The sequence below is a fragment of the Ursus americanus genome, chromosome 17 (genome assembly GCF_024610735.1).
Source record: "Ursus americanus isolate L20-20 chromosome 17, mUrsAme1.1.p, whole genome shotgun sequence".
Classification (NCBI taxonomy): domain Eukaryota; kingdom Metazoa; phylum Chordata; class Mammalia; order Carnivora; family Ursidae; genus Ursus; species Ursus americanus.
This window is the reverse complement of record NC_142143.1, coordinates 47,238,416-47,310,504: the sequence shown is the minus strand read 5'-3', so window position 1 is coordinate 47,310,504 and position 72,089 is coordinate 47,238,416. Positions and strand designations below refer to the sequence as shown.

General features: G+C 43.4%; 1 long non-coding RNA gene across 1 annotated transcript; it reads right to left on the bottom strand.

Moving 5' to 3' along the window:
- Positions 1–36,809: 36,809 nt before the first annotated feature.
- Positions 36,810–66,969, bottom strand: LOC148108680 (uncharacterized). Its single transcript, XR_015727235.1, has 3 exons — positions 66,844–66,969; positions 63,135–63,275; positions 36,810–36,913 (listed from the first exon to the last, which is right to left on the bottom strand). It is a non-coding gene; the product is annotated as an uncharacterized LOC148108680 (long non-coding RNA).
- Positions 66,970–72,089: the final 5,120 nt, after the last annotated feature.

Below are 72,089 nucleotides of genomic sequence, written 5' to 3'. Positions count from 1 at the left end.
GCCCAACATTATGTTAATTCATCTGGAATGTGAGGTAGGCATGTATCTTGAGTGACTGCAGAGTCTTTACCTTTCTTGAGAGTGGAAGAAAATCATCTTCACCGAACCCGGAAATCCTAGCATTCTTTTTTGTGTTCTTGGTCTTTCCTTCCAGGAGATGGCGATAGAACATCATAAATATCAAATTACACTATGCAAGGGTTTTGCCCCTCAAGGACTCCCATTCTACAGCCTACCTTAGTGTGGATAATCATTCAGGACTTGAGCCATGGGTGAGCTATCTCATTGCAAAATAGGATCTCACATCTCTTTACTAATGAGAACTCACACCCTCCCGGGGGACTGGCAGCTCTAAACGCTCTTCAAGCTGGTATTTGGCAGTCCTCCCTTCTCTGCTTAGGATAAGGGCAAGGAAAAGAAACAAGGATATTTGCCAAGAAACGATTTCACATGACCTTGGCTGCGGAATGGAAATTTTGTATCCTTCTCTTCCATCTACCAGTTGACTTCTGATGTCCTTATTAGGAGAGAGAAATTATCCCCAGGTCTATCATCGGTAGCTGCCTGTCTAAAATTAGCTACCTTTCAGAATGATCTAATTTGAAAATATCAATTACTTGATTACCTTGGAGATTTTATTAAAACAAAAAGTTCCTGATTTAGCAAAAACAACTCCAAGAAAAATTGGCATAGGTGAGCAAAAGGGAACCCGATGGAGAGTTAGGCACAAGAATCCAGAAGGAGAGAGAGGCTGGGTATGTAGAGGCCAGCTGTCAAAGGCAGTTTGGCCACTAAGGATGGGGACTTTCTCTAGGGTGGCCCTGAATGCTTTTTTAGTCACAAAAAATATAACCATACTGCAGTACTTCAATTGAAAAAGTGGAAATGAGAAATGCTTCTTTCCGGGGCAATACTTTTGTAAGTGCTCTTTGACTGACAAGCACATCATAAGAGTGATTGATTTCTTTTGAAGTACGTGTAAGTGATCAGCAAGTGCTTATCTAACTTATTCATACTACAAACATGTTTGAGTTCCTACTGTATGCTGGGTTCTATGTTAGGAAGTGGCAATGCAAATCTGATTAAATTTGGGTATGCACACAGTTCCGCTATCTCAAGATGTTTGCTGTCTAGTAGAGGAGATGGGTGAACAAATATTGGTAAATAATACTTTCTAAAGTACCTGGGTTTTTCAGCTTTTAGTGACCACAATATGAAAGAAAATCATCTAGGGCAGCTGTATGCTAGACTGGGAAACCGGGAGAGTATCGTAACAGCAAATCCCTGGTTTTAAATCCTGTCTTATCACTCACTAACGATATGACCTTGGGCAGATTATTTGAACACCCTAAATGTCAGTTTTCTCATGTCAAGTGAGAACAATAATACTTGCTGGTGAGTCTGCCGTGGGAATTGGATGAAATGATGTCAGTCAAGCATTTGGCACGGTCCTGGGTTCACATTCAGTACGTGGTAGCTGCGGTGATCATTTCTGCTTCGGTTGGCTCCCCTCCCACTGCCGAGGGCTTGGTGCCCTCTGCTTACTTGTTGCTACGAGCCTACGGGAACAACCTTCCCTACCTCTTGAAAATTGCATGCGTACTGGGATTCTTCCTACAGGCCTGCTGTCTCCAGGGGCATAGGGTTCTATTTCTAGAACTTCATCTCAGACTCTCAGTCCCTGTCTGATACCATCCAGTTAATCTGATGGATCAGCCTGTGCCAAAGAGGTCATGGATGAATGTCACCTTTTACCTGGTATTAAGGAGGGCTGCGGAGACAACCTGTTCGTGCATGTTCTCAGGCATTGTGACTTTTTTTCCTGATGAGACATTTGTGTGGTCCTGTGACTGTTATGTTTCTGGTCCCAGTGGTAGCCCATGTATTCATTGTGACATGCTTATGGAGTGACTTTTCGTTTCTAGATGCTGGGTGTATAGTGGTGGACAAAACAGACACTGGTGTCTCACTGAACTTGGAAAAAAATGGGACACAGACATTACACACATAGACACAGCTGAAACAAATACCTACAAATTTAATAACTACCATGAAGGGAGCAAGATGAGAAAGAAGAACTGGGAATCTCATTTAGACTGAGGGAGTGTATTATATTTCTAGGGCTTCTGTAACAAAGCACCGTGAACTGGGTGGCTGAAACAACAGAAATTTATTATTTCACACTTCTGGAAGCTACAAGTCTGAGATCAAGGTTTCAGTAGGATTGGTTCCCTTCGAGGGCCACAAGGGAGACACTGTTCAGCGCTTCTGTCCCAGCTCCTGGTGGTTTGCGGGCAATCCTTGGTGTTGCTTGGCTTGGAGAAGCATCACCCGGACCCCTGCCTCACCTTCCCATGGTGTGTGTCTATGTCCAAATTTCTCCCTTTTTATAAGGACACCAGTCATATTGGATTTGGAACCCACCCTCCTCCACTAGGACCTCATCTTAACTCATTCTATCTACCATGACCCTTTTTTTCCAAATACAGTCACATTCTGAGCTATGAGGGGGGAGGACGACAAGATATACATTTTGGGGGAAGGATGGACAATTCTACCCATAACAGGGAGTCAGCAGGAGAGAGCTGTCTGAGAAAGGAAAGAAGGGGAGCCATTTTAGAGCTTCTCCTGGAACTTGTGTGAAAGCTGCTTCTCAGACCCTGTCCCTGTCCCTGTCGCCTAGCTTTATCTCCACTCGTGGGAGTGAAGTCAGGTAAACTCACGTGCATTGTGCCTGTGTGTCCCGCCGCTCATCTGATACCACATTTGAAAGCGGAAATTAAACCTCCCACCCAAAGATAGGGCAGGAGGCGTTTTTGCCATTTGTGTTTTGACATTAACATAACACTCTAGCTTAGTCTTCCCAGTCACGGGGCAGAGGATGGAAATCTGGTTAGTGTGGCAGATTTATGTATTTTTCTGTCATGTCAGAGTGGCATGGTAAATTTAGAAACTGAAGGAAGTGCCATCTGAGTGTTCATTTATTCATTCATTCAACCGGTACACTGTGCCAGCACTGTGCTAGCCAATGGCCATCTGATCAAGGGATAGGAAAGATATTTAATCACATTTGATGGCAAGTTGCTGACCCAAATGGACAACATCAGCAAACAGCTGGTATGGTTACTCTGGAGCAAATGCACTGGATACCAGCCATGAGCACAAGAGTCAAGAAGTAGCAACTATCCTAAGTTTCACGAAGCTGGCTAATAGACATACGACATGTGCACCTGCGTAATTTAAAATTTTCAAAGAGCTACATCAAAAAAGTAAAAAGAAACCAGTGAAGTTAATCTTAATAATGTATCTTATGAATCCCAGCATATCCCCACTGTCATTACAAGATGTAATCAATATAAAAATTAATGCAATATATTACATTCTTTTTTAACACTCTGTCTTCAATATCTGGTATGCAATTTAATACACTCAGAGCACATCTTAATTTGGACAAGCCATATTTCAAGTGCTCAATAGTCACATGGGGCTTGTGGCTGCCATACTGAACAGCACAGGGTGAATGAAGGGGTCTTGGTCTCACGGACTCATGAAGAGAAGAGACCTAAGTAAGAGTAAATGTCCTTTGAGGGGCACAAAGATATGCTAGAGGGAGCGTGTAGTAGGAGTAAAATATTAAGCTATTAAATGAATGTATTTTTCATTTCTCTTTCCTTTAACTTTTCTTCAACTTCCTTCTGGTTTTCCTGCAGCTTCCTTTCCTGTCAGTATGATTCCCTGAAAAATGGTGACTATAAATAACACTTTGGGGACAAAGAAGTAATTTGGGGCAAGTCTCTGTCAAATAAGACAAAGAAGTAAAAGAGAATGTTTCTGATCTAAGGAGGAAACAGACAGGAGGATGAGAGGAAGGGGGGAGAATGAGATACCGGTGTCCTTCCTTTCTCCTACTCTCTTAGGTTTGAAGGGTGTATATAAATGCCCATGTAAGCATGGGGGAACATAATGAAATTGAAGGTAGTGGCTCACTTCCATGGGAATAGCCTAGGGAAGGCTGCAAGCTTCTAGACACTCTGTATTCCAATTGACACCATATCCAAAAAAGGAGAAAAGGCAGCAAAGTGGAATGGGGGAGAGAGAGAGAGCATGCGTGCGCGAGCCTGAGGCCATGAGGGACCACAGCCTGCAGGAGACCTCAGAGCCCCTTTGTGCCCCGATGAAGGGACGTGGAGGTGCTCAGAAGCCAGAGAAGCACAGAGGTTTGGGGTCAGAGAAACAAGTGCAGAATTTGAGGACCTGTCAACTGGAGGCAAACAGTTGGGATCACAGATGGTAGTAGCAGACATCAGCTCAATGCCCCCTAAGGCCAGAAGGGACACAAGGGACCTCAGAGGACATTGTGGAAGCCCACAAAAGACCATCCATTCTTCAAATGCCAGCAAAGCCCTGGAGCACATGCAAATAGCCATTGCCAAGGTGTTCTTGCGTTGATCAGGGTCTACTCGGGAAAACAGAACCCACAACAGGTGATGGGGGGGATTTATTAGGGACACTGGTTGGAGAGGTGTTGGGAGAATTTACAAGGGGGGGAAGTGAGGCAACCCTGCAATTCACAAAGGCAGGAAGCCACCCCTCTTTCTGGGCCTCACTGGCTCCCTTTAGGGAAGACTGTACGAAGCAACTACTCAGTATTTCTCTGGCTGGTTGGCATGTAGCCAGGGGAGGAGAATGGGGGCGTTTGAAGACTAGAAGAGGTTGATAAAGAGAAGGGAGACTGAATGCCAGGTTTGACCTAATTGTGAAATCAGGGGTGGTCGTAGCAGCCAGTGGAAATGCTTCAGACGGGCAGCCAAGGGGGCGTGGCCTTGGAGCAGCCTCTGGGCTTGCTGAGCGTGGGGTGGCCCTGCCCCTGGGGCACAGCTCCACCCCAGGGAGCTGAGGACTCGGGCTCAGTGCTTATCTCAAGTGTGATTATCTCACGTGTGAAGGAAAACCAGCTGTGTTTATTCATGTTTCTAGGGGACCGAGCTATCTGGGAGGCCATTCCTGCCATTCAAACTACCGAGGGGGTCTGGCACCCGCATTTCTGAAGATGCAGTTGATGTTGGCAACTCTCATTCCTCTGCAACACTTGTTCCCGGAGGGTATCGGCGCGGCCCTAATTGAGGTAGGGTGTGAAGAAGCTTGGAGGGAAAGTTCTCAGTGTGCTCCAGAGGAGTTCATGCGTATCCCGGGAAATACCGCTGGGAGCGGTTTTCAAGAAGAAATGCTAGAGTCTAAGAAAAGGGTCGGGTTTCCCCTGGTACCCTCACCCGGCTTCAACTAAAGGGAAAACAAGTCTGAGCAAAGGTCATCGGGTACTTTTGGAGGAAACTTTTAATCATTTTATTTCTTCCCTGAGCTATAAGAATTAGAAGAAAAAAACCATTAGAGACAAGACAAATGAGAGGAAGCAGTAGTTTTATGAGTGGTGATAGATATTTCCTACCACACTGATATGAAAATACTGTCTCTTGCACCGCCAAAGCCAAGGTCAAGGGTTTTATTTCAAGGAAAAATTGTAAATGATTAATCATTCAGAAATCATGCAGTTAATAGATTCTCTAGGTCTTTCCATTTCCTCCTCTATCTGTGCTTTCCTTTCTCATTAAGATCTCCACCAGCGTCAGAGTCATAATAATTATGCTCTAGTACCTGTAAAATTGGTTGGCTTTCTTGTTTATCAATATCTTTTTTTTTTTTAAGATTTTATCTGTTTATTTGACAGAGAGAGAGGCAGAGAGAGAGGGAACACAAGCAGGGGGAGTGGGAGAGGAAGAAGCAGGCTCCTAGCGGAGAAGCCTGATGTGGGCCTCGATCCCAGAAGACGGGGATCACGCCCTGAGCCGAAGGCAGACGCTTAACAACTGCGCCACCCGGGCGCCCATTTATGTGTCTTTTTTCAAAAACATAAGTTGAAGAAGCATGCTTTCTGGTAACTCTCTATTAGATGTCAAATTCAATTTTTTAAAAAAGGAAAGACAAAAAGATTAATGTTGAAGAAATTCATTCCCTGCTGATTTAACTTCTCTAATTAAAAAAATCAGTCATCTTTTCAAAATATTCTTTATTGGGGTATACCTCCAGTTTGCAAAACTGTACCTATTTAATATTTGTATTTCAATGAGCTCTGACAAATGTATGCACCTGGGTAACCATCCTCACAGTCAAAATATAGAACAATTCTCAGATGTTCCCACCTTTTGCTGTTACTCTTCCAGACCTTCCACTGTAGCTATCCTTAATTTCCTTCCCTTCTCACACAAGTTCTCGTTTCTGACTCAAGCATTTATATACACCACCATCACTGTATCTGAAACGCTCCCTTTGTTTTACTCGCCCTTCAAAGACTTTCCTGGTAGAGTCCTCTGATCTCTCTTCCCATCTTTTGACTGGAGCCCTCTAAATTCTTATGAGAGGAGGTGGAACTGTTTTTACATAGGCATGTGGATACGTTGCTTTGTAAAGCTGCTCTCCATGTGGTTCATACTCCTCTGCCCTCGCTGCCCCTCTCAGAGCCAGAGGCTCTCTGTTTCTTTTGAAATCCCAGGAGTGCCTTTTACTATATTTTGTTCTTTAGATGCTATCAATAGAAACAATTTGCAGAATGTAAATGAACTTCATTTTCCAAAGTCCTAGACTTACCCCAGGGAACCTCTGTGGGCTTTATTCTGTGCTGTCTGTGCTAAGAGTCCCGAGCACACACCCACAGCACACGGGGCCGTTAGCTCATTCAACCCTTCACTGTAATTTCATACCTGACTAGTATGGGATTGTTTTTTACAAAAGCGTTGACCCATGGCAGTGGCAGCATCTGTCTGTTGGTGTGTTGAACACTAAATTGGAATTTTAATGCTAATAATTAACTAGAATAATATCTCACTTGGACAGAAGCCACTTAATTCTCTCTCGTGAGCTCAAATATTATTTGGGTAACTATCAAGGCCATGGCAGTCAAAGGAAAATTGTATTACGATGTTTTAGGAAAGGTAAAATAAAAAATTAAGGTTTTCTGAAAATATTTCTTAAAAATAATGACCATTCTGAAATAGTGGTAATTCATGCAAAATGATTTTGCTATTGAAATACTATCCCAACTTTCTGCTTTTTTGAAGCCAAGTGAGTCCTGAAGGAATAATATTGGTTCTTATATCTATATTGCTAAAACAGATTTAGGTGAGTTTTTAATAGGTTTCAAGGACAATCTAGAAAATGAAATTTATAGGTTTTATTTAAGGTACGTACCAATAACTTCCTTTTATAATATTTTGTAAGAACGCTTACTAAGTCTTCTCTTTGATTTCCCTTTCTGGGAGGGGTAACCTTAAATGAAGAGCCTAGAAACTATGGAAATGCAAAAAGAAAGAGAAAAAGAGTGAGAAAAGATCTGTGTAAAGCCTGATCAATGTAATCAACTGATGAGTCATCAAGAACTGGGAGAGGTCACGGTAGGACTTAAAGCAGGACATGAAAATTTGCTAAGAACATGTTAAAGTCAGGGACTTTACATATGTGATGTCTCATTGAATTCTTTACCCCTTCGTATATATAGGATCTCTCTGTAGAATGGGATCTATAATGGGATCTATCGGTATCTATATCTGTATCTACGTCTATCCATCTTGATGATTTTGGAGATAAGGAAACCAAGACTCAGAGCAGTTTAATTGACTAGATAAAGCCACAGAGACCAGAGTCCAAACCCCTATTTTCTGACTCAGAGGTTCATGTAACTACTGCCTGTATCTGTGTCTAGCTTCTCATAGTTCTAGAATGGTGGCAAAGAAGCAAATGTGGCTCCTTATTTAGCGCATGGCTCGGCCAACATACATGTTGGCAGCAAACCCAGATGCATTCGGGAAGCTCCCTTTTTTGGATATTTCCATTTGTTTGACCAGTTTACTTACCTGAAACATTTCTTGACTGATTCAACGAGAGAGCGTCGGTCCTCAGAGAGTAGGCGCCGTTCCTCCCTTCCCTGGGTGCTCGCAGGGGTTGTCCCCTTGCTGTGACACCTCACCGGCCTGCCCAGCTGTGGCTTTGAGGAAGCGTCGGGACGCCAGGGCTCAACCTTGCCTTGAGACTGACAGCGCTGGACTGTGTAGGAGACAGAAACCCAATTAATACACTGAGAAGTACAAAAACGGGCTCTGAGCTCTGGAAACAGGGCCAGGTGGCAATGACAGAGACAAATGTGCTTTGCTTGCCCTCTGCATGTCCGCTTTGCCCTGTCCTAACAGCTTCCTTCTCACACTGTGCCCCCCCCCCTTTGCTTTTCTTTTCCAAGCAGGTTATTTGAATTCACAGTGCAAGACAGTTCCACAGGTTAGGCCTGTCAGGAACACAAAGTTGTGGAGGGGAAACATGGGAGCCCCGTCAGACTTACTTTTTTGAGAGAGATTATATAAAACAATTGATTTGGCCATCATGTGGTCCTGATGATGGACAGCCGCAGACAAGAGTGAAGTTAGGAATGCCCGAGGAAGGTGGGTTGCCTGCTTTACCTGACGGGATCCAGAAGTCTTATTTAATAGCTGTAATAACACGAACCGTTCAAACCTGTGAGGGCTCACGATGGGCAAGAACTTGTGCTACCCTTACGATGTTATTTTGCTCTTACACCATCTTTATGAGGTCGATATTGTGATACTCACTTAAAGGTAAAGAAACTGAAATTTGGAGAGCTTCCGGAATGGATGCGCACAGCCCCTAAGTGGCAGAGCTGGGACAGGAAGCCGGGCTGTCTGACCTGGACGTCTGTGCCCTGGGGCACCATGTTATTTGTCTGCCATTTTATGGGAGAGACAGAGCGTATGACCAAAGGCCCCAAAGCCTGCAAGTTGTTAATTTTCTCATTTCGGGTCATTGGCAGAACCAGAAATGGAATCCAGATTTTAGAGTCTTGGTCCATTGAAAGCTAATTGGCTGCTTTTCTTCTTTGGAGCCCATTTGCTTTTTCACTGTTTCAGAAAATAAGATTTGAAGTAAAACATATGCCGATAGGCATTGGTCTTTTTTTTTAAACTTCACACAAAATGCACACTGTGCATTGGGCGATGTCAGAGCCCACTCTGGTGAGCAGAAACGCAGATCGCCCAAACCCACTTCAGAACGGTCTTCGCCTTGCTATCAACACCTTGTCCACACACAGAGCGCAGCTCAGAGCCAAGAAGTCTCCCAATCCGTGGTTAGTGATTTGATCACAAAGAGGGGTCTCGGTGGGAAAGCAGGCATATTAGGTTCAGAACACACCCGTTTTCCTAATCCTTCTGCCGTGGGCCAAGGTTACCTGCTCATTGCTGCGGGAGGCTTCCACGCTGGCCGTTGTTGGCCAAGGCAGAGACATTAGCATGAATTCCAATAAGCCAAATCTTGTTAACTTGTGCTACTGTCAGGCCAGCCCTTTCATACTGCACTTAGGAACTATGGTTGACAGACATTAAACAATATATATTATTTGTCACCACACTTGTTATAAATGGTTTCCAGGCACTTCGACCATAAACCATGGCCTCCTTAAGGTCCACCCTAGCTGTGGGTTGGGATTTCTGACTGAATCCGCTCAATGTCTACTGCAAGGCTTTATAAAAAATGATATTGTATTTATTCTTGGGACTTTTAGAGGGCATTTGAGACTTTCCAACATTCAATTCAGGTAACTAAAGATTACTTTCAGCAGTGGGTCTCTTTCCTATAAAAGCAGGATGTAAGCTGAGGTCAAATGCATTTAACAGAATTTTTTGAACTTTCTTTTGCCTACTCAAACTGACTGGTATGTTAAGTAAGCATGCATTTCTAGAATACAATGCCTTTCCCGTGCTCTAACTGTATGGAAATGGCAGAAAAAGTCACAAAATTAGATGTTCAGTATGACCCTTGTCTTATAATGAATATGGATTTCAATTTGAGAGTGCCTGTGGACTTTAGGGATCCATCTCTACATCCTAGTAAATGGGAGTGAAGAGGTGAGAAATTGAATCAAAGATGATTTCGGTAAGAAAACCAAATGGGGAACAGGATTTGGGAAACATGGATTCCTCACTGGAGATTAGTTCATTAGTCTCCTATTGCTGCTGAAGCAAATTACTACTATCATAGTAGCTTCAAGCATCACCCATTTATTTTCTTTTAGTTTTGTAGTTTAGAAGTCTGGTAGGCTCATCTTAGGGTCACTCAGGCTGACATCAAGGTGTTAATAGGGCTGCATTCCTTCCTGGAGGTTCTCTGGTGAGAATCTCTCCCTCCAGTCTCATTCAAGTTGTTCACTCAACTTGGTTCTTTGCTGTTGAAGAACTGAGGTCTTCACTTTTTTGCTGGCTGCCCAAAGGAGGTTTTTCTCAGTTCCTGGAAGCCACCCACATTGCCTGGCTCGTGGTTGCCTTTCTCTGTCTTCAAAGCCAACAAAGGTGGGTCAGATCTTCTCTTCATATCGCTCAGACCTCCCTTCCTTCCTGCCTCATCTTCCCTCTGCTGCTACATTCCACTGACTGTAGCCGGAGAAACATCTCTCTCTTAAGGGCTCTACTGATTAGATTGGGCTCATCCAGATAATCCAGGATCATCTCCCTATTTTAAGGTCTGTAACTGTAATTACATCTGCATTTTTTTTTTTAACAACACAGCCCAGATTTGTGTTTGGTTGAATAATCTTGGGGGGGGGGCGTCTTTAGAATTCTGTCTACCACAGAAGTGAATACCACAGAGGTTACCCATCAGGGGCTCCTTGGCCAGATGAGGGTAGATAGCAAGGTTTGATTTAGAATTCCACATCATACAGCTTCTAATATTTTTAATTGGTAAGAAGACCATCATATAATCCACAAATTATGTAGTCGGCACATAGAAATAGATTTTCATATTATAACTGAAGGAAATTTACATATATATTGACATGAGGAATCACTTTTGTGTTTGCACAGTCACTGGAAATATGTTAGAGGAGGTCACGGAGAGGACACGACCAATGAGACAGACCCAGGCAATCGGAGGCTCCTCAACCCTCCCCATCCTTGGAATGTACATTCTGCCCATGGTTCCTACAGACAGAGCTGTTTTCAGGATGCAGCCTTGAGAGAGCAAGGCGTGGTTGAGACTACCTGGACAGTACCTGTGACTGGACCCAGTTAAGGCCTCTGTATAAACCTTTAAGATGTGGCAGGTGGTGTGGAGATCTACTTGTCTTGTGGCCGCCCACAATGAGCCTGGTCAGTTCCCTTGCTTATTAAAACTGCCACCTACCAGTGTGGAGTGGGCTGCCTCTTCCTTGAGCCTCTCCTTGCCCTCTGTGTGGAGGGCCAATGTTAGATCTTACCTGGGAAGCTTCTGAGGTTTTGAACCAACAATATATGACATAAGGGAGAAGCCGTAGCTGATCTTTTCCTGTTTAGCAATGCCGCCAGACATGCTGAGACTCTAGAGGTATCTAGAGAGGACCAGCATTGCCTTAGCTCTCAAAGTACTGACTCCCTTATGTGGCACAGTCCACTAGGGATCGAGTCAGAGTTGGAGATGGCTTTACTAAGGACCTCACTCGGGGCAGTGGGATTGAGAAAGCAATGACCCAGAACTAAGGTCTCCTGGCAAGTGGAACTGAACCTCAAGGAAGGGTAGTGGAGAAAGACTCCCAGGGCTGGGAGTGGGATGGGTTCTCTGGGGTTGGTAGAGGATAAAGGAAAGGAGACCCTGAGAAGTAGGAAATTTCTCCGATGTTCCCCTAAATTCCTAAGCCAATTTTTTAGACAGATCCCAGTGACTTTTCCATTTGCCCATCTCTGTGTTCACAGTTCTCATCCTTGAATCCACACTATAAATCCACATTGTTCAATATATCAAACTGTAGGAAGGTTGCGAGGCCTGAGACAACAGAAAAAAGCACCTTTACAGATGCACTTGTTGTAAACGCTTCTAGACAAATAAATATTCACAGGGTTTTCACTTACCCAAGGGCTCTCATGGATTCTGGTTTAGGTACGATGAAATACAGAAACAAAAACTTAGGACACTTTCAGCCAATAGTCAAATACAATATACTCTCTTCCATTTATTTATTTATTTTTTAAAAAGATTTTATTCATTTATGCGACAGAGAGACAGCCAGCGAGAGAGGGAACACAGCAGGGGGAGTGAGAGAGGAAGAAGCAGCCTCCCAGCGGAGGAGCCCAATGTGGGACTCGATCCCGGAACGCCGGGATCGCACCCTGAGCCGAAGGTAGACGCTTAACGACTGTGCCACACAGGCGCCCCTACTCTCTTCCATTTAAAAAGCGCTTTCCTTTCTCACTAGTAGTTCATAGTGAGGTAGTGGATATGCCTGATAATGACCTTGAGACACAACCCACGACTTCTGAATTGGCAAAGACAGATGAAACATGCTGAGCTTGGGTGTTAGAAATTATGTGCGGATTCTTTGGAAACTGGCATTTTATGTTCCATACAAATGCCCAAACCGCTGATTTAACTCGAATGTTTGCTTGACAGAATGCCCATTCTCTAAATAGTGTGTAAGCTCTAGATTCCCACTGGGTTTTTAGCATTACCTCTTTGTTTTCTTTGCACGATCCCATGGAAAGATTTTTGTGAACAATGGCGGTAGCTTGGCCCAGGTTCAGAGATTCAGAACAATGCAGTGGTGAAGTGGAGAGCGTGGTCCGGCGGGAGCTGTGTCCCCAGGGCGCTCTGTCAGCAAGAGGTCTGTCATCACATGGGTGGAAATTATATGTATATTTTTTATTTAATAAATTAAATATATATATATTTAACACGTGATTTAAAGCACAGAACATTCCGAGGGATGTATATCCTGCAATGGCTTCCTATGGAATGGATTGAAACTTTCTATATTCACATTCAGGCTCACCACTCACTAGCTCTGCAAATCTGGGTAAGGTTACCTCTCTGAGCTCATTTCTTTAATGTAGAGGGGGGACAGTACTTCCAAGGGCTGATGTAAAAAACGACATAATGCGCGACAAGTGAATGACGCAGGAAGCTCTTGGTAAGTCTTAGCTCTGATTGTCAGTGGGCAAATCCAGTTACTCAATGCTTATATAGATAAGGACTTGCGAGTAAACATCAGTCAGAATGATTGCCTCTGGATGACTCGGTAGAGGAGAATTCTAACTTCAGCAGATCCAAGATAGGAACATTCCAAGATTAAAAACAGTACCAATGTCGGTGAGGCTGTCTCGACCCCGAGGGCTGGGGTGCCCTTACCAGGACTGAAAGGAGAGCAGATCCACATGCCTTTCATTCTTCTGAGCGTGGCCTGGACTGGGGCTAGCGAGCCGGCTCGTGAGAGGGGACTGAAATCTACCATTTGAGGACCCGGTCTCGTTCCATCCTTGCAGTCACTCCAGGAAGTGGGTGCGGTGCTAAATCCATCTCCAGTTCACAGATGAAGAAACTGAGATTGAATAATTTTCATCGTCGCAGTTCCATGCTAATGAGCAGTGGAGCTGACTTTGAAATCCCAGTCTCCGTCCTCATGGTGAGCAGATCACCAAGGGGTGCGATCTCCCCCAGACGCCTGCATCCTCCAGCAGGGCCCCGGAGTCATTCCCGCAGGCACTTAAGAGGCTGGGAAGAGACTTCTCAAGGGGGCAGACTGGCCGCTCTGACCCAAAGAACGAGTTCAACCAGAGGGCCGTGGAGCAGGGTTATTTGTTTCTAACCGTTTCACTATAATGGCACCTTCTTCATTTCCTTAAGTAGTGTAGCCAGGTAAATTTGAGGCAAATATTTATAATAATGGGCATCAAATATTGGCTTAACTCTGTGCTAGGTAGTATAATCAGAACTTTTCATATATTTAACCTCCGTAAGGACCACAAAGGAGGTATTATTATTCCCTTACTACAGATGAGAAGACTCAGAAAGGTTAAGTAACTTGCCCAAGGCACAGAGTAAGTTGTAGGAATGAGAAAGGCTCGGTATCTCTCAAGTGTTAGCATGAGACTAACAATGAATTCGGGGATCATCAAAGAGCTATCTAGGAAGCCCGCAGTTTCAGGGGGGCAAATGAGTCTCTTCTCACCTCCAAGCCTTGTGAATTCGGCCACGGGGACTTCCGGGACTGAAGGTTCTTCCTGTGGCGAGATGTGGAGAGAGAGGGCTTGAGAAACCAAAGTCACGAAGGACCTGAGTAATAATACTAGGTACTCCATTAAAAAGAATTCAATGGAAGTTGCATCACAAAATAATATAATAAAAATATGCTCATATTTATGGAATTCTTCTCTTTCACATTTGATGAAATATTCATGACATCTTCTCAGGAAGGCATGAGAGAGAATCACCTAGAGAGGAAAATAAGAAAATATGACTTTTTTAGGTTAGCTTGCAACTTGTCACCACAGATATTTAAAAAAAAAAAAATCCTTTTTAAAGCTTGCCAGTTGACAGAGGAAATTATGATAAAAAATAAAGTGAGGTTGGGAAGGACAGAATGCCAAAGCTGCTAACCAGCACCAGGCAGCTCGCCTCCCACACTGTTCCCTGGGTAGTTCCATAGACAGATCGACAGCATTTAAACTTTCTTTCTTCTATTTTTAAACTGTTTTTTTTTTTTTTTAAAAACAAAACCAACCCTCACAAAACAGGCTACATTAATGTTTAATTTAAATTTTCATTACAGGGCACTTGGGTGGCTCAGTCAGGTAAGCGTCTGACTTTGGCTCAGGTCATGATCTCAGGGTCCTGAGATGGAGCCTGGCATCCAGCTCCCTGCTCAGTGGGGAGTCTGCTTCTCCTCTCCTTCTGCCCTTCCCCACCCCTCTCTCTTGCTCTTACTTTCCAGAGAGAGAGAGAGAGAGAGAGAGAGAGAGAGAGAGAGGGAGGGAGGTAGAGAGCATGAGCAGGGGAGAGGGAGAAGCAGGCTTCCTACTGAGGAGGGAGCCCCATGCAGGGCTCCATTCCAGGACCCTGAGATCATGACCTGAGCCCAAAGCAGATGCTTAACTGACTGAGCCATCCAGGAGCCCCTAAATAAATAAAATCTTCAAAAAAAAATTTTTTTTTCATTACTGGAAATAGATTAATGAGCAAGGATTAAATTGACTAAAAAAAAAAAAACCCTCCAAAAATGATGATTGATTAGTGACTGGGGTTTGACATATGGCTCCCCCCTGGACGTGTTATTTAAAAAACCCCAAACACAAACCCATGAAACACAGAAATGTTTACAATAAAAAGCTAATGTTCCTCTTTAATCCATTTCAACTCTAATTCCTCCCTACTCTAGAGGCAACCACTGATAATAGTTTTTTGTGTATCATTCCGGATCATTTTCTGGGCATTTTAATATGTAGGTAAATATGCACCTCTGTCTATTTTTCAACCATCAATGGCATAATATTTGACATAATTTAATATTTTTATTTTTATGGCTGCCCCACTAAATGAAACTTAAACTCATCGTTGCAGCGAGGAAGACCCTTTATTATCTGCTTGCCCTCCTCCCCTCCCCACATCAGCACCCTGACAGGTGCCCTCTCTTCAGGAAAATGTCCCTGTTATCTCCTGAATGAGACCTGGTCACCACCACCTTTATAGAACGGCTGTTCTGGGTTCCTAGCCAGGAATGCCCTACCCTATTTTTTCTACCTATCACCTTCTTCCAGGACCAGCCAAACCCCCTTTTCTCAGATGCTCTTCTCAAACTGTCCAATCTCTCTGAGATTACCTAGCACTGTCAACCATGACCTGTGTCCCTTGTTGTATTCTATTTAACACGTCACTGCTTGCCGAAGCACGTCAGGTGCAGATCTTGTCTCCTCAATAGAATTCTGTTTCTTTGGTTTGAAGACTGTATCCTCCGGTACCCACGTTCTTCCTGTGGCTTTTCATACTTGAAGACTCGAACTGAATTGTCTTAAAGAAGGGCAGACCAACAGAGTCTTTGAATATTATGCCCATGGCTTACAATTTTAATAACCGCTGTAAGCAGCTTTGCATACATTCATTCTAGAAAACTTGAGAAAGGAGTGCCTTCCTTAGTGGCTCCTCCTGGGGTCTTCTACATTGCCTGGGGGTGGGTTGTCCTTGCAACATAAAGGAACTAAGAACTGCACTGATACATACGTTTCATATTCCCCAATACATGTCAAGTATTTTCCCCTGCTACATCTTCTCCTTTGGTCAGGGTGCATTGGCTCCATAAACACTGAAATAAAACTGAGTTATTAGGTGGTTACAGCAAAGAAACTGTATGGTCAGTAATAAGATCGCCATTTGTGGTTGGGAAGAAAAACGGTCATCAGTTTCAGCCACCTTATACATAGAAACCCGGTCGTATAACATAAGGTCCAATGAACCTGAGCTGGGGACAACGCTGAAGCAGTGTACACACGGAAAACAGGTGAATTACTTAAAATTATTTACAATTTTTATTTCTAGTAAGGTATTTTTAACAATTGAATGTCAGGTTAATTAATCAGGTTTAGCAAATTGCTGGTGATCTCGAAACTTTGCATTTATTGGATCAAACTTAAGTGACTATGTTTGACTTAATAGGTTTACTGAGGCAAACCTCCAGGCGAGTGTGCTGCAGAGGCCGTCCTTTGTACCTAACAGACATATCCTGGTAAGCCTTTAAATCCTATTACAGAAAACTTGCTGGGGGGTGCTAAATTCTTTGGACTGAAATTTAGGTTTTTAATAAGTGGGTGGCAAACTGAGCTTTGGGGTTTTATTTATGGCAAAATTTTGAACCCATGCAACTTTCTTAAATTTAAATTTTATTATTATTTTTTATTGAGGTGTAATTGACATATAGCATTGTATTCGTTTCAGGTATACAGTGTAATGATTTGATGTTTGTATATCTTGTAAAATGATCACCACAATAAGGCTGTTAATATCTGTTACCATACATAGTTACAAATTTTTTTTCTTGTAATGACAACTTTTAAACTCTGCTCTCTTAGTTACTTTCAAATAATGCAATACAGTGTAACTATAGTTACCGCGCTATACATTATATCCCTATGACTAAATCCTTGTTCAGTTTATCACTGGAAGTTTGTACCTTTTGAGTCCCTTCCCCCATTTGCCCACCTCCACCCCCTGCCTTTGGCAACCACCAGTCTGTTCTCTGCATCTCTGAGCTTGGTTTTCTTGTTTTATTTTGTTTTTAAGATTCCACATATAAGTAAGATCATATGGTATTTGTCTTACCCATGTGGTTTTTTAAATCCTTCTTTCCCCGAAACCACCTAAAACATTTTTCCTTCTTATATTGTTTGTTGCACATTCAGTACATATAACTTCTTCAGGAACTACTTATATCCTTACCTATATTATTCAATAATTAGAGACTTATACATTAATTCCACATATTTATTATGTGAAGCATTCTTGGCAAACTGGTATTCCATTATAGAAATAAATTAGTTATTGATAAATAGAAGCTTCATAACCAGAATGCTGGAGAAACACATCATAAATTTTTTTCTCCTTAGCACATTTAAAAAGCATTAAAATAAATGACAACTTACTAAATGTTTATGACTTTGGTTTATGCACGTGGCTAATGGGATGAAAGGCTAATCTGTCACTTAGCTCTTACTGCATCTAATTAGCTTGGATCACCTTATATTCTACTGGGAATACCTTATCTCCTTTTCTTTTTTTCCCCAGTATAAACAAAGTAAAATGAACAGTAACAGGAAATAGTTACCTTAAATTCAGGGTTGATGTAAATGGCGAGAAAAATAAGCTTACTGTAGAAAAGAAACAAGGAACATGCGGCCAGCAGCCACTCTGAGCATCTGAATGTCTGAACAGGCCACTTCGCCTTAGGACCATGTTTGTTCCCTGTGTCACCGGCTGTCCTCTCTTACTTGCGACCTTGCATCTCCATTGTCCGGAGACAGGCAACTGTCACAGAGACAGGTATGTGGCGTTTAGGCAACAAGACTTATGGTTTCATGTTCTCATTTTTAGGAAATAACTTCATCTTCTTATGTCTAAATTATGCAGCATTTTATATTTTTCAAATGCTATTTAAGCATTATTGTTCATATTACAAATTTGACAACTAAAATGTAGTTGGTGGGGATTCATGGCTATAGATTATTTGGAATACACTTAATTTTTTTTAATTTCAGCTTTATTGAGATATAAATCACATGTAAAATTGTAAGATATTTAAAATGTACATCATGGTGATTTAATAAAAAACGTACACATTGTGAAAAGATCCCCCCATCTAGTTAATTACTACATCCATCACCTTACTGTTTGTTTATATTTATTTATTTATTTTTGGTAAGAATATTTAAGTTCTCTCAGCAAATTTTAGTTATACCATGCAGTGTTCTCAACTATAGTCACCATGTTTTGCATTAGATCCTTAGACCTTATTCATCTTATAGTTGAAAGCTGGTACCCTTTACAAACCTCTCCCTATTTTCCCCACCCTCCAGCCCCTGGCCACTTTTCTGCTCTGTTTCCATGAGTCTGATTTTTTTTTTTTTAAGGATTACACATATAAGTGATACCACTGCAATATTTGCCTTTCTCTGGCTTGTTTCACTGAACATAATGTCCTCAAGGTCCATTCATGTTGTTAGAACTGGCAGGATTGCCTTCCTTCTCATGGCTGAGTAATGTTCCACTGTGTATAGATGTATGTATGTACACATATCACATCTTCTTTGTCCATTCATTCACCGATGGATGCTTAGGTTGTTTCCATACCTTGACTATTGTGAATAATACAGCAGTTCTCTTTTTAACAGAAGAAACTCCATGTTTGTGGCTTGATAGATGTTCATTAACTGCCATCTCAAATTATGTAATAAAAAATGACTTCTACCTTGGGCAGTGAAGGCAGCAGCAAATTACATCTTCTCTACCCAGATGTAAAAGGCTTGTTTTCCAGCAGTCTGCTCCAGAAGAGACGGGGATATTGATGGGAATCAGTTTGGTGTCGTAGACACCTGGGCTCTAGGTTCAGGTTAGCAACCAGTTGATTGGGTTTAAGAAAGTAGTTTAACCTGTCTTGGATTCATTTTTCTCGACTATAAAGTGAGAGTTTTTCCCTCCAGATTTTCTGCTTTCAAACTGTCCTGAGTCAGGGTTTAGCACTTCTATATCCTATATTGGTACCCTAGGACCCTGGCTGGGGGTTGGCCAGGCCAACTACAAGGAGGGGATGAGACCCCAAAGAAATAGGTTTCCAGGGACCCCTCAGGGGCTCAGTTGGTTAAGCATCTGACACTTGATTTCTGCTCAGATCATGATCTCAGGGTTGTGAGATGGAGCCCCATGTCGGGTTCCACACTCAGCATGGCATCTGCTTGGGATTCTCTCTCTCCCTCTCCCTCTACCCCTCCCCTTGCTCATGCTGCTTGCAGTAAATAAATAAATAAATAAATAAATAAATAAATAAATAAATAAATAAAATCTTTAAAAAGAGACACAGAGAGAGAAATGGGTCTCCAAGACTTCCTGATGAGAATCTCTGCTCTTTTTTATTTTATTTGTTGGGTCTCTTTTTTTGGGGGAGAAAAGTTTCTCTGCTTAAAAAATGGGTTGGAAAAACCTATCCAAGATGATAACTAGATCTCTTTTGAGTCTTTTCATTCCATACTTTGAAGCAGTAAATGTAACTTGTAACATGAATAAAAGATGCGTGGAATATTAAGAAGAAATTCCTTCAGAAGAACAGAGTAATTCATGTCCATTTGTGTCTCGAAGTTTTATAGATGACTGTGATTAATGGCACACACTGCAGAGGGGGATGGGCAATTTGATGGTTAAATCGACATTCTCTTGGCTAATTGCTGCATATGATACTTATCTCTGTGAGTCTAATGAAGTCAAACAGGCTATACTTGAAGCGACTCATTAAATTTGGTGCATATAAACAGTTCTCTCAGTTAAAAATATCCCTGTCTTGAATCAAGTTCACTATCTAATTTAATGGGGAACATTGGTTTTATTAATCACAATTACCAATACATTGTGTTTTCTGCATCTGAGAGATTTTTTTTATTTTGAATTTCCTTGGAGATATTTTAAAAATATTTTGAAAACCCCAAAGTCTATAGAAATGGTGAAAGTGAAGGGGAAAAAAGAAATGAGGATTAAGCAAAAGGAAATTTAAAATATACCTAGGATACATAGAGCCGCTTGTCAGTTTGTTCAGTGTATGGATAAAGATTACCTGCGATTGGAGCAGAAGCCAGTTTGAGGGCTGCTTCCCTGGTTTGGAAACCTGTGGTTCTGTGACCTGGCTACGGGGCAGAAGGGTGCCAAAGGAGAAGAAGAGAGCGGCAAGGGGGGTCCTATTTCATTTCCCTGCAGTTTTATACCCTTGCATCTGCCCCCTGTCCTCTCACCCTGCTGGGCTCCTAGGGTCCCACGTCTACCTGAACTTACCTGTCTTGATTTCTAGGGGAGGTGGCAAAGCATCACGCTATCCCCTGTGCTCTCATTCTCTTCCAAGAAACTTTGTCCTTTAAACCTACTGATACTTTCCCCCGAGAACTGTGCCCCTAGGTAGAGGTGGGACACAAGGGTCAGGATTTTCTGTGCTTGAGCTTAGAAGGGCTTCTGCAGCCAATAGTCAGGAAATGTCACTGCTGTTAAACAGGGACAATAAATCCCCGAGCTACCCAGTAAGGCAATCTCCCTCAACATGGAAAAAGGTCAGGCTTGAACTGTAAATAAATTCCTGTCACCCAGCAGCGTGTCTCTTCAGGTGAGATAGTAAATCTTCTTGGAGATAAATAGCCACACATGCCATAATTCTCTTCCTATGGTCCTGGGCTTTATCAGTTAATTTTTCTACAGCCAATCTTCCATAAAGCTTGGGCATTAATATTCCCTTGCCGTGTAAAGAACTTCCGGAACACACGGCCTGGATGAGGAGGGGTGGGAACTGGGCTCCAGAGGGCTCTATACTCCATAAAACGTAAACAACATTTATAGAGTATGGGCTCTAATACTCTGAAAGGGAAGAAAATTCTGATATACAACCTGTGTGTGAAGGAAGGCAGAACACAGTCGATGCTTCCTTTGGTATACAAAATTCCTTCCAATTTTTTCTATCAAAGCTCTTAGAACGCTGTACGTGGAAATCTCCAACGCATTACCACATATTACATTCAGTCTTCTTTATCCTAACAGTCTGGAGGTTAGTACTTGGAGTCAAACGCCTGAAGTCTCAATTCTGATTCTCCGGCTAGTTCATCAGTACTTACAAAGCTCCCAAACTGTAAAGATGAATGGATTTGGCTGTCCCCAAAGAACTCGTGGCCTGGCTGCAGGGGAGAAACACACACACACACACACACACACACACGCACGCACACACACAAAATACAATATTCTAAGTGCTATAATCAGGGGTTCCCCAAAGGGCAATAGGAACACAGAGGAGGGAGCCACTGACTGGGAAATCCGGGGAGGCTTCACCAAGGGGGTCGTACCTGATCAGATTCTTGGGGAATGTGTAGTTTTCCTCAAGGTAGAAAAGGAAGGAGAAATACATACACGTAGAGAAAGGCTATGTACAAAGACCCAGAAGTGTAAAACAGCTTGGCCTATGTGAATAACTGTAAAAATTTCAGTGTGATGGGAGATTAAGGTATGTGTTGGAAAGTGGCAGGAGGTATGACTTTGAAAGGTTAGCATGGTTCGGGTCAAGGCCAAGGACATACAGGCTAAAGACAACACTGCATCTAGCAGATTTCATCTTGTCTCCGCCAGCCAAGCGTGACGCAAGATCAGGTCTCCTTCTACACCTAGGACACACCCCGATCTTTGCAAAATGAAAGTGTGGTTCTGGATAGCCTGATGAGCCCTAGTACTTCGTTGAAGTCTTTTGGCTTTGAACTCTGATCACGAAGGGGTCCTTAAATAGCAGCGCATTTTAGAGGGGCCCTTGTCTTTGACCTCTGCTTTTTTTTCACTGGAAAGAAGAACGGCAGTTTTCAGAAGATAGGGCCAGGTCCTTTGAATGATCCAAAAGCTTCTGGAAGAGAGGAAGTCATTAGGGAAGTTATTCATACTTGACTTTGTTCACATTTTGGCACTGCTATTTTGTGTTTTTGCAGAGCCACTGACTTTCAAAATCCAAACTGAAAGTTTTTTTCTTTTATTGCTCAGCATTTGGCATTTGTTTTGTAACTCTTGTAAATATATGCAAAGAGGAGGAGGTCACTGGGGAGCAAGCATTTTGAAATATGTTGACGGAGCCCTGCCTTGCCAGCATCTGAGTTCTAACCAATAGCAAGCAGGGTCATTACTAATCCCTGAGTCTCCCAGTGAGACATGAGTTCAGGTCAATTCCAGCCAGCTGTTTGTACAGGGACTAAAATGTTTGCGGTGTTTCAGGAGAAGTGCTCAAATCAGCCTTGAAAGGACACGCACCCAGAGAGAACAGCGGCGTTTTCTTTTCTTTTTTTTTTTTAAAAAGGAATTCCAGTGTATGTAAAATGGACTTCTAATAGGATGGAAGATGCTGGAATGGATTTCTAAGACTCCTCTCTTACCACCTTGGATGTTTTGATCTGAATGCAGGGGTCTATTCATTTAACCTATCAACAGATACAGATCGAATTCTTCTTGTGTCAAAAATGTTAAGACTATAGTGTGGACAAGATAAGTACTCCCATGCCCTATGGTACTGCAGTCTAATTGTCCTTAAATAAATAAAAAAGACAATTATAGGTTAGATTGGTAGACAGTAAATACACAGGTGATGTGAGAGGTAATTACTCAATTGGTGGTGGTCAGGGAAGGTCTCTGAGGCGGTTACACAGAAGCTGAGACCTGAAGAATAAGCCATAAGAGGTTACAGGGAAAAACATTCAAGGCAGATGAGGTAGTACATACAAAGGCCCTGGGGCAGGAGAGAACTTGGATTGTTTGAGGAACAGAAAGGAGCAGAGCGAGCAAGGGTAGGAATGTAATGAGATGAGACTCCTTAAGTAGGAGAGGTCATGTTGTCAGGAGTCTCAAAACCATGCTGAGTTTCTGTGAGTTGCACGGCTATAGTTTATCACAGCAAAAGGAGTCAAAGCAATATTGGCAAAGAGAAATGGTGCACAGGGTGAAGTCTGGGGGTAACCAGGCACACATTTCCAAGAGTCCTCTCCCAATGGAATTGCACAGGATAGACTTGATTTCTCCAGCAATGGGCTGTGACCAGCAAAGCTCATTAGAGACTCAGTGTCCCAGAGTTTTGTTGGAGACTGGTCACACAGGCATTCTTCCTCAGCATACACTACAATTCCAGACTCCCAGAAGGAAAGCAGGTGTTCAGCAGAAATCACATGGTTTGCACAATGGAGCACAGAAAGCCTTTCTTACCAGTTCCGGGAGTGGTGGGAATTGTCCTGAAATCCAAGTTCCCATGTCAAAGGGCAAGCTGGCTAGCAGCCCTTTCTAGAGAGAGGCATTCTCAGGCCTGCTGCGTTAACTCCTTTCCACGCTGGTAGGTTTGTTCTATCAGCAGACTCTCTTCTACGCTTTGTGTAGTACCATTGTGGCTGGCCCGTGACCACCCTGGCCGAGTCTCAGCAAATGACTTGAGCTATCCAGACAGCAACGCAGACAGAATGGCTTTGGCCAGGCTGCAGAGTGGCAGGCAGGGAGGCCGGTGTGGCAAGTTCCCGTCTTCTACCCACATGATCGTCATGCTTGAGGCGGTCTGGATGACTCACGTCTCAACTTTGAGTTGATTTGCATCCCTCGGCCCATGAAACTTGGCTAGTTCTCACAAACGGAAACAAGCTTGCACTCCTCCAGATGCCTTTGGTGCCTCTGAACTTGTCTATGGCCCTTATCCCATGTGGTATGACATCACAGCTCTCCTGGAGGCAGAGCTATTGTTACGGGAGTATAGGCAGTCTTGCTGACTCCCCTGGACCCACGAGTAAAGACGGAGGCCATCTGGTTGACGGAACAGTTTCCAGGCCTGGGCTTCTACTCCTTAAGATAATAAAGTTTTAGATGCTCAAAAAACCTTAAATGGCGAGAAAGGGCCTAGAGCTACTTCTGAAAGAACAGGCTCAGTTGGCAAGGTTAGACTAAGGTAAGGGGTTGAGACAGAGAAAGAAAAAGGCAATCCCTTGTTGGAATCGGGGTAGGAGAAGAGACTTAAAGGAGGCAGCTGCTGTAGGGTGTGGAGGACGAGATCCTCAGGACAGCGGCTTTGGGTTGTGCAAGGTCGTGTCTGGTCGTTGCTTCTTTGAAAGACTTGGGTACATTTATGCATTTCTTTTCAATATTTAAAACTGCTCTTAGATGTCATCGGACGTGTCTAATGGGGTGCAGCAGCACCCTGAAGCAGGAGGTGGTCTGGATCTGTTGCATTAGGAGCTTTGTTTGTTCTTATCTATTCCCTTAGCTTCTGGAGGACAGGAAATGTAAAGGATACTTTGTACATAGTGGATACTAACAAAGATTTGACGTAATGGACGAACACACACATACATTAACTGGCAAAAGAAAAGGAGAGTGATGTTGTTTTGCGATATGCCCAGCAATCGGGATCTAAGTAATGCCAGAAAGGAAAACACAATCTGGAAGGGTTCTTCCGGGACGAGCAAATTAGTTGTATCAGATGCCCAACTGCACTCTAGATGAGCAAGGGTAAAGGTGAGAGAGCTGTAGACAGGCGAGCTTTTGAAGCAGAGTCCTGAAGCATTTCAAGTAATAGAGCAGCGAGATTTTGAAGAGCTCTAAAAGGACAGCAGATATTGTAATCCATTAGCAATGCTGGGTGGGATGTTTTTGAACAAAACAACAAAAAACTTGTCTAAAGAGGACTCAAGTAAAGTCACAACCAATTGGCTAATGTAAACTTCAGCAATAACTAAAAAAAAGCCTTTATAAAGACCCAACAAAATGATTTTTTAAAAATTTTCTGACAATTTTGCTATGAGCTGCTGTTAAATTTCATTTCACACCTGCTGCAAGCAAAGAGATCAATTCAAGATATTTTTTTGGTAAGAATGTTTTATAGGAAAAGAGAATGGCCTGGATAATCTTTGTTTGACTGGATATAATAAAAAGCAATGTCTGGTTCAATACCATTTGATTCCTGACAGACAGCTAAAAGGGTGGGTAGCAAGTTCCCAGAAGAGATCTTAAGCTAATTAACGTTTATCAGAAAATTGTTTAAGCATTTTTTTATTCAGGATGGTAATTTTTTCCCAGAAGAAGGTTGTAAATAATCTTACAAAATGATTTTGTCCCAGACCATGTTTGGGCATTTTTTTTCCATATTAATAAAGAACATCGATGATTTTTTCCACCATATCAGTATTCATAGACACATAGTATACAGAGATCTTCAAATGGAAAGGAAGCTGTCATATGTCCTCTGAACTGTTGCACTTGGAAAAAGAATGACTTTGGTCACCATGGCAGGGAGGGACATGGAAGCTCTCTTCCCTGGAGAACATGTCACTCATTGTCAAGTGTTAGTAGGCACATTGAGTAGGTCACTTGCTGCAAGTTACGTCTTGAGGTAGCTTTAAAATAACAAAAATAATTGTAAGAAGGAAGGGTGGCTTATGGAACCCCAGGGCTAGAAGGCATTGAGGGCCTAGGGAAGGTTGCAATGGGTGCCTGGAAACCTGGTAGAAATCCAGAGCATACTCTTGCTGGGCTCTTGCTTCTTTCTATGCATCTGATATCTTCTTTCTTAGGGAAAATCTCTTCCTATCTCTCGGTCCAGTGGAAGATGGCAGCCAGCAGTTCCCAAGTTCACAAGGTCTAGCCACGCTGAAAGACTAACTTTCACTCTTGCTCCCAATTTCAGACTTCTAGGGGGCTGGGCTTCCCACCCACTCAGCTTGGAACATTCCCATTCCACTAAACAGAAGCCAGCGGATTCGGTTGTATCATCTAAAAGAGTCTGCTGGGTGCCTTGCTATAGATTGGGAAGTTCTTAGAGAAGGAAGAATTCTTCTAAGTGGGGCTAATATACTCCCAAGTGTATGACATTAGTCTTGAACAAAAGCAGGGATTATTATTTAAAAGTTCATTATAGTGGGGTGCCTGGGTGGCTCAGTGGGTTAAGCATCTGCCTTTGGCTCCGGTCATGATCCTGGGGTCCTGGGATGGAGCCCCACATTGAGTTCCCCGCTCAGCAGTGAATCTGCTTCTCCCTCTGCCTCTCCCCCCCGCTTGTGCTCTCTCTCTTGCTTACTCTCTCTCTTTCAAATAAATAAAACTTTTTAAAGAAAAAGTTCAATATAACAAGACAAAAGCTTGTAACTACTGTCCAGTCTCAGAGAACAAAAAGTCTGATCTTAGCTTGGGAAGGTGCAATAGATGTCATCCTCACAATGGCTCCCAGACCTGGAGAACCACCAGAAACAGATTTAGATTTTTAGGTTTATAAATACATTTCCTGGTTCTCTCTCAAGATTCTAATTCATTAAGTCTGAATTCTGCATCTAAAATTCTTCTTTACTGATTCTATTAATCAAGCAGATTTGGGGATCACTCATCTACTGTATACTCTGGCCTCTGGATAGCAAAGAAATCTTATTTAAAAGTTTTTCAGGGAAAGACACTCATAATCGGAATCATTTCATCTTCTTACTTTTTTGCCTGAGAATCAGAAATTTTTTCTTTGTAACCAAATAAAAATTTCCATCTACAAATGAAAGCTACAAAGCATGTTTTTCCCTGTATTTATTCAATGCTTATTCTTTCCTAGCTTCTCTCCAAATCCTTTATGCATTTCTAGTTCTGGAACGACAATCAGTGGAGTCCTATCATATATGCATTATTCAAATCCGACTATGTATATCTGGACAAAAACATTTCCTTTTAAAATATGCTAGAAATTTTGCCAGACCACTGTTCAGTTCTCTTCAGGGCCTGGGACAATCCCAGCAGCACCTTCAGTCTTGCTGGCTAGTGCCAGCCTGGATTTTGTCTGGAGGATGTGTTGGACCAGGCTTGGATGTTCTCTGGAGCACATGTAGTTGGAGGGATGAATGCAATTTCAGGGAGCCATGTTTAGTATGAGAGAAGCTAAAATATCTGGCGTTGGACAGAGTGAGGAGGTCAGGAGCAGCAAGGGATATCTGGAGGTAGAGTCATCAGAATGGGCTGGAACATACGAGTGTGGGGTGTGTGGCCAGGCAGGATGGCCCAGCATTGGTCAGGGAACCAAGCAGACTTCTTGGAGCACCCTCTCCCTCAGGCTATGTGATGTGATGGGTAGGTTGGTCCTGATGCTGGGTCTTAGAAACTTACCATTTGGTTGTTCACTCTATGCAATACTTGTTTGATTTCCTGTCTCTCTTACTGATTTCTTTTTTTTTTTTAAAGATTTTATTTATTTATTTGACAGAGATAGAGACAGCCAGCGAGAGAGGGAACACAAGCAGGGAGAGTGGGAGAGGAAGAAGCAGGCTCATAGCGGAAGAGCCTGATGTGGGGCTCGATCCCATAACGCCGGAATCACGCCCTGAGCCGAAGGCAGACGCTTAACCGCTGTGCCACCCAGGCGCCCCTCTCTTACTGATTTCTGACCAATTTTCTATTCTATAACTCATGTACTCTATTAAAAATTCCCTGGGACTTTTCTAGTTTATTCTTTCAGTATTGTCACTCTGGCATGTTAATTAATCCTATTGTGCACCATGTGATGCTACATGAGTCTTCAGTGGTGAGGTCAGTAATACTAATTGATTTGATTATTCAGTGCTTTCTTTTTGTTCCAGGAAGTACAGAGGTACAAATAAGTAGGGGGTGTACAAATAAGGGGAGAGAAAATAGGGCCATAAATAGAGGCCTTTTAAAACACGATCTCATTGGAGTGCCACAGTGAATTTTTGAGCACCATGTTTTAAGGGTACTGGTGAGATAGAATAGGTTTTGGAGAAAAATGAGGGGGAAATGGGAAGGATTGAAGAGGGGGCCCCTGCCCATGGGTTAGAGAATTGGAATGGTTGACTTTACAGTTGAGAAGTCTGTGGGGTGAGGTCATATGGAAGCATAATCCGTGGGAATATAGTTTCGAGGGTGGTCTTTGCAAAGGCACGACGCGTCTTTTCGGGGCATCCAGTTATTTCAGTATCCGTGTGGGGGTGACGGAGATTATCTTTATGTGACTCAGTCATAGCTACCTCGTGGAGCAGAGGGCAAAATTCTCACAAAATGTTAACATAAAACACACAAAGAAACTTTAAGCTTTTGTCTGAGTTGCTCTGGTTTAGTTTTCCAAATCCTGGATATACATATTTAATTTTTTTAGCCACCAGGAAGCATTCCAGCTTTCAATGACAACATGGAGGAGGAGGATGGCCAACTTTCTACCAGCCCAACAGAACTAGAATTATAGGCTGCGCACAGGATTTTAACTTCAACACAAAGAAGGACTTTCTCTGGGGTGATGAAAAATAAATCAGATCCATCAACGTGAATCTAGAAACAGGAGTATATTCCTCACCTTAGAGAAAAAGGTTTCATGGAGAGGAATGGATATCCTGCCCTCCAAACTTTGGGTGGGCTTCTCTCTGAGATAGTCTCTCAGGGGGGTGTACGCTTCCTTCTTTGATGAGCCTTCTTGGCTGAAATGGAATCATGGTATAAACACACTTCTTGCTGATGATCCCAGGGCACAGGATTGAGGCAGATTTGCCCAGAATGTTGTTGTATTTAGACCTATCCGGAAGCAAATTACCAGATTAGAATGGAGTATTTTTACACTAAGAAATGCTGTGATTCCAATTGCAAAACAAATAGTACGGATTTAGGGGCTCCTGGGCAGTGCCGCCAGTTAAGCCTCTGACTCTTGGTTTCTGCACAGGTCTGATCTCAGGGTGGTGAGATCGAGCCCCGCCTCGGACCCCTCACTCAGTGCAGAATCTGCTTGAGTTTCTCTCTCCCTTTGTCTCTGCCCCTCCCCCTGCACGTGCTCACACTTGTGTTCTCTGTAAAACAAATCAATCTTAAAAAAAAAAGAAATACTATGGATTTAAGTGAAAAGTAACTGTCACACTCTTTTTCAGTCTCATTTTCCGGAAGTAGCTATGATAACACTTCCTTAAGCATGTATAAGGAGATATCTACCTGCCTGCACACGCACACACATTCATGATCATATCATTTACGTTTCTTCAGCTTGTTTTTTTCATTTGAAATGCCCAGCACATTTACTATACACTTTCCTACTCCACCTTTCCTAATTAAGCTACCAGCAGCTGCAGAGAATTCCATCCTGTGGCTGTACCATTCATCACTTAAACAACCCCATGTTTCAGGGTATTTAAGTTGTATGGTAGCTACAGCAAGTCACTTACAAATATCCACTCCTCTTTCTGATGAAGACAACTCTGATTTTGTTCAAAATAGTAGTATCCTCAACTAAAACGATTTTTATCCCCAGACTCTTCTGTAGGTAGGAGTGCATGTGACACAGTTTTGGCTTAATGGGATGACAGTAGCCCAATATATGGGCACATCATAATTTCTGCGGCCAGTCAGAGGAAGCTCTGGACATGGAGATTGTTTTCGAATGATTGCTATTATAAAGTTTCAACCGCTGCCCATTCGCTTGATTATTTCCTTAGACCAAATAATCAAGTTTGTGTGGTACGATTTTGAGCAGTAGTGGGCAGGGTAGGTGTTTTGAGGTGGGGACCAGGCATCTTTTGGGGGGTATTCCGCAAGCCCTGACCCTCTGGATTTTGTGGGCACACTGTGCGTTGCCAACATAATTCTCACAGGTTTTCATACCTCTATTTCTCCCTGGCTTCCTTCCTGCCTGTCTGCCTCTGGCACCTTGTGGCCAGGGGTCAGCCTCCTGTCAATGTCTCTGATAGTCTGGATGTGACTGCCATTTGAATTCTGCCCGGGTCTGTTCTGATTATTTCGGCATGACTTGGTCAAAGGAGAAGAGCCAGTGAAGTCAGTCCCTCTCATGGGGAGCCAGTTCATCCAGGCTGCAGGCAAATTTATTTCTGTTGCATCTTGATATCCAAGGTGGAAATAATTGAGGTCATACATCACAGGCAGACAGAAAAGAGAATTCTAAAATGTTTCGAAGCAATTTCATTTTATTGAAAATATACTGCAGCATAGGGATGGGCAGGGGTGATAATCAAGATACTTAACAATCGGAAAATGTGGATGTTCCTTATCAGAACGGACGCTGGCATTAAACAACCAGGCATGGTGCGTTCTGGTGTGTACCAACGAAGTATCAGCTGCTGGACAGGGAAATGGGATTCTCCTTTTTATCCCTAGGAACCAAATTATGAAACTCCCTCCAGCTTGACTTCCTTTCAGCAGGTTCTTATCTCTCCCAACCAGTCTATGAGAATGACTCTTCCTAAATCCCCCTTAAAAAATATATATCTCTTTGATTAAATCATCAGTGGGGAGATATATATATATTTTAAAGGTCCCAACATCGGATGTATTAGAACTCTTCGGGTTGCCAGCGACAGAGCCCAATGCAGATTATATTCAACACAAAGGGGAAGTTTTGGGTTTACATTACTAGGACGTTCAGGATGGAAGACATCAGGCATGTTTGGATTCAGGCTCAATGGTATTTATTGTTGAGACTCTTCCATAATGATCTCTGTTCCTCTTTGGATGCTGGTCTCATTCTCATCTTTGGCAGGTGGTCTTCTTCCGAACTAGTGGTCAAGGCCAGCCTTGTGGTTATGTGACTCTCCCGCTCACAAGGGTCCTGGCACTGGAGAGCCCCCAAGCATAGTCATGTGAACAAGCCCAGCCCAGCCTGAGTCAGACCTGGGTCAGCAGAACCCTTCAGCTGGCTTATGAGCAAGAATAAATGCTTACCACGATGCAGTCTGTTACATAGCATTACTACGGCTATCGATGACAAATACAGGCAACTACTCATCCACTCCCGATGTTCTACCATCTACTGTGAGACTTTAAAACACGCATTATATGTATTTATCTTTCTGTGCCCCAGCAGTACTTAGCACAGGGCCTGACACTTAGCACTTGACCAATAAAGATTTTTGGGGAAAAAAAAAAATACTCTGTTCCTTGTTTCAGTGAAATGTCCTAAGTGACTCTTCCGTAGTTATGGACGTCATCCCCATTTCACTCAGCTTCTGGCCTGACCTCTCCATTAAGGCTGTTGTGATGGTTCACCGACGCCTTCTGTGCTGCCTGCTGACCACGATGGTCATACTTCCTGCCTTACCTCACTTGACATCTCCACAGCTTCAGGTACCACAGCTTTAGGCTCCTCCTTTCTTTATAGAACACTTTCTTCTTCCGGCTTTTGTGACACCACATTTGCTTGGTTTTTCTCTTACTTGGCTGGCTGCCTTTCTGCAGGCTCTTTTGATGGCTCTTCTTTCTTCTCATTCTAAATAAAGAACTATCCCAGGGCCTTGGACCTTGGATTTCTTCTTCACTTTTCTTTCTGTTCTTCATTTGGTGACCTCGACTATCCTCATGGCATCAAATACCCTTTCTGTATTGATAACCCCTAAATACTGACTTTAGGATGGACTTCCCGAAATCTTTGTGCCTATCTAACATCTCCATTGGGGTTTCCAGATGCTGTTTTAAACCTACACCACTAAAACAACCTTTATTCTCTGCGGACCTCCCCACTCTGCTCCTGTGCCGTAGGCCCCATTTCAGTAAGTGGCACCACCACACCACCCATTTACACAAGACAAAAGTCTAGGCACAATTCTTATTTCCTCTGTTGCCCTTACTCCAACATTTACCCCTCAGCAAGGCCTACCAACTCTACTTCAAAGTCTATCCTGCATTCTTCCACTTTTCTACATCTTTACCACCATCCCAATCCATCTTTACTCCCACCCCACCATCATCTCTCGCATGGAGGACTATAACAGTTGCCATGTTAATTTCCTATTCTTTTTTTAAAAATCTTTTTATTTACAAATAAAATATATATGCAGGGGCCAGAGCTCAGGACCCTGAGATCAAGGCCTGAGCTGAGATCAAGAGTCAGACATTTGACTGACTGAGCAAACTGGGTGCCCCCTAATTTCTATTCTTATCTCCTTATAATCCATTCTTCCTCCTGCAGCCAGACACAATAGTAAAACATGTAGATCAGATTATGGTTATGTTATTCTCTTGACTTAGATGCCCTCCTTGTCTGATTTTTTCTAAAACTTGGAAAAAACATCCAATCTTTATCCCTTCTTGGGAAGCCTTCATTTCACGGCCTCTCTCTCCTTCCCTGGCTCAACTCTTAGCATCTTCACATTGGCAACAGCTCTCTAGCCACACTAAGCTTCTTTTGGCTCCTTGGAATTGGTTCCTACTGTAGGTGTTTGCATTAGCATTTTTCTCTGGAATGTGTTTGCTCTTGCTTGATCTTTGCATGACTATTTCCCATCAGCCGGATCAACTTTAATTTACATTCACAGAGAGGCCTTTCCTAGACCACCCAATCTAAGCTGACTGCAAGGTCACTCTCTTACATCCTCCTACTTTCCATCCTTGCATGACAGTGATCACCCTCTGATAATGTTCTTGGCCTTGTCTCTTTCTCTGCCATATCCTAGTGCCTAGGACATTATCTCAAATGTGGTGGACTCTCCCTAAGTATCTGTTGAATGAAAATGAGCACAGAAATGTTGAATAGTGTGAGAAACTGAATACATACCTAATTTTCCCTTCATTAAAAATGGTATTTATCACTCAAACCTGATAATAGCACTCTGACGGTCTTCCGCATAATCCACCCTTTTGAAGACAGAAGTTCAACTTTGCTTAAGAGAGTCTCTTGTTTTTGGTGACAAGGAGTTGCTGAAAAAAGAAAGCAAAACAGGAGGTATAGACCCAATTCGCTACTAACTTTTGATAAATAATTGCTATTACATATATAAAAAGTTCTCAAAAATAAAATGATCATTGGAGTTGGCTGTCAACCAAGATTCATGTAACTATCAATCTCCTCTCTCTCTCTCTCTCTTTTTTCCCATCACCATTTTTTGGGTGGATGTGATAGGATTTTAAAAGAAGAAAATTGGGGCGCCTGGGTGGTGCCGTCGTTAAGCGTCTGCCTTCGGCTCAGGGCGTGATCCTGGCGTTATGGGATCGAGCCCCACATCAGGCTCCTCCGCTAGGAGCCTGCTTCTTCCTCTCTCACTCTCCCTGCTTCCGTTCCGTCTCTCGCTGGCTGTCTCTCTCTCTTCAAATAAATAAAAAAAAAAATAATAAAATCTTAAAAAAAAAAGAAGAAAAATTATCCAAGTAAATATGATGCACATACACCACACTAAGAACGGTACAAGTTAGGAGATAGACACATATCCGTTCTCCCTGGTACCAGCTAACAGGTTAAGAAGAGAACTCCATTGTGATCATGCATAAAGCAAAACACTGGAAAATGCCATAATGGAAGTACATCATTATCAAGAAAAGTGTGTCTGTGTGGTAGCAGTTGGAGACAACACGGAGGAGTTACACGTTTTGGAAAGTGTGGATCAAGTACGAAGTTAGATAACCTTATGTTATAGCATTCTTAGCACAGAGGTACTGAGATCAATAGATGACGCCATTTGTTTTAAAAACCTTTTTAGCTCAGGATATGGAAAACAAAGCAAACAAAACTTTCTTCTATATCTTTAACAAAAACCAGATAGATTCTCCTACTGTTGTCTTTGCTAGTCTAAGAGCTGAGAATGAATCAAGCTTTCCGCTGATTCCTGCAAATGCTCCAGGGGCCCCATTCAGCGTAGAGTCAGAAAAATTGCTGGTTCAGCTGGCATTCCGCAGGCAACGGTTCAAGAGCCACTAATGAACTGATAAGCACTCTCTATAATTAGCCATTTGCTCGGAATTGCAGGCCACAAATACGCTTTCCAGCAGCCCTTGGGAAAGCAGGAGAGCCCTTGGAAACGTGACCCTGTTGGAGAATTAAAAGTATCTGAGTGAATGTGCACACATTACTTGAAGGAAGACATACATTAGTCACGATATTTATTGAAGGACAAAAGAATCCCCAATTATCTTCTATAATCAAGTATCTGTTTTGGACAATTGGAGAAACCGGATATGACAATGGGTCAATAATGTTCACACTGCTGAGTGGCCTTGTTGGTGGGCTCCTTGTGTCAACAGTTTGCAAAAAGCAATTGAGATGAATGATGTCACCACTTGTTTCTCCATAATAGCTGGGGTCTTCAGCCTAGAAAAGCAAATGCTTGACTCTGTGATTGTGAATGTCACTAGAAGTTTGAAAAGCAAGTGCGATTTAGTCAACATATCACTTACCTTCCTCTCTCTCAAACCCATGACTTTTCTGACTCTTAGGTAAACAGGTTTATTGTCATTTTGAGTTGGAAATGCATTCTGAGTTCAGAAATGAAGTGTGTTTGGCCCAAGATCTCTGCATTAGATTTAATTCAAATTTTCTCTTCTTTCTCAGCCCTGTCTTCCTCAGCCTGGCAGCTTGTTGGGAGGAAAGGGTGGCTGCTACTGCTTCTTTATTTCTCTTCCTCTGGTTTTCCCTTCTCTCCCTCCCCAGCGTGCTGGCCAGTTTCTAACTTGTCTAGGGTAGGAGTCAGGGGAAGGAGAAAAAGTGAGGCGTGAGGAAGGTTCTCGAGTGGCGTGGTGGTTGCGTAAGCTGGCTTTGCCTTCGGCAGGCGTGGCAGGATGCTAGAGTAGCTTGGACCTCCCTGGGCATTTCCACAGCCGGGCTCTGCTCTGCTCTCCCCTTCTTCCTTTACCCCAGACTGATGCGTCTAGAGCACAGCTGGGGAAGTACAGCCGTGGGCCACACCCAGCATGCTACCTGTTTTTGTTAACAAAGTTTTAGTGCAACAGAGCCCTACAGATTTGTTTACGGCTTGTTAATACTGTTTCCATGCTACAAACAGAGAGTTGCGTAGTCGTGATACACTTCCTACCTCCCCCAAAGCCTATGTTATTTACTGTCTGACCCTTTCCAAAACAAGTTTGCTGACTGCCTTGTCTAGAGTTTGGGTAGTCATTGTCAGCTCCTTCTAGAACCAGTAGACATCCAACTTTCCCCTCCAGCTTCTTGCTGATAGTTTTCTTCCAGCGCTCTGGAAGGTCTTATTGCTGACCCGACTTTGGCTTTCTCCCATGGCCCAAATCTGCTTAAGGGAAACACTCATTGATCCCTTGCCTTTCACTGTAGAAGAACAGGTGACCTGCTCCCAGACGTCTTCAGGCTTAAGGCAGAGTCTTGTGGGTAGAGAAGAGGGAAGGGACCCATAGTATATCTGTAGCTCTCTAGAGGAAAACGTCTTCATAAATCTTTCACCTTTGCGTATCTTTAATCTGGCTGAGCATCTAAACTTTTTAGATACGATTTTTATATTTTCTTTAAGTTGGTTTTAAATATTTCCCTTATAAATGCTGCACGCTTACAGTGTGTCTACACCCTAGGTCTATAATGTGGGTACTTCAGTGAAACTTTGGTTGACCTCCTAAAAAATAGAATAATCTATATAGCTTGGCAAGTAGATATTTACCTACATAGTTAGAATACAGGACTTGGACGAAAGGGTTTCACAGTCCCCAAATATTTCCCTACTAGGGGTTGGATACTCTACCATTTGGGAATCATTTCTTCGGGTTCTTATTCCAATATAGCAAGTTTTTAAAGAACATATGCTTCATGTGACATGAATTTACATGAAAGCAGAATTAGCAAAATGTTTCCAAATTCCAGACCATTTTCACATTAATTCAAAACCTTAAACACTTCCTTTAAAAAATTCTCCATGTAGCATATGATAAAAAGTGATTTTCTGAACGAAAATCATCTTAAATATTGTATTTTTGGGGGCGCCTGGGTGGCTCAGTCCTGGAGTTCTGGGATCGAGCCCCACATCAGGCTCCTCTGCTGGGAGCCTGCTTCTTCCTCTCCCACTCCCCCTGCTTGTGTTCCCTCTCTCTCTGGCTGTCTCTATCTCTGTCAAATAAATAAATAAAATCTTAAAAAAAATTGTATTTTTGAAGTTAATTTTAAATGTCATAATGCCCAACTATGTAAACATAAGTTTTATTTTTCTAATTTAATAACAAGTGATAAAAGCAATTTTATTTTTTTTAAAGATTTATTTATTTGAGAGAGAGACAGCATGTGAGCACGAGCCGGGGAGAGGCAGAGGGAGAGTGAGGATCTCAAGCAGGCTCGCCGCTGAGCATGGAGCCCGACTCGGGGCTCAATCCCAGCACCCTGAGATCATGACCTGAGCTGAAATCAAGAGTCAGATGCTCAGCTGACTGAGCCACCCAGGCGCCCCTAATTTTTTTTTAAATAAAAATATAATATGTTAAAAATATATTTTAAAGCAACGTGTTTTGTTTGAGGAGTAAACAGTTTTTAAAATGTAGATTGAAATTTAAAGTTGTGACATGAAAATAGATGAAAGTTTTTTTTCAAAATCTGATGTTTGCATTCTTAACATCTGAGCCATAAAAGTAACTGGTAAACTTTTAAAAGAATTTATTTTCTCACCTTAATTATTTGACAGGACAGAAAGTGTTAGGCTGTAATTTTAAGGCAAATTTCTGCAAATAGCGTATTTCAGTATACAAGGCCTCTATTCCCATTAAATTTAAAGCCAAATTGGGTGTAAAAGTTGCTGCATGTTTTAACATTGATCTTTTAAAAAAAGCACTAAAAACATCTTGATGCGGTATATAACATTTTGATCAGATGCATGTAACCTCTAAATCTGATGACAAAAACCATGTGATGAATTCCCTGAATTAATATAGTATAATTCAAAGCGATGGCTCCACGTCGATTTTAATTTCCATGTTTTTTTTCTTGAACCATTGGTCCATTATGGGTAAAAGATAAGTGACAAAAAATAAACACACCGTAAAACTGTACAGAGGTTGAATCCACCTTGGTGGCTGGGCTAGTCTCCCTATTGTCTGCTGGCAAAACAGTTTGAGTGACTGAGCTCGCATAGCTGATCTGAAAAAAACAGACAAATGAAAACGTACTTAACTCACATTTAGAGGTTTTCAACTGTTTTTTTAAAGGTTAAAAAAAATCAATGAATTATTTTGTTGATTGCTTTTTTAGAAGTTTTATGAGCCCCAGGTTGAAAGTTTCCGTTCTGACAAGGGGGTGATTGTTGGCAGTCTGGGTTGGGGGGAGCCTGGGAGATACTGGACGAGGAAGAGGTTGGAAGTACTGATGGCATCGATGTGACATGTGCATGTCACCAACGTGACAGGTGTGCATGTGTCCCTGGGGGTGTGGTTCCAAGTCTGGGGAATAAAAAGACTTATAACAGTATAGCAAGTATTTCTGAAACATTATTTTTACCTGAAGGAAAAATAGCGAATTCTTTATTAAAACAAATACAAATACAAACAGGGGCGTCTGGGTGGCTCAGTCGCTTTAGCACCTGGCTCTTGATCTCAGTCAGGGTCGTGAGATCGAGCCCTGCGTCAGGCTTTGCTCTGTGGGGAGTCTGCTTGAGATTCTCCCTTGCCCTCTGCCCCTCCCCCTCAACTTGCACATGCACATTCTCTCTTTCAGAAAACGACAACAAAAACCCCAAATACAAATATACCGGGGAATAGAAAGCAATGTTTCTATAGAATTTCAAGGGAAAATGTATCATCCCAGATCTCCTAGAGGTTCCTATTCAGTTCAGAGCCCGTTTAGTCGAAAAGGGAGACTCTGAGGAAAGGATTTTGGAGGAGGAATAAATCTGGGTCCAAATTGCCTCCACTTTATTTACTAGCCAAATTACCTGACCCAAGTAGACCTCAGATTCCTCATTTGTGAATGGGGATTACCTAATTTTTCTCCAGGAAATCCTTCCCACTCCACTCCAACCCAGTTTTAGGTTTAAAGGGTAGAGTCTATAAGGCCAGGGGTGGGCTAGGAAGTTTCTCACTTGACTATGAGATGACAACAGCGGCAGATAGAGCTCCGGGCTCAGAACGAGGAGACCTTGTCCGTAGGGGTAAGAGGGGAGAGGGAAGTGCATCGAAATGGAGGGACCCAGAGCACTGCTCCAGAACCAGAAACACATAAAACGCAAAGCTAGAGCACAGACTGTAAATATGAGGGGTTGGGCACCACGGCCTAGAACCAGCTCATCCTGCAGGTCTCTGGGAAGCCCTAGGTGATGGGGTGGACCGTGCCTGAAACAGAGGATGCAAGATGGTGGCCAGAGCCAGCCCATGTACTTGTTTCGTTCAGTCCACAGAGTTGTGTGTGTTTTTTTTTTTTAATTGAATCACTTGGCTATATTCAAAAATTTAAAGTATTGGCATGAAAATCAGATTTTGCCGTAGTCGCTGCCATTCCCCCTGTCTCCTCACTACTGAGAAGTCACCAGTTTTAGTTGTGTGTCTACGATTGCACCTTGCTCGTTTCATTTATTTTACCCTCCTTCCCTGTCTGGCCTCAAAGGCATTTAATTTGACCCTTAGTTTAAAAGGACAGGAAAAGAATGGACAGAACAAATACTCTCTTAGGTTTGCTGTGGAGATTTTTTTTAGATGATACACAACATGCCTGGGCAGAGCGTGGCAGGTGTGAGGTGTTCAATAAACATGGGGTCCACCCCCATCTCCTTCCTGGTCATCATTTTGCCTCAGGTGTATTTTGGGGGCTGTCAGAAAGTCAGAGGCCTGCACGGGAGAAGAGAGATTCCTGTCTTTAAGCGTATACCCCTTGGCATTTACAGGAGAGACAGGCAATGTCATTGTGTCTGGCTGTCACGACGAGCTGCCAAATTCACAACGATTAAATCCTTGTTGGTGGCAGGTCCGGGTCCTAATGACTGGGGATAGGACACCCAGTGGAGTGTGTTTATGCCAGATAAGCTGTGCAAGCAAAACTGCATTTAGTCCCGCAGTCACCTTGAGGTTGTCCCCCTTCGGAGCGAATAGAAGGACGAATGTTAAGCAGAAGCTCCGACCGTCCTGGCTCACGATGCACTTGGCGGTTCTGTCATTGGATCTTGTACTTGAACCAGAGACATGAAGAAAAGATCACCCTGGGCTCTGTGTTTACTATCAAACACGAAATGAGACTGTAATTGGATCTGTCAGAGGAGTCCCTTTTAAGAAAGAAATAATGTACCGTCCCACTCCCCCACCGATGGCCCTCCAGGGACAAAGGAGCTTAGGGAGAGTCTCAACAGCCGTGCGGTACGTTGCCTTTCAGTCTGAAATGCAGCGAAGAGGAGTTTATAACGTTAAGAAGAAAAAGGGACCATCCATAGTCTGGGGATATTTTTATACCTCTAGATTTTTCTCTCCCCCTCCCAATACTAAAAGACTCGACCGTAATAAAATTATATCTGTCAGCAGGGTCCATTTCATGCCTCAATTTACAAAGTCTGTAAAAGTTTCCTCTTCCTAATGAGATTCTGCTTACTTGCTTCTTTCTATTTCTAGATAATTCCTACCTACTTTAAGGAGAAAATGCAAGACTTTCTTTTGCATACCATTTTGTTTTTGTTTTTTGGCAATACCTAAAAACACGGTAAAACTAGTGATTAAACTTTTAACAGAATTTGGCCCCGTAATGCCTGGTGCTGCTCTCACATATTTGCATTACGCTGGTTCTCCAGCTGTGCTGTGCAGAAGGGGCACGTGGAAGCAGCAGCCTGCAGAGAAGTGTTTCACAAGCAATGGTCTGGGACCGGAGAGAAAAGCCCTGAATTAGAGCATTTGCCCATTTTCATGGTGTAAATTCTTTCACCATGGCAAATTTCAGTCTGCCAAGCTGGCATCAACTGGCTCCCAAACTCCTAAAATTCCTGACCTTTCAACACTCTGCTATTCAAATTTGCTACCAACAGCCCCAGTACGCCACAGCCCGGAGGGCTGGAGAAAACTGATACTTCTGGGCTCCATCTCCAAAGATTCGGATTCAGTAAGTCTGGGGTGGGGCTGGCAAATTCTTCCAAGTGCAAGCGGAATTCTTCCACTCCATCTACCAAGTGGAAGGGGATGCATAGAGTAGCCTTTCCTAAGTAGGTTTTGTGGAGCCCTAGTTTGGAAAATGATAATCAATGTTTCGGGGGAGGGGGGGCGGGTGGTTCAGTCAGTTGAGCGTCTGCCTTCAGCTCAGCTCATGATCCCAGGGTCCTGGGATCGAGCCCCAGGTTGCGTCGGGCTCCCTGCTCAGCAGACAGTCTGCTTCTCCCTCTCCCTGCCTCCCACTCATGCTCTCTCATCATTTTTCTCCCTCTCAAATAAATAAATAAATAAATAAAAGATTAAAAAAAATGTTTCAGAGGGGCAAGAAATAGACTTCTGCGGTTCAGTGTGGAGAAATGCTAAAGGCAAGCCAAGTTCAAGAGGTTTTCTCCAGGGAAGGCGGTGCGATGCTTTCACCTGCTCGTCTGCAAGGTGGTACATCGACAAGAAGGTACTGCGTTCAGTACTGCAGACAGTATTTGATCCTGGAACCCTTTTCCCAGGCACACTGTTTTGGGGAATAATATTAGTATATACACTTCCATTTATGGAACAGTGTGAGATCTCTGAGTCATGGGATTTTGTAAACAATTTTGTTTTCACGATATTTGGCATGAGGTTGTATTGCAGACTCTTCAGAAGAAAATTGAAACTCAGTGAGCAGCAAAAGGTAAGTCCTTTGTCTAAATATAACCTTTGCCACCTCTTTCAATACCAAATCGAGGCAAGGGTTCTTGATGCTTGTGGCCGAGAGGAATTTGAATTATTCAGTTCCCAAATTTTAGAGCAAGAAGAGGCCTTAGAGATTACAGCCAGAGAACTTCAGAGCTAGATGAGATTGGAGAGGTCACCTGGTCAAAACCTCTTTTTTTAACATAGGAGGAAGTAAAAGCCCAGGGGGATTAGGTACCTTTCCCAGTGCTGGGGCTACAAGGCTGTCTGACGCCATCCACTGCTCTTTTATATTGAAATCTCTTCTCTTTCCTGGAAAAAGTTCGAGATTCCAGCCGCCTCTGATGCCTGTTGGAGGGAACAGTTAGGGGGCTCAACGTCCGAATGTCCTACCCCGAGCTGTTTTGGAATAATCCTCTGAAATTAAACCGGATATCTGCATCCTTTGAAATCCTGATTAGTGAGGGGTGTTTGATTCTGATAACCCATGAGGGAGGAAATTATGCTCCAAGGTCCAGCAGCTGCCAGAAGTCAAGCTGTCCGAGTCACACCAGCTTACGAGGTCTCTTTCTCTCCATTTTATCAGCAAAACAGCTGGGAACAAAGGCGCGGAGGGGAGAGCTGTATGAGGAAACACGACACCGCAGAAAGCGCTCCTGTGTCCAGCTCTGTCCCTGGAAGGGCAAGAATATTCCCTTTTTTTCTTTTTTTAAGCATATTTTCTGATGTTAATTATAGTGACATAAATATCAAACAAAACACCTGTGATGTGTAACCGTAGAAAGTTCCAGATCTGAGCTACCCGAGACAGAATGTTCTCTTGTACTCATTAAAGCAACACTGTCTGCTTTGCATTTTAAATTCATCATACCATTGGAGCACGATGGAAGGGTGTGGCCGAGTTCATGGAATAGAATAATTATTCTCACATCTCCCTCTCAATACCCCCCGCCACTCTCCCATCCTCGTAGATAGACTGTAGGTGACTCGGGAAGTACAAAAATTGGTATTGAGGTGATACAGTTAAAATCAATAAGGCTCACTCTTTCCCCTTATTAATGAGACACATTTATTATCAGCTATGTGCCAGGCGCTGTGCTAGGCTGGGACATCGAGCGGCAACAGGTGCCTGCTCTCGTGAAGCTAGGTGTCTGTGTGGGAGACAGTGTAAAAAAGAAAATCTATGTAAAATTGCCACTTGTGATAAATGCTTCGAAAGGAAGGTAGTTGGTACCACGAATATGTGTATAACACGGCAATGCGACCTAGACCGGTGCTTCTCGAACCCTGTGTGCTGGAGGATCAGTTTTCCTTTCTAATCTGTCATGGACCGAAACTAGCGGCACTTGGTGTCATAAGACCAATGGCACTTGGACTGGTGGGTTTCTTTTTTTTTTTTTTTAAGGTTTTATTTATTTATTTGTCAGAGAGCGAGAACGCACACAAGCAGGGGAAACAGCAGGCAGAGGGAGAAGCAGGCTCCCCACTGAGCAGGGAGCCCGATGCAGGACTTGATCCCAGGACCCTGAGATCATGACCTGAGCTGAAGGCAGACGCTTTACCGACTGAGCCATCCAGGCGTCCTGGCACTTGGACTGGTCTTTACCCTTTTCAACAAGATTAGTCTACTCATCAGGTGCTTGGATACCATTGTAATATTAAAATACTAGAAAGGTTTCTAAATGCTTATTTCTCAATTTTTGCATTTATCTCGTTGCAGATAGCTTGTGGACTGGCACTGATCTGTGTGGATTGACTTTAAATAGCCCTGACCTAGATGATCAAATCAAGGAAGGCTTCCTGGAGGAAATGATTTTTACATAGTGATCTGAAGAATGAATAGGCAAAACAGAGATGGGAAGGAGAATCCAGGTGTGAGAACACAGGAGAAGACCCATACTGTTGGAGCAGGAGAATGAGCGGGGGGATCAATCGAGATGAGTTAGCTGGAAAATGCCGTGCCAGGCCTGTGTGATCTTCCTGCTTTCTTCCCGACGAGGGGCAGCTCTGGGAAGATTTTAAACAGTGTACTGCCATGTGGGCAGCACATTAGGGGGATAAAAGTGGAAGTAGGGAAACCCATGAATAGACTATTCAGTGGTCCAGGGAGCTGGAGCCAGGGTGGGGGCTGTGGACGCATGAGCTGTGGGATGCTGAGAAGGAAAGTAGGATTTGGTGGTGGAGTGGATAGGTGGTTGTAGGAGGGGGAAGATGGCAGATGGCTCTTCTGGAAGCTCACTAATCATCCAAGTCTTCACTCTAAGGCAGACAAGAAATACTGCTTCTTTTCTGTTCAGGACCTAAGGAGCCTCTTTATTCCTATGGCAGTTTCCTGGCAGGGAATGGAAGCCCAGTTCCCACGTGCAGAGGCCCTATGTCAATATTTTTAGATGTGCTTCACAACCGCCATTCTTTCTCCTTTTGACTTCCATTTATGGAACTCATTGAGTTCTTCCTTTGTGTATAAATTCTCCATTGTACGTTCCCTCAGTTTCCCCTTGGAACATTAGTTCTAGAAAATATTAATGAGTACTGGATGAAAAAGGAATCACATCAAAGAATACATTTGGGAAAACGTGCAAGGCAGAACTTTTTTTTTTTTAAATGCAGGACTTCTCAGAGCATTTAATATGCTAATGTACATCTTCAGTTTCCAAGAGGAGAAATAGAAAACATAGCATTTCCAACTGCGGTGTTCCAAATAGAGTGTTTCCTTATTTAGTGATGGGGTCCGTTGCTCCAGGGGCATCTATTAGGCTAGTGTCCTTTGGAATATTCTTTGAGAAATAATGCTTCACAGTCACTAGAAAAGTCTCATCCTCAGCACTGGAAGATCAGTTCTGCTTCACCTGTTTTGAGGCAAGAGGAGTTTTTTGTTTTGTTTTGTGTCACAATCTAGATCCATTTCATAAGGTGCTTTTACTGAAATGCTGAGTCTTTGGAACGGGGAATGGCCCCTTCCCTGTGCCTGAGTCAGCTTGTAGTTCCACCTCCATGGCGAGAACTGCTATGCCAAGTCTCAGTATCCAGCAGGGGTGGCATCCGACCTGTCTGTCGGGGGCTATATGTCCCACCCAGGCTGTAAGTCTGGACGGGAGAACACTGAGTGTTGCCCTGATGGACTGTGCTGACATTTGTGAAATAGCCGTAAATTTCCCATCGAAGCCGAGTGGAGAGCGGCAGAAGTTACAAACGATGGCTATGTCTGCTGAGGCTGCCCTTCTCCCCATCCTTCCTTGCTCCTGGCGTCTGAAGGCAACCAGGGAGAAGAGCAAAGAAACGCCTTTAAAAAAAACCCTGGTAAATGAGTTTCGTGCCCCTCTAACACCTGCATTTGTAAGCAGGTGATCTGGATCAGGGCCTCTCAGACTTGAAGGTGCAAGAACTCGCCTGGGGATCGTATTAAAGATGCAGGTTCGGCTGCAGTCGGTCTTCGTGGGGTCAGAGACTCCATGTTTCTAACAAGCTCCCAGGTGAGGCCAGAGCCGCAGTGAGCAGAGCGCACGTTGAGGAGCAATGATATATATTTCATTGCTTCTCAAACCTTAGTGTGCCTGAAAATCCCCTGGCTTATTTTCTACAGATGCCTGTGTCTGGGCTTCCCTTCTGGAGAGGCTAATTTTGTAGATCTGGATTTTTATCTCGTCTCTTTGCCCTCATACACTTCAGTGTGCATTTCTTGAAAATAAGATTATCGTCTTCATGATCCCAGTACAACGATCAAAACCAGCAAACTAATATATAATAGTGTTATTGAATCTACAGATATTAGTCACATCTGATTGTCCCAATAATTTTGTTTATTATGACAACGTTACTGCCTCCTTCCCCACCCTACCCCCCCCACCCCCCCAAAGGAGAAAGTTTTGGCCCAGGCCAAGGGGGCCAGGTGTTAACCATTACTGAATTAGCTGAGGCCTAAGACAATAGGAAATAAGAGGATATGGTCGGAATGGTGGCTCTCCGGGGTGACTGCCATGCCTGAGGCATCTTAATGAGAATATCTTCCAGCCACAGTGGCAGGCTAAGTTCCTTACAGTCACTCACACACCCTCTCACCCCTGTCCCAGCTCCACACCAGCTACAGAGTCCTGGAGGTGTGAGAGCTCCCAGGTGTGTGGCTTCCTGTCGCCGCTCGCGTCCTCCCCCGATCACAGCTACCGAGCTCGGCTGCAGCACACAGCCATGGTCAGTGATGACGCCCACGAGGAAATCCATCATCCAGTCACACAAACGTCTGAAAGCTGCGTATAAAGGCCAGGTGATCTTGTCAGTATTTAAGCTTGTGAAATGTGAGACGCGCTATTGCTTTTTTAACTACCTGGCTGGTGCTGGTTGGTGCCAGGGACCACACCCAGAGCACGAGGGCTGTTGAGTGTCCGCAGCTGGTGAGAAGCAGCTACCATCCTGGTATTCGGGGTCCCCTAGGAAGGGAAACGAGAGCCGAGGTCCACTGAAGATAGCTTTCACTACATGTGACTGGAAGCAACGACCGTCCTTCAGAAAGGCATTTTCTCCCATCCTGTTTTGGGGAAGTTGGAGGCTCCGAAGCCGGACCTCTTTGCTGACTGGCGTCTGGGCCATCCAAGCCCTCGTTGGCAGAAATGAGGACCTCGGGCAATCCGAGGACCTCGGGCAATCCCAGCACATAAGCCAGGTGCAGGACCTGCCTCCCAGGGCTGCCCGGCTGCAGGCCCACAGCTCTCACCTGAAACCCTGGTGGCCACATGCGTTTCAGAATCCAGACGTTCGCGGCGTTTAGAAAAGCAACACGGACCATCTACCATGTATGATGAAATACACCAGCAGAATCGGGGGCCATACCTCATAACCAAATACATCCATATTTTTGCAGCAAAACTGTGGCTATCCACGGTCCAGTGCAATACATAACGATGAAATTGATTTTCCCACGCGTTCCGGTGAGGGCGTAGAGCCACGTGATTGAGGTCAGCTTGGATTTTACTTCCAAGGAACTTGAGAAAGAGCTTTCACATTTTTGTCTTTCTGTCTTCTGGAATTGCAGAGAAGGCCTTATGGACCAGCTCAAGCATCTGTTTCTGTAGATGTTGGTCTGTAGTGCTCCATTAACACAATTTTCTTTTTTAAAACCAGTGGCAATTATGGAAATTAGGAAAACCAAACGAAAGCTGGAGAGCATGCTAAAATATGGAACACTGGCTTTTCTGTCCATTAGAATAACATCAGGTGGGATGCTTTGTCAGGAATCATGTTGGGTGCTTTGCACTGATTAGATCATTTATTCCACTTAAGACTTTTCTGCGGATGATACTATTGTGACCCCTTTTTTATGGATGAGAAAACTGAGGACCAGAGAGGTTAAGTAACTTGCCCAATGTCACCTGGCTCATAAATAATAGAGCTGGGAGTAGAACCCATGTCTGTCTGACTTAGGTCTGTAGTCGTGATGCCGCTGTACCCATGACAAGTTGGAGGGCAGGGCCTTTTGTTTATCCTGATTGTGTGTGCAGTGGAAATACAATCAGCTACCCCGAGAAACAAGCAGATTACTTCCGCGCTCCCACTTCAATTTTTAACATTTCGGTCAATTCATTGATCCAAAGCCTGCTATCCCCATTACATATTATTTCCACATTAAAATAATGTGTGTTGAGCTTATGGAAGTGATTCACTGTGTTATTTTTTAAAAGATTAATTTATTTATTTTTGAGAGAGAGAGAGAAAGAAAAAGAGCGCAAATGGGGGGAGAGGGGAAGAGAAAGAGGAAGAGAATCCCAAGCAGATTCCCCACCCAGCATAGAGCCTGACACGGGGCTCGATCCCAGAACCCTGTGATCATGACCTGAGCTGAAATCAAGAGTCTGATGCTTACTCGACAGTAGGTGCCTCTACTGTGTTATTTATACTTATCAAGAGTAGATGTGGATTAAAAATTTTCTTTAAAAATTGAAAAAGTAGCTGTTGCCCAAGTATAAACTAACTTCAAAATAAGTTCAATTTAAATGAGAGGTTTCTTGCCGAGCGCCCGTTTTGTGCCTTGCAGTTTGCTTATACTGGAGTTACAGAAATGAGTGAAGCTCTTGCCCTAAAGTCACTCATCATGGGAGGGAAGACAGACAAGCAGACAAGTAATTACACAACTGTGTGGAAAGAGCCACCCCAGGGATGTGAAGCCAGGAGCTTAGAGGGGAAGAGCCATAGATGGTCCCCACGTGGGCAGGACATACGCCGCACACAGCCATTCCCTCTGTTCCACTAAAAAGTAGTCACAACACACGTTCTTAACGCATGTGTGTTTGTGGCAAAACCCAGCCTGGATTGTGAAATGAGGATAATTATTAGCAGAATTTAAATTTTGGGTTATGTGATTGAGCACTGGGTGTTACACGCAACTAATGTATCATTGAACGTTATATCAAAAACTAATGATGTACTGTATGTTGGGTAATTGAATTTAATAAAAAAATAATTTTGGGTTATGTTTACATTTCCAAAATGCCCAGCTTAATCAAATTCCCTCTCCCAACCTTATATCTGTGATGTTAGCTTCTCTTCTCTCTCTCACGCACTCCCTACAAGCCCCGTGGATGCTCCAGACACACTTTCACCCTGGGGCTTTTGTACTTGCTGTACTTTGCTGGAATAATCTTCTCTACGAGGCTGGCTCCCTTGCCTCCTTCAGGTTCTACCCCAGGGCAGCTTACCCTGATCACTTTCTTTCTTTTTTTTTTTTTTTAAAGATTTTATTTATTTATTCTACAGAGATAGAGACAGCGAGAGAGGGAACACAAGCAGGGGAGTGGGAGAGGAAGAAGCAGGCTCATAGCGGAGGAGCCTGATGTGGGGCTCGATCCCATAACGCCGGGATCACGCCCTGAGCCGAAGGCAGACGCTTAACCGCTGTGCCACCCAGGCGCCCCTACCCTGATCACTTTCATCACCTGCCATTCTGGTGCTTCTTCCTTGCTTTTTTTTTTTTTTTTTGGCACTGCACTCATCACAATGGGAGTGCATTCTGTACGTTAGTTATGTGCTCGTTTACTAGTCATGTTTATGCAACCATAACTAATAGCTCCCCAAGGGCAAGAGTTTGGTTTAATTCACTGCTGCCTTCCTGGTTTGGGGACAGCATCTGGCAGTGACAAGCGCACACTCCATATTTGCAGAATGAGCGAATATATTTCTATGGTCGGCCTGGCTGTGGCTATTTAACTTGGTGTTAGCCAAGAGCTTATTAGAGTTGTTGTCCTCTGATAATAAGAAAGAAGGCCCAAAGAATGCAAGCATTGTATAATCCTTTAGCATCTTCCTCTAGGAAAGCTCCTCCATCAATAACGTCATGGAGGACATTGTCTCCATGCCCAGCGTTTGTTGATACTGAAAAACAATGAACTTCACAGCAAAATAAGATTCAGGACCATGTAAATTGGGAATCCAAAGTATGGATGACATGTATTTCCGGGAGCTAGCTCATAACCCATGGAAATGTCTTAACAGGTAGAATTACTTTGGGGAATACACCTCAACCCAGGGCATGACCCTCTCTGCCTTATAGGGTAGGAATGTCAGTCTTGTTAAGGTCCTTGAGTTCATGAGGCTTGGGGAGGCTAACTCACACTACCAAATTCAGAAGGGGTTAAAAAATATGCCAGAACGTGAGATGTAAAGTTCAGAATGAGAAATGGATCTGTCACATGGACTAGAACTCTCACCCATGTGACTTAAGCAGCGTCTTCTCTCCCTGTTGGCAGATGGACACAGGAGCTCCAATGACCTTCAGAAGCCTTGTTGGTCAGGATGGGTTCTGATGATGTGAGATGGTCCGTAGTGAGATGGCCCAATCCCTCAGTGGGGATTACTCTGCCACAGAACCAGGGCCTGGGAACCTCTTTCTCTGCTATATTACCACAACATGCCTCTGTCACTCTCTCCAGCTTTCCTTGGATGACCAACGGCCAGAGGAACATTGTTTTTCTTTTATTGCATCAATCCCTCCCACCAACACAGAGCCAAGCCCTGCCCTGTGCTGTGAGCTGCTTTATTTTGTTAAGGTAACTGCATATCTCTAACACCTCTGTTGATTTGATCATTGAACTCTGAGAGCAACTTTCTTTTTAATTTCTTAGAGAGCACTTCCCCTTTGGCTTCCAAATACCCTCTATGATTCCTAATTAACATTAGGATCATCATTGTCACCTTTGCTTCCCCCATATCTTAATACCCAAAAATGCTTCTGGAAAACAAACGACTTCTTCTATCAGGATCATATGTGTGGCAGCAGAAGGCGGTTTCTACCACGTGTCCACACTCAGGCAAACTGGTTACTTAAAGCCGTGTCCTTTCTGTGTGATGATTTCTGGGCACCAACTTGATGCCAGGGCGCTGACTGTCTTGAACTTTATTAAAGAGACATCTAGTGGGGCTGAAGTAGAAATTTGTCACTCTGAATTCTGTGTCAGGAGGACTGGAAGATTCAGTGCCAAGAGGGACCTCTAGTGTTCTGCAAAAAGTCCAACTCAATCATGCTGAAGATTCTTTAGATGTCATTCCTAGTTTCCAGGTGTCAAACAAGAGTGTATTTTTATTCACAGTTTGCTGTTCTATGAAATACAGAGGCAAAGCCTATTCAGGATTTCTAGCTAGGTATTTTTAAGTGGATGGATTTAAATAACTCCTCTGTACAGGAAATGTCTTCCATGGAGCTCTAGGATACACCGTCTCCACCAGCCTGTAATGACACCGGATCTAATTTACTGAGCATTTCCTGCGTTTCTGCGCGGGCGCTGCCTCAGCACTATTGGGCATTCTGCTTTTAAGCATGAACGGCACTATTATTTTTCTCCTTGATTTTCAGATGAAGAATCTGAGACACATAGAGGTTAAGCAACCAAGTTAAGGTAACAGTTAAGTGGCAGGGCCCGAGCCTGATCTCATATCTGAGCCTGTGTTCTTTCTTTTTTTTTTAAATCAAAATATTTTTTCTTAAATAGCTTTATTGAGATTTAATCCACATATCATATAAGTCACCCATTTAAAGTGTACAATTCAGTGACTTACTCTATTTATGGAGTTGTGCAACCAACACTATCATCTCTTCTAGAACGTTTTTATCACCCCCAAAAAGGAACCCTGAGCCCCTTAGCAATCACTCTCTGAGGCGATCAGGTTTTTTTAAAAACCACTTTGTTGAAGTATGACTGATATAAAAACAAAAAACTGTTCATATTTAGTGCGTATCAGTGGATGAGTTTAAGGATAAGTGCACACACGTGAAACCGTCACCACCGTGAAGGCCACGACCGTCATTCATCACCTCCCCAACTTTCTTCCTGCCCCCACTGTCACTATCATCATTATTACGACTGTGGCAGAAACCCTTCACATAAGATGTACCCACTTAGTGAATTTTAAGCATATGATACAGCATTGTTGGCTACAGACTGGTACTATGCTGTATAGCTGATATCCAGAATTTATTCATCATGCAAAACAAAAAATTTATATCCTTGACCATCACCTCTTCATTTCCCGCTCCCCGCAGCCCCTCTGCTTCTATGATTTGGACCATTTTATTATTTCAAATATAAGTGAGATCATCACAGTATTTGTCTTCCTGTTTCTGGTCAAAGCTTGAATTCTTAACCATTACACTTGCACATGCATCTGATGTAGGCTAAAAGGTCACCTTTCTCCCACTCTCTCTCCCCTTCCTTCCTTCCTTCCTTCCTTCCTTCCTTCCTTCCTTCCTTCCTTCCTTCCTTCTCTTCCTTCCTTCCTTCCTTCTTTCCTTCCTTCCTTCCTTCTTCTCCTCCTGCCCTCCCTCCCTCCCCCCACTTCTTTCACTCTTTCCAGACTTCTCTTTATTCTTTTAAGCTGGCAAATGTATCCATTTTCCATCAAAAGCTTGGTGACATTTGCAATGGGAGTGGATTTGTTTTTTTTCAGGGTTGTGCTTATAATGGCGTTTTTGACAGCCCATGGGAATTGTCATGTTTTGTCTTGACACTGCTAAATACTCTCCCGCATGAAATCAAAGCAGATCTTTCACGTGTCACTGCTGGGTAATGGCTTTTCTTGGGTGGCGTCCAATCCAGAGAACCGATGCTATTTTATTCCCCTGATGAAAACTGTTATTTGGCTCTTTCCAGTTCTTAAATTATCCTGTCTTAGCATCTCCATCTCAGCTGAAGAGGTAAATCTGTTTTAAAGAACAGCTACTTTTTTTGCTGAAACTGAGGCATCAAGGTTGAGCAAGTATTTGTTAGAAGTTGAGCTAAAAGCTTTTTAGCTCATTACAGTGCCTGGAATCGCATGGCTTTTCCAACTACAAATAGATTTGTCTTGTTTTTTTTGCTTTGCTTTGTTTTGCACTGGACCTGGGAGGAAATTTTTCAGGGAACAATATATGACTTGGTCATATGTAGAGAGGTTGCAGACAGGGTTGTTGAGGAGACACTCCACACAGACCTTGCCGTTGGTGTGTAAGCAACTCTTCTGTCTGCCCAGCATCTTTCTGTTGGGAAATTCCCCTCCCACAGATGTTTGGTGGTCTGTCACTCACACAGAGATTTTCCTGAGGGTTGGGCATCTGAGCCAGACTGGACAAGCCCACCCCATCTCTCCGATACGGTAATGTGTCTTGAGGTGGACATATAACTCAAGCAGAGCCATTCAAAGTCACATTAGGGGCTAACAGACAGGAGTTCCCTCCTTCTGAAGACTGCAAGAGCAAAGAGCCATTTAAGTCTGTACCTACTGAAATAATCTGGGCTAGCAAGGAGAGAAAACTTGCTTACGGAGGATTGAAGCAGAGTTTAAAGGCAGAGATGGAGCAATTGCATCTTAATGACATAATCTGATGTCCTGGATCCAGCTATACCTGAACTCAAACCTATTCCTCCTCATCTTTTCAATTATAAGAACGAATAAATGGACATTTGGGGCAAACTAATTTGAGTTGGATATTTGTCATTTGAAACTGACAGTGTCTTGACTGATACAACAGCACATGCAGAAATTTCTGGTCAAACAAGCAGGAAGTGAACAAGTAGGATTCATTTACCCTCCATATTGGTACTCTTCCAGGGAGGATTTCACGAAGGCCAGTAAAGTGTTTTCTGGTATCAACTATGAATGAATGAAGACTTTGCTTTGTTCCTGCTTTTCTGCCATGCATCTGGAGTAACTGAAAGTTTTACTTCCTCTTCCGATTTTTCTCCATCCACTTTGTGTAAGCCATGTCTGTATAACTGACACAGTAGTTCTGATCACAGTTTTTGATAAAAGTAAATATTAGCGATGTCTAATTCTTCACAATTGAGTTGCATGACACTGGCTATCAAACTATTGGGTACTATGAACATCTTTTTCTTTTCCGTGTGAAAGATTTTGCTTACCAAAACATCATACTAAACAATTATGAATTTGTTTCACATATAGAATAAATCCGTATATAAAAAGCAACGAATCAGAACAGGTTGTCATTTGCTAAAAGAAGCACTTCTACACCAAAGTAATGTAATTCCTGCTGTAACAGCAATTTGAGTATAATGTTATAGTTTAGAATTTTTACAATATTGCCGATATTGTCAATATGTCATAAATACCACATGTGAAAAATGTGAAAATATATACACATATACCTTTACCTTTGGAGACTCCTAATTGAGCACATCTGACTTATTCAGTGTTGGCACTGTGTTAGGTGTTAGGAGGATGCGTGGCATGGACCCTGCCCTCATGGAATTCATAGTTCAGTTTCATTCCTCCCTCTACAGAAAGTTTATTGACTGCTTATCCAGCAGAATTCCTTGAGATACAAAGCTGAAGGAAACATGGCCTCTGCTCCCACGGAATTTATAGCTTGATTGACAAGAAATGCAACTAAGACAAATCTCAGGCCACTAAATGCTGTAACAGATTAATGTGTATCTGACACGTTAGATTAACTAGGATTCCATGAGAACATTGCCATAGGCTCTGGCCAACCTGCTGTTTTTTGTTCCTTCAGCTCCCGTGACAGAACTGACGCTACGCTCCCCACCTGCCGTGGATCACCACCGCGCAGCCGCAGCACGTGGCCATGCGCCATGGACCAGCGCAGAATGTAGCAGGACTGTGATGGTGTGCGGGAGGAGCCAGGATGTTAATGCGGGAGGCATGGTTTGTTACGGGCTGGTTTGCCAAGCCACTTAAGTTAATGATGTTGGACTTTGGGGATGATGCGGTCAGGGTTTTACAGGGCTTGGTAGGGCCCCACTTGAGACTCTCCATAGCCTTATGGGATGGCACCACAACACCGCCAGTCTGAGTGGGTTTCCATGAGTCATGGGCATCACTGAGAATCCATGTCCATCGGATCACTCCCTGTTCTGATTTTCCCAATGCGGCCTTGGTGAGAATACACTCCTTGCAGATATCACAGTCACTTCCGATTTCTGCAGGATGTATGTGTGAGGGGCTTAGTTCACCAAGCCACCTATCCAGTCATCTTCAGGATTCTTTCAAGCACAAGAGGGACCCCACTTCACACTGGGCAGGGTTATGGAAGGCTTCCTGGAGGAGGTGATGGTTACGCTGACTTTAGAAGTACCTTTAGAAAGGCAGAGGGAGAAGAATGGATAGTCCCAGTAGGGTAAGCCTCAGGCCCAGGAGTGTGAAACAGCAATGGGTTTTTTTGAGCAAGGGGGTTAGACAGCCAAAAAAGTTTGGAGAATTAGACACAAGGTGGTATCTTAGTGTATGTGGAGAGATGCTGAAGGATTGACATCAGGGGAGTAAAGTCAGAGCTGTGTTTAGGTTACTCTGACATTGGGGTGGAAGGATGGTGTGTGTGTGTGTGTGTGTGTGTGTGTGTGTGTGTGTGTGTGTGTGTGTGGAGTGACCTGGGAACGAGTAGTGAAACCATTAGAAGGCCAGAGATAACAGCAGTCTCGTGCGCAGAGGAGAGCCAACAGTGCCTGATCCAAGGGACTAACAATGAGGATGAAGAAGAGATTTAGAGGCCAAATCAGAGAGTGGACCTGGAGCTCAGAGTCCTGAGAGGTCTGGGAAGGACAGCAAAAGCAGCCTTTCCAGAAGTGCTCTGTGGAATCAGCCACTCTGGATGGTGTTAGAGGAAAATTACTCAGATACTTGCTAGAGACCAAGATGGAAGACTTTCTCAAACTGCAATGGGAGTTTCCCAGTAGGGGAGGGAGATGGAGTTCGATTCCAAATATCAACAAGGAAAAGTAGAAATGTACAGCCACGGAGCTGAGCAGGGGTCAGAGAGAAAACATCAAAGCTAGGGCGGTCTGGCTACACTGACGTGATGGGACTCCGACAAAGGCAGGCCAGTGTGATCCGACATTGGGGCTGGGGGTGAGGAATTTGATCAGACCTCAAGGGTCATCAGGTACCAAGGGTGAGGGATTTTTGCTGAACTGATATAGCAGGTGTCTTCCTAATACTGGTCTAAGGGAGCTAAGGACAGAGGGAGGACTTAGAGAAGGCTGCCCCCAGTTGGGTCAAAGGAGAGAGCCTTGTCAATGGCAGTAAATACAAATGAATAGGAGAGATCCCCCGGGGCCCGCACAGTTCCCAGGACTGTAGCACTTCACCTGCTGGTCGCTTCGGCCCCATGGCAGCTTTACCTCACCTCTCACCTGGGACCTAATACAGCTGATACCAGAGGCCGGGGAGGACTCCAGAGAGGTCCGTCAGTTCTCACTTAGCTGCTCACCGTTGGCCTTTGGAAGAGCAGTGTGGGAGAGAGCAGGAAGTAAGGGCAGATGACAAGTATAAAGGCCCCTGGAAGGACTTGAGGATGAAAATGGCCAGGTGCATTTTGAAAAGCAATTCTGCACGAGACCATGGTGGAACGATTGGACACACAGTTACTGTCAGAACTTTCTATAGCAATTGCCATCCTGGATGTAGAAATCTTAAGAGAACAAATACCTTCTTTCAGCCATGTGAGATCTGTAGCTAGGTACCTCTCAGATCTAAGTGCCTCTCGGACCTTTAAAATACACTGACTTTCAGAGGCCATCACTTCCAGAGTAGAAAGGTGGCCATGAGGAAGAACGCGACTTCCCCTTAAAATCAAGTCTTTGTCAAAGTCATGCAGACTTCCAAGCCCACAGATTCATTCCTTCTTTCCATTGCCACCCCAAAAGCTCATAGGAAAGTTTTCTCTGTACATAAAGAAATCATGCTCTAGCAGCTGTATCCTGAGTAATCACTTTTGAGATAGAACTATTTTTCTAGCTGGAAAGGCTATATTTGAATTTCACCAGCTGCTTTCCTAATGATTATTAGAATATTCTGGTAATGGCACCAGCTGCAGGAAAAGCAGTGGTGCTACCTAATCTTTCTTTAATAAGGGAGATTTTTGCATCCGGCGAGATGATACTTACTTAATCCAGATATCGTCTCTCTGGGTGTTCCCCAATTCCGCCAGGCTTATGGATCACCCCAACCACTGGTATTCAAATAAAAATGGCTTGAGGCCCCATCGCACACACGTAAAGGGAAATGTAGCATACATTTCTACCTGCTGTCTGGGCAGATTCTCTGGGCTGGGGTGTGGTGGGGGTGATTCTTCTAGGCTTTCTGCATCTACTAAATTCTCAATCTTACTTCTGTCTTGACTCATGTGGTTTTTCTTTTCTCAATCTCAAACACAGTTGCTTTTTCCCTTGATACCATTTGTGGATAGCCCGTTTTTACAAAGAGTTTGAGACAATGGGGATTGTATTGCCTCAGAGCATGGCAAATTCTTTAAAACTAAATATGAGATATTTCTATTGATTTCTAGATTGAGGTATTCCCATCTCTTTCCACCCGTGTGAGAGTTTCTCTTGAGCCCTCTTCTCCTGGACCCTTCAGATTTCATTGTCCTGGACCCTCTCCCTCCTGCCTTGTGTCTCTACCTACCTATTTCTTCTATCATCTTATTCTGTCCCCACCATCACAGTCTGCCCTTGGAAACTTATTTTGCTTACATTATTAGGCAGAGAAATATATTTTTCCTTGGCTTAATGGTCTTCCTTTGAAAAATACTTCAAGAGCCTCCTTTTCCACAACCAAATGGCTCTCCAAGACATTTTGCAAAGTGAAAGATGCTTTCTCCTTAAGAGAAATTTCATCAACAGCCTTAAAAATAAAATTTTATTATTTCCTTGCTATATCAAAATATATCATACCCAGATTTTAGTAACTAGCTTATCAGCATTACTTTTATAGTATTGCCAAAATAAAGCTATAATTTGAAAATCACTGAGTAAGGAGCCATAAGACTCAGTATGGCTGGACTTTATGTTCCTGTTTTTTTTCCATCTTCTTTGGTCATTTCTACATATTGTATCCTCAGGCTGAGATCCTTTCCCATAAGCAGGCCTGTCATCCTCTTATTTAGATTTTTTTCTTTTCTTCTTTCTTTCTTTTTTTTTCTCTTCTTTCTTTCTTTCTTTCTTTCTTTCTTTCTTTCTTTCTTTCTTTCTTCCCTCCTTTCTTTCTTTCTTTCTTTCTTTCTTTCTTTCTTTCTTTCTTTCTTTCTTTCTTTCCTTCTTTCTTTCTCTTCTTTTTTCTGTAAGATAAGCCTTTATTTCCCAGGACACTGTTAGCTGGTGGTGGATATTAAAATTAAAATAATAGACCTGAGGTTCCATCTGATATGTGCAAAAAAGAATTGGAAAGAGGTAAAGTGCTTGCTTTTTTGCTTATCATTTTTGTTACAGCTGGAAATTCACACATGGAACCAAAATCCAGGAACACAGTCCGAGACAAAGTTGTTTCTGGGTTTGCATCGTAAAGGTTCTTTCTTGGTCTTAATGTTGCACCTTGAGACTTAAAAGCTCTTCCTTCAGGGGCGCCTGGGTGGCTCAGTCGTTAAGCGTCTGCCTTCAGCTCAGGGCGTGATCCCAGGGTCCTGGGATCGAGCCCCGCATCGGGCTCCTCCGCTATGAGCCTGCTTCTTCCTCTCCCACTCCCCCTGCTTGTGTTCCCTCTCTTGCTGGCTCTCTCTCTCTGTCGAATAAATAAATAAAATCTTTAAAAAAAATAAAAATAAAAAAAATAAAAGCTCTTCCTTCAGATCTTATTTGAGAAATGGGAGTTGGTCAGTCTCCACAGCTTTAATGTTGACAGCGATTCCATAAGTGATTTGAAAGTGGTTTGCATTTTCTACTTGATCGTGTAATCCTGCCTCACATCGCATCTTCAAGAGACGTTTTTTTTTTTTTTTTTTCTTGTTTGCATAGTTTGCTAAGAAGTTCCCAGGTCAGCTTTGGCACATCTTATCATCATGGAGGCCTCCCACTAGGGATACTTCTAGTCTTCCAAAATGAGCATGATCTGAAAATGATTTTATGGGGTTGATGAACCAGACAAGTCCGCTCATCACGATGCATCAACTGCCACATCAGCTTCAGGATCACCATGTGACTTCACATAGAGACATCATCAGACAGGAGTGGTACCTCCAGGGGTGCACCCTGGACCAAGCCATCGGTGGACTGCCCTAGCCTGACTCTCTGGCCCGCAACTGTGGGGCCATAACTGTGGTACACATCTCCTTAGCATCGCATTTCTTATCCAGATGTCTCCTGGTTTTACCAGCTTGAGTCATATAAATATGGTAAAATCTCCAGGATTCCTCCATCTGCATAAGTACAAACTCAGCACCCTTGAATTTGTTCTTAGTCATCTCTGCAAGTTTCCCATGAGGGTTTTACAAGTGCCACAGAGCAGTCATTTAGTGGCCTCCCATGCTCATTCTCTTTTATTCTCTTATTCCAGCCTCCATCATCATTGATATGGCAGCCATTTTATCATAATAAAGATAGTAAACATAGCAGCCAGTTCTGTGTGCTGGGAATTATCCCATAACCATATGCATAATCAGTCATTTAATCCTTAAAGCCATACTATGAGGTAGGTCCTGTTGTCCCCATGTTACGGATGAGGAAACTGAAGTTCACACAAGTGTCAGCAAGGAAATGGCAGAACCCAGAGTCCCTGCCTTCAATCACTTTGGTCTTTGCCAGTTGTAGTCATTTAGGTGTTGACTTTAAACTCTGTGGATGAGAGCACAAGCCTTGACATGAGTCAGATCTCAGTCTGAATCCCAGCTCAGCCACTTACTTGTTGTGTCATCTTTGCAAGTTACGTAACTTCTTTGGTCTACTTTCATCATGAGAGGACTGTGGATATTAAGTAAAATAGTGCATTGTAACAACATGAAGTGGAATCCTTGGTGCGTTGTAAGTACGCAATGAATGTTAGCTTTGAATATAATAGCATTAACTCCCCTTTATGCTAATATTCTTTTTATAGATGAGCAAACTGAGACTTGGGGAAGTGGAAAACTCGCCCAAGGTTAAACAGCCTTAGAGAGGCCATCAAGGCTTGAGACTCAGGTCTGGGACATAGAACTCTGTGTTCTTTCCACCCATACTGTATCTAGCTCCCTGGCATCGCTGCCTATCAGCTCCACGGGTGCGAAAGACCATGCGGAATGTGGTATGTGGGATGCGGTTTTGATCAAGAAGTGGTCTCTGCCCTCATCTTACCTACAATTACCTGTGATAAGAGCCACGTGTGAGAAGTTCCAAATGAATGGAACAAATGACGTGTGACTAGAGTGCTGAGCAGGGTGGGACCACGTGACTGTGAGCTCAGTCATTTCTGGGTAGTCTCAAACTTTTGGCTGAGTGCCTGACTCTTCATTTCACCTCTTGGTGTGGAACTCTTGTTTTTCTTTAAACCCAAGAGTCCAGCTCCACGTGTAACATAATATCATGTAAATGAGGGTAATCTTGGAAGGCAGGCTGCCTGTCATACTATAGCTGCTTTGTTGCTCTAACGAAAACCACATGCTTCGTGGTATTTTTAGACTAGTTAATATCAGCAGGTCAGCAGCATTTTTATTTAGATATTGCTATTCCAGCTGTGCTTCCTCTAGTCCCTTCAAGAAAACTCAGAATTTCTACCAGACCATAAGCTTTCAGGAGAATCGAAAGAAAATGACCAGCGCTTTCCTCTGGGCTCTCCTGGTTTCCACATGGAGTTCGTATTTGCTTGTCCGAGTCTCTGTGAAAGGAAGACATGGCTGACCAATGGGGTTGCTTTTAAAGAATGGTGGAGCCAGTAACGAGGTGGGATGAAGGATGAGAAATGACGTGAGTTTGTCCCTAATGAAAGAGAGGAGAGTAGAGAAGGGGGAAGAGGGAGGAACGGGGATGCCCAACACCTTGCTGAGTTCTTGATATTTACTGGCACTGTACGGGGTTTTTGTTATGGTTTGTTTGCTTTTGTTTGTTTTATTGTTTTGAGAAAGGGAGGATCATTCCAGTCCATTCTGGAGCCCTCTTTGAAGTCATTTGAATTTCTAAATTTGCTTCTTTCAGAGAAAATATTATTTCTTGGGAAAGGTCCTTAAATTACTTTTCTCCCCAACTAAATTGTACCTCTCTTTCTCCGCCCAAAATTAAATACCCAATGTCTTTGTGGCCAGAAAAAGCAAAATGCTACTTCTCTCTCCATAGAAAGAAATTGAGAGGGGACTTTGATTTCGAATCTAATCTAATGATGTCCATAGGAGCAGTGCTCTCTGTCCTTAGGGTAAGTTTTTGTGGATTCAGGGAGTGATTGAAGGGTACACTGTCCTCTGCCCAGCAGGCTGGAAGAAAAAGGGGTAAAAGAAAGGACCCATGTAGGTCCTTCATAACAATCTTAAGGACAAAGACCTTTTTGCTGAGGCTCAGGTCAATTTATGACAAGCCCACGCAAACAAGAGCTCAGAACCATCTGTTGGTAGAGGGTAGGACTGATGAGATTTTGCTTGGCATATGTTTTGTTTTGTTTTAACTGATGTCTTGTGAATGCATTGGGCCCAACAGCTACACACAGGAAACTGCCAAATTTTCCCCACTACAACCACCTTGAAAAGGTATGCTGCTCAATTTTCTTCTCCTGTCCCTTTCTGTAGTCTGGTCATTTTCCCATTAAAAAAAAAAAAGTCTTAATTTGATAATTGTGACTCTTCAAGTATTAAAAGACTCAACAGAGTTTAAATCAAATCTTCGATCCCAGATCCAATTCAGAACTTCTCCCATTTCCATAGCATCGGCCTGACCCTTGGCTGAGGGTCCTGAAATGGGGAAGGAGGGCTGATTTTAGGGTCTGCTTGCGCAATATTATTTCGGACTCACTCTCCCTCCTCAATTTGCTTTGCTGCCTTTGGTTTCTCCAGGATCGGGGGGTGGGGCAAAAGTGAAAGAAGGGTGAATCGCCTTTTCATGTCGTTGGGGCTCTTTTTGATTCTTTCTTGGCTGGCACTGCCAAGGGGTTAGGCCTTCCAGATGTGCATCTGTGGATCCTCCACTTGGAGACTTTTGCATTGTCCTGGCTCCTGATATGGGTGATGCATTCTTCAGCTGACCTCTTGTGACCCATTTTCTTTCTTCCATCTCAGCTCCTGTCCCAGTGGTCATCTCTCCAACTTCCTCCTATGGGAGTCTCCTTGCTCTGGCAGGCCACTCTGTAGGGTGAGGTCCTTTCGAGATGTTTCAATACATATTCCATGGTGTCTACAAAGCTTATGAGGACTCATGCATTCATACTCCACCATGTAGAAAGCATGCTCCCCTGTTGTTTCTGTCTTTGCCCACTCTCTCGGGCAGCTTAAGGCAGGCTCCTGCCTTCAGAAATGGTCTGCATGTGAGGTGGGCTGTGGCCTCTGTTCAAGTACTATGTCCTTAAGCCTTCAAGGACATGTGTCAGGATCTCCAATGATGAGAATAGCCACATGATCTTTAGTCTTAGGAATGCCCTTCAATGAACTCCCTTTGGGAATTTCAAAATTCAAGCACCCAGATTAAGAAGTAGAATATTATCAGAACTCAAAGCACCCCTCCTGTTCCTTTCTGGTCTCTCTAGACTAGATTAGTCTCCTTTTATGTAGTCTAGAGGCAAATGACTAGTTGGGCTACCTTTTAGTGAGTTTTGCTATCCAGGAGGTCCCTATAGGATTGAGGAGGGAGGTGCTTGCTACTTACTGTTTTCACCTTAGGGGCTTCAGTGAAAATGCAGAGAGCAGAAAAAGCTCCATTTGCACCTAATGGACATCTGTGAGTTGAAAGTTCATAAGGAGTGAATCTTCTGTGCTGACTCCACTTTGAGACTTCCTCATGAGTCATTCAGAAAAATATTTCCAGATTGTACCCTCTCTGGGAATTCATATTTGTTCCCAGAAGATGTCTGTGAATGTGTTTATGTCTGCTTCAACAATTACTTGCTAGATAAACAGAAAAGGTAATAGACAAGTCTACGTTAGTGGGGAACTATATATATGGCTGTAGCTAAAATTTACTGAGCACATCTTCTTTGCTAAGCTCTGTTCTGTGTGTGTTTTGACTCTTTAAAGCAGCACTACTTGTAAAGCTTCACTATTATTATCACTGTATCAAGAATAAGGAGGCTGAGGCGCAGAGAGGTTAAGAAACATGACCAAGGTCACACAGCTGGGAAAATGAGAGCCAGATTCAAGCCCTGGTCACCTGGGTCCAGAGATCCTGCTTGTAGCCATAGCACTCTTCTACTCTGGGGTCCAGACTTCGCTAGAATCAGGGTGTGCTGCCATTGCTGAGGAAGAGCCTCTGAGTTTCCTTAGGCTGAATGACTCGGACTTAGAGAAGCGTATCACTGGGAAGGTGACGGCTTCTGGGTCAGGATCAGGTCTTTTGGGGAGTGAGTTAGATTTTCAGTTTGATGTCATTGCTCTGGGAGTGGGAAGAAGAAGGCATTTGGAGAAGTGAGAGCTTCTTTGGGAATAGGTTTGTGCCCGTGATGGAAACCCCATGAGAAAAGTCTGCTTTTTTGATATTCTTCCTTAGGCCATAGGAAGAATCACAAGCAGTGTGCAGATGTAAGTTTTGTAAGAGGAAAATCTGTGTTGTTTGTTTCTTGAATTACCCTAGTTGTTCAGACAAGACCAGAACAGCTCTACTCCTCTGTGTTGACACAATGTAGAATGAAAGGTCCAGGCACTTGACTGAGGTGTGGTCAGCCCCACATCAAACCGTTGTCTGAGCCCAGGAGAAGGGAGAAGAACCCATTAAAGGGGGTTGACTGGGAGTTCCCAGTGGTGACCAGTGAGGAGGGGTGGGGGCCCATGGCAGAATGGGAAGAAGAGAGTGCTAAGAAGCAGGTTCCAAGTAGAGAAGTGATGTGAAGTGAATCTCCAATACATTCTTAGAAAATCTGACCTATAGGAGGGGAGGAGGAAGAAAGGAGGATATTTGGGTTAGATCTTTCTTCACTAAAGACCAGTAGGACTGTTACTTGGTCACATGGTTTCAAAGACAGCAAGTCAGAGCAAATCTTGTGTCAGCCTCTGAGTGGGACTGGACAGAAATGGGGTTCAGGGGACGTGTTAGATCAGCCGGGGCGGGAGAAGATCAGGCATCAAGCTTTGCTGGGCGTTCTGGCTGCAGGGCCATAGGTAGGTGGCAGATGGTGTTCACAAGGAAAGCCAGCAGTCTCAGCTTCAAGGGAAGGCTCCTAAGAGGGCACGCAACCTAAACTTCAACTGAGGGACGTGGTGTTAAAGACGACTTCCTGGAGGAAGTGGCACCTATAGGGAGGCCTGCAGGATGAGTGGGTGTCAGGCTGGAAAATGGAGGAGGGGCGGGAGATTGTTTCAGGCAGATGGATCTTGACTTGAATAAGGACCAGAGACGAAAGAAGCCCTGAGTGGCCTGATATGCCTGATGAGGACTGTGCAGCAGGAAATGGCTAGAAAGCAGAGGGAGGAGTCAGGGACAGAGCATGCTACCATCTTACATCTGAGGCCAGTGAGCTCAGGGGGTTAAGGGATGTGCCCCGAATCACACAGTACAGGTGGCAGAATGGGAATTGGATCTAATATCAGCCTCACCCCAAAGACAGAACTCTCTCTACATTACTCCTGTGCATCTTTTTTAATCTGGGAAAAAGTCTAATTAAAATTTATACCCAAATAAACAATATCTCCATCTCCAAGAGACCCCTCTGCTTCATTTTGACCCAAAAGTCATTGCAGCCTCTCAGGATTAAACAGATTGAAATGCATTGAGGAATATTCTTCTCTGATCCTGATGGAGGCAGCAAATGACTGAGAACTCAGCTCAGTGCTCAGGCCTGAAGTCCTTGCCAGCAAAAGCTTGGAAGAGCCAGGCCACATTTGTATTCCAAGTGAGAGAGAGTCCAGAGAGAAAAATGCACAGCACTTTCTTTCATAAAATTTTTTAAAGGACTCGTTTGTTCATGACCTTGGTTGATTAGGGTCAGAAACTTGATGTGATAATGCTGAATACATCAGAAAAATCTATGTTTGCTCACTGGCCCATGTTCCTGACTAGGCTTCTAACTTTTCTGGATTTAACCCTTGGGAAATGCACGTTGGTTTGAAGGGGTGTAGGGGTGTGTGTGTGTGTGTGTGTGTGTGTGTGTGTGTGCTTTTTTGCTACTCTTCCTAGTTTGGGACAAAACCCAGCATAATTGTGGCATTTAACTCCCATTAAGTGAAAAATAAAGTTCATTGAAAACAATGAGTGTTGTCATACCTCATAAGAACTCCCAGTACTTCCATCCGGATGTCTCCTTCTTGGCCAAACATCTGACGATGACAATTTCTCCATTTCATCACTGGACTTTGGACTTCAGTCACCCTCCGTCTCACTCCCTGAGGCATTGCAGACACCAGTCTGTCTTGGACAAAATTGAGAAATGGGCAAAGAACGCCGTTAAGGCTGTCAACCTTCTTTCCTTCCACTCGGCGTGGGGCTTCACACTCAGTAGCTCAGGTACCCGTTGCCACACTATGTCTCTATCCTCTTCCATCAAAATGGGAGATTCCTTCCAGGAAGGAATCTCAAACTTAAGTATTGGAAGAGAGGAAGGAGTAATTATGACATTAACAGCTTACACTTAGTGCAGACTATGTGCAAACACATGGTGCTCAGAGTTTTGTGAATATTGACTCAGGGAGTTACTCTGTTCTCTGCACTAGAGAATATAATTATCCCTCTAGGTTACAGGGAAGTTACTTTAGTTACCCAAGGTCATGTCATTAGAAGGTCGTAGATCATGGTTTGAACCCAGGAAGTCTGGTTTTGTCCATGGTCTAGTTGTTATGTTAGGAGAATGGGAAAGATGCACTGACCAGGGTGTTGAAGGAGCTGTGCTAGATAACATATGCAGTATTTTACTTAATGCTCCTAACTAGCTTTTGATATAAGGTGCTGTAACCCCAATTTGCAAAAAGGAAGACAAGAGGATATGTGACTTGCTGAGATTTCATAACTAGTAGGTAATGGAGCAGGAATTGGAGCCATGGTCTGAATGATTACAAATTCCATGTTCTGTCCACCATGAACATTCTGGGATCAGGCTGCCAATCATAGCTTGCCAGTCTCTTCAGGTTTTGTACTTTAAATATATATTTAATCTCAGAGTACTGAGTTAGATTATTGCAGCCATGGTCATTTGGGTTGGAACTTTGGGTAGCAAAGCAGGAGAAACACTGTATTTGGGAGTGGGCACTGAGACATTCTTGGATGTAGAAGTTACAGTTTGTAGGATGGTGGCCACTTGGCCATCCTCGCAAACCAGTCTCATCTAGAAGCTTCTTCTTTCCAGTACTAGCCCATTGTATTTGCCTATCTTTACCCCAATAGTTCACAGCCTCCCCATAGTGGCCTTGTCTGAAACTAAATTTACCTTCTTTATATTCTCTCTCAGGTTTAACAGTGTCACCTAAGCTAGAAATGCCCCTTCTCCTTCATCTGTCACAGGTAGTCAGTCCTTGGGTTCCATGGATTCTGCCTTTTGCAGACCTTTCTGGTCTTTTCTCTTACACCTCATCACTCATCGTGTCTTTGCTAGATCATTCATCATCATTCGCCTACAGGATCATACTTGTCTCCCCAAGTGAGCTCCTTACTCCTGGTTTCTCTCTCCTCTAATGTGCAATCATTGCTGCCCCTGGCGTAATTGCCCTAACAGGGAAATCTGATTACCTCACTTTCTTGTTCAAAATCCGTCAGTGGTGAGCCCCAAGCACTTATGTAATATTTCTTCCAACTTCAGGCAATGGTCTTTGGTAATGTACTCTTAGGGCTGATGGGGTCTCTTAGACGTTTTTAAAAATCCCTTTTTAATTTTGAGGACTTTAAAATGTAAATAGAAGCATCTTCTAGGTCATTTGATGACCACTTGTAACCTAGAGGCAAATAGGTCTATTTTTATTGTCCTGGGCTATTGAGAAAAGAAGTGTAGTTGACACATAGGCAAGGATGTGGTGGCCCCGTGACATCACCACAGTCTCTTTTGATGGCAGTTTCAAGCTACCCTGACTAGAAAAGAGGATCGGATGAGTTGAGTCATTAGTTAGCGCATGGTCATGTAGGCGTGCTGAGTTCAAAATAATGTACATGCTTTTAGCGAGGGCCGTATTCACATGCCAGTAGCGATTTGGTATCAGTTAAACAATAACATCCATCGCATTAAGCAAATTTTGTTAGTTTGCATTAGATTGGGTTTTACTTTATATAAATTTATTTTGGCTTTATTATTGTATAACGGTTGTAAACGTTGGGAAATTATACCTGGTTTATGCTTGTATACATTTGGATAACGTTGTAATAAGAACAAGTTGTTGATACTAAGAATATTTAATAAATTCTTATAATATCGATCCACACAATTTTGCACCCCAAGTTCCGGAAATACGGACCTGTGGGATCACGCGCAAACTCCTTAGAATAGCACACGAGGCGCTTTGTGTCTTGTCTCCACCTCACTCAGCCTCATCCCTGCACCTTCCCCCATGCCTGCTCCTTCTTAGTTGACTAGAGCGCCTTGACGCTCTTGACTAGTAGCGATGATTTCTTATTCCTATTTGTTCCTGTAAGAGGGACAACGAATGAAGGAATGAATGAATGAACACGTGATGGAAGGCAAGAGGAAAAGGAGGGCCATTCCACACACTTCATGGCCAACCTCGAACATTATTTTAGATAATCAGGTTCCTTGTTTGACTCCAGGCTAGGACACATTCCAGCCTCTCTTATCTCTTCAACCACAATTTTATTACTGAGTAAGTCATTTACAAGCAGAGCAAGGGCAAGGGAGGGAAAGGGGTGGGGGAGGGCGGAAGAAGGAGGAAGGGGGAGAGAGAGAGAGGGAGAGAGTCACAACTAACACCCATGGGGCAAGGTCAGATGCAGCCCATATCCCAAGGGAAGGAGTCATCTCCACATGGTGTTTTCAACTTGGAAATTCTCAGAGGATCAAAGAGAGACTGTTCACATTGCCGCTAGTCCCAGAACATTTCCACCGTTCCTTTCCCTCCCCTTTTTAGCTTCCAAAAGAAGAATGATTCATTTAAACAGATTTTTATGTGTACTTTATTTTTAGTCCAGGAAGTATTTGCTTTAAATGTTGGTGTATGGAATGCGAGTTCGGATCAGCTGACAGTCAGGGGCACACGAGTGGCTGTGGATGGACCCAAGTAACGCAGCCAACCAAGCTGCATGGCTCTTTGTGCCCTCTCAGGTCTCTGTCACTTCTAGAATTCCATTGAGTCAGTTCCTACGTACCGAGTGGCAGTCAACGGTAGTGGGTTTCTCCATAATATCATTCTCATGAGGAAGATTTGGGTGTACTGTGTATAGCCAATCTCAGTCCCTAAAACAGAAGAACTTCCGTCTTTTTTTCCCCTCCTTCTTTCTCTCCACCGTTCAGTAATTGCCTCCTGTGCCAGGCACCATGCTAAGCCTGTCTAGCCACTGATTCTGATCAGACACAACAAAATCATAAAATAGGTTCTTCTTGTAGCTGCATAAAATTTTATGCAGAGATACTCTGGTCGTGACAAAAGAGACTGTCAGTCTTTGTTCATTCCTTAGAAATTTGCCTTTTGATACTGCATCTGGAGGTGAGGAGACCCAGGTCCTCCCAGCTCCGTGACCTGGAGCAAGTCATTCGCCTCTTTTGACCTCAGATTTTTCCTCTATAAAATGATGATGGAAAAATACCTGCTCTGTTTTACATGAAGGGCAGTGACGGGGGAAGATGATCTATGTGAAAGAGCTGTCCACTGTATCAAGTACCGAACAAATGCATGGGAGGGTTAGCGTTCTCAGCATGCCTTTCCCCACCCCGCTCATTAGAACATGGCGTCTTCTATAAATGAAGTGGTGAATAAATAAGGCATTAGCTCCATACTGGTCAATAGTGAATGCCCGCCCTCGTTCTACCAGATAAACGTACTCAGAGAGAAGGAGGCTGGAGATGGACCTCTCTGGACAGAGGAAGGCTGCCACCACTCCTGGGAGTGAGATCCGAGGCTACGCATGCGCAGTGGGCAGAGGGGACACGATGGGAAGGCCCATTTCTCTTTCGTCTTCTGAGCTGCATAGATAGATGGAAAACAACCAAATGTGAGCTGTGGAAGCTTGCTGGTGTCCCTTGCCTGAGCACCTTCCCATGGACAGCAGCTGTTCAAAAGAATGAAACAAGTTCCCAGAGATTTTTTGATTATTTATATTTTGTCACTGCACCCAAATGGTAAGACAAAGCCGTCCTCTGCCTTCGGGGAGCTGTATACAGACTCAGCTCTACACCACAGCGATAACTTGGTTAGTTTGTTAGTTCTGTACTGCCTAAACCCCCCCACCCTGCCCCACCCTAGCCTCACAGCTGCCTTCTGGTGTGTCCACCCACACGCACACAGGGGAGGACATGTGAGTGCTTCAATATGGAAATAAAGGCTTCTCCTGTGATGTAAATATCCACTTTGTTCCCTGGTTCCTTACCTTTAGGAAATGCACATTTCCCCTTCAAGGAAGAGACCTACCCTGCTGGTAATGGAAAGTACTTGCCCACTGCTATCTTGAATCTCATATTCAGGCTCTTCCATTCACTCATTCATTCACTCACTCACTCATTTGTAAACTGAGGGCCTACTAGGTACCAGACACTGTTCTAAGTGCTTGTGATAAAGTATGAGCAAAAGAGACAGGGTCCCTTCTTTCATGGAGCTTACATATGCAGTGAGAGGACACAGTCAATGTCCTCTTTTTGCACGTGTACAAAACAGTTTCAGAAAGTGAAGGAAAGAGAGTGACTTGACAGAGAATGACCAAGAAGGGGGGGTGGGATCTAGGAGGCCTCTCTGAAGAAGTGTATTTGAGCTGAGACCCGAGGACAAGGAGATCTGGGACCGAGCATTCTGTGTTAGGGGAACATCGAGTATGAGGGTGGAGAAGGCCCATTTCACCTGCTGAGAAGCCAGTGTTGGCTTTGCTGACACTGAGAACAGCTGGGTTTTCTGCTCCCTACACCACGTCACTAGTGGGTGGCCACAGGTTTCAGAACATAGCCAATCTGCTTCTCTGCTGCTTTCCCCCCTTTTTGCTAGGCTCTTTCCAGGAAAAGAGAGACCCCCTAAACCTTTGTAGAGATCTCTGTCTACAATGCGCACTGAAGCCAAAATTGGTACATAGCTATTCCGAACTTCTCCTCCACCTCCTACTCTACTAGAAATTGTGACCTTTAATCTCCAGACGCAGACCTCAGTCTGGGAACTTATAATGGGATTTAAGAATGCCCATTTGGGCAGCTGGGTGGCTCAGTCAGTTGAGTGTCTGACTCTTGGTTTCAGCTCGGGTCATGGCCTCAAGGTCAGGAGGTGGAGCCCCACGTCAGGCTCCATACTCAGTGCAGAGTCTGCTTGTCCCTCTTCCTCTGCTCCTCTCCCTGCTCATGCCTGCTCTCCCTCCCTCCCTCTCTCTCTCTCTCTCTCACAAGTAAATAAATAAATAAAATCTTAAAAACATGAAAGAATGCCCATTTAAGAAAGGACACCTGTGAACAGACCAGCCTCCTGGTTTGTATCATGAAGAAGAATGGGGAATGGAAAAACTCCCTTTATAAATCGATGATGTAGGAGAAAGAGAAGCAGCCTCCAGATAGGAAAAGGATTTACTACATGTTAAGAACTACCTTACTTGCAATGTAGCACCCCATGAGAGCATTTGTATACGAGTCCCCCAGATGCCTACAGGAAATTGCCTGGTGACGTGGCCCCTCTCCATCTTTATTCTGTTTATGTGCCCATCAGCCCTGGGAGTATTTGAAATACATAGCAACCACTTTTCCCCAGGTAATTAAATTAAAAGGTACAAGGAACTGAAGAAAATATTCTACAACTCATATCAAACAAAGGGGATATTGCAAACATACAAGATTTCTCAGCCAGTGCAACTCCAGAGGCTCATTCGTCTCATCTACAAGTAATGCCGGAGTTCTTCCTGCCTCCTTGTGTGAAACTTGTCCCTGAATGGATAAAGAAGATGTGGTATATATATGCAATGGAATATTACCCAGCCATCAAAAAGGATGAAATCTTACCATTTACATCAATATGGTTGGAACTGGGGGGTATTATGCTGAGCAAAATAAATCAATCAGAGAAAGACGATTATCATGTGGTTTTGCTCTTATGTGGAATATAAGAAATAGCACAGAGGATCTTAGGGGAACGGAGGGTAAACTGAATGGGAAGAAATCAGAGAGGGAAACAAACCGTGAGAGATTCTTAATCACAGGAAACAAGCTGGAGGGGAGGGGAATGGGGGATGAGTAACTGGGTGACGGGCACTAAGGAGGGCATGTGATGTGATGAGTACTAGGTGTTATACACAACTAATGAATAACTGAACGCTACATCTGCAGCTAATGATGTACTATATGTTGGCTAATTGAATTTAAATTAAAAAAAAAAAAAAAACTTGTCCCTGAAGTCCACCCAAGGGGCTTACTTCTATCTCCAAGTTCTGTGCTGTGCCCCTCTTTGTTAGGATGTGTTGCTCACTCCTACATCGGGGCTAATTTTTGCATACGTCATTCACTGACTTGTATTTATTAAGCATTCACTATGAGCCTGTAGTATGGAAGGCTTGGAGGATACCAGCCTATTCACCACTAGGGACAAGTAAACATGGCTTCTGCCCACAGGAAGCTTGAAGTTTACTAAGGGACATAGACAAATAGGCAAGAGTGACACGGGGTGACAAATACTTTGTAGAAATAAAACAGGAGGTATGGGGAGCACAGAGGAGAGAAAGGAGGGTTGCCACTTTTTTGAAAAGGGGCAGAAAAATCTCTCTGTGCTTCTGCCAGTCTCCTCTTCTAGGTGCTTCTGTTGCCTTTTCTTCTTTTTTCCTGGCTCTGAAGAGCGACAGGTCACAAATCATCACCGCTCATTGGGTGGGCTCTCAGCCACAGCTAGTTTGAAGACATCATCTTTTTACCCTTCCTGTCCGGCAAGTCTCTGCTCTGCACCATTTTTGCCAAACCAAGCTTCCCCCCCAAGCCTCCTCCGGCCACCCCACAACAAATGACCAATGGTTTCCTGTTTATAGGAACACAGGACTCCTGTCTCAGTGGGACAAGGATTTAGGGCTGTTTTCCCAGGAGTTATGATGCCTCATGCTCCTTCTGACATATCTAGGTTAAGGGCTTAGGAGAAGGGTTTTGTGGCTATGGGGAAAATTCTCTCTCTGAAGCTAACAAGCCTGTATGGGAATCAAATCAGCTCCTGAGGCTTCATTAGACCTGAGCTCTAACCGGATGATACAGGGCAGAACTAACAATAATAAATCAACTATTAAAATGAGGAGATTTGCATGCATTTCCAAGCCCAGGATCCGGTGTACTTGCTAGAATTTTAATAATATAAGCTGTGACCTTCAGCACTCTTATTACATATCAACGGACTATACTAAATAGGAAACATGCATTAATAAAGTCTATTAGATACTTCTGAGAGTGAGATTTTTCAGGATGAATAGTGGATATTTCTGTGCCAACTATCACAGCTCTTCTCTTCTTCTTTGTGACTCTCACCCAGCCCATGTCAAAGGCAATGAATGAGGAGGTCATACATTTGCTGTATTCTAGGGACCTTCTTCCTCTTACAGAATCATTATGTTGCTAAGAAACCCACTGGTCACCCATTGGCTGGAGACTAAATATTTATTAGGTTTTGGTGTTATTTCTTCCTCCACACAGACTTTAGGGGCAAACTCCCTATCTCGGACTGAGGCCTTATCTGATAAGTGAACACAATAGAGCTGGTTGAACAGAAATCTCAGACGACGCCCTGAGTCATCTTGGATGAAGGCTCCAGTGGGGCAGAGCTCTGCTCTGGGTGCCTCTTCTTCCATAGAAGTGATGAGTGTCCCTCCTCAAAGAACTCCTGGTCTTGTAAGTCTCCCATTGGTCTTCTTCAGAGCTCAGAATTTTTGTTTTATAAATAATATATATTCTTTATAGAGCAGTAAAAAATAAAAGCCAAAAGTATAAAATTAAAGACATTCTTAATTCCAGCCTTCTTAGATTACAAGCATGCATGTTGATATATATTCTTCTGGACTCTCCAGTCTGCATTCGCTATGCATATGTGCACACATTTTCAATGTCAGTCTATTATACATGTTGTTTATTCCCCCCCCTTATTCCTTATTATGGACTCTTCTTTATATTATTACATGTTGCTCTATGTCATTTTAATGGATGCATAATAATTCATTATGTAGAGAGTTTTAATTAAACCACTCCATGTGGGATAGAGTTTCCAATTTTACACAAGTCTATAATAAACATTTCTCACAGTAAAATCTTTGCAAGGAGTCTCTAGATATTTATCTCTAGGAACATTTCTCTGAGTCAAGGCAACTTGGATGTTTTAGCCCATTTTGGCTTGCTCTAATAAATACCCCGTCTGGGTGGCTTATAAACAACAAATTTCTCATAGTGCAAGATCGGAGTACCCACATGGCTGAGTTCTGGTGAAAACCCTTTTCTGGGTTGCAGACTCGAGCTTCTCATTGTATGCGCACATGGTGGAGGGCAGAGAGCCGTAAATCTCGTGACTCTTATAAGGGCACTGATCCCATTCAGGAGGGCTCTGTCTCATGACCCCATCTAATTACTTCACAAAGACCCCCACCTCCTAATATCATCACACTGTGGGGTAGGGTTTCAATACACGTATTTTAGGGGCACTCAAACTCCAATCCATAACACTGAGTAACCTATGACAAGACAGATTCACAGCATCATAGATCCTCTTCAAGAAGAAACTTAGTGATTCTTTTTTTTTTCTGAATTGTGAAATAATGCTAATAATCATAATAATACAACCTAATTCAGTTTTTCCTTCCTCTCTTCCCTACCCCTGTCAATCTATTAATGCTTAACCCGCTCTAGGGGTAGGTACTTGCTATGTTTATAGAGCTCCTGATAACCCACAAAGAGTTTCACCCACAGTATCTTATTTTAGCCCCAGAATAATCTGTAGAGTAGAATGGATACTTTTATTATCATGTTTTCTTTTCAGATGAGAAGGCTGAGCTCAGAGGGGATGAGTGTCTCCTCTAATTTCTGCTTCTGGTACAAGGCAGAGTCTTGGTTTCTGAATTCAGATACGTGGGGGTGTGTGTAGGTGGGGG